The sequence below is a fragment of the Eptesicus fuscus genome, chromosome 18 (genome assembly GCF_027574615.1).
Source record: "Eptesicus fuscus isolate TK198812 chromosome 18, DD_ASM_mEF_20220401, whole genome shotgun sequence".
Lineage (NCBI taxonomy): Eukaryota > Metazoa > Chordata > Mammalia > Chiroptera > Vespertilionidae > Eptesicus > Eptesicus fuscus.
Genome location: NC_072490.1, coordinates 59,764,046 through 59,836,134, shown reverse-complemented (window position 1 = coordinate 59,836,134; position 72,089 = coordinate 59,764,046). Strand labels below are relative to the sequence as shown.

Genomic DNA, 72,089 nt, shown 5'->3' with positions numbered 1-72,089 from the left:
GATCCCGGTAGGCACCGTTCTCTGCTCACAGCACACAACCGGGAACGTGGGAGGCACTGAATCCGCTCTCAGCACCCTGCCAAGAGCTCGGTATGCACTGTGTTCTCCTCTCAGCAGCCTGTCGGGAGCCTGGGAGGCACTTACTCTTCTCTCAGAACCCATCGGGGAACCCGGGAGTCACTGTGCTGGGCTCTCAGCACCATGCTGGGAGCCCAGGAATCACTTGCTCAGCTCTCAGCACTCAAACGGTACCCCGCAAGTCACTGACTCTGGCCTCAGCACCCTTCCCAGAGCCCTGGAGGCTCCGTGCTCCGCTCTCAGCACCCTTCCCGGAGCACGGGAGGCACTGTACTTTGCTATCGGCACCCTGCCGGAAGCCCGCAATGCACTGACTCAGCTATCAGCACCATGCCAGGAGCTCGGGAGGTACTGTGCACTGTTCTCAGCACCTTACCGGGAGTCCAGGATGCAAGACTCTGCTCTCAGCACCCAACCAGGAGCCCAGGAGGCACTGTGCTCTCCTCAGAGCACCATGCCGGGAGGCCAGGAAGCACTTTGCTCTCCTCTCAGCACCTTACTGGGAGCGCAGGAGGCACTGACTCTGCTCTCAGCACTCTGCCAGGAGCCAGGGTAGCACCTGCTCTTTTCTCAGCACCCAAACGGAAGCCTGGGAGGCACTGACTCTGCACTCAGCACGCTGCTGGGAGCCCAGGAGGCACCGTGCTCTGCTCTCACCACCCAACAGAAAGCCCGGAGGGCACCGTGTTCTGCTCTCAGACCCAACCGGGAATCCGGGAGGCGTTGACTGCTCTCAGCACCCTGCCGGGAGCGCGGGAGGCAATGACTCTGAGCTTTGCACCCTGCCGGGAGCTCAGAAGGCATCACACTCTGCTCTCAGCACCCTACCGGGAGCCCGTGAGGCACTGACTCTGCTCTCAGCACTCAACAGGTTCACGGGAGGCACTGACTCTGCTCTCAGCACGCTGCCGGGAGCCCAGGATGTACCATGCTCTGCTCTCAGCATGCTGACAGGAACCTGGGATGCAATGTGCTCTGTTCTCAGCACCCTGCAGGGAGACCGGAAGGCACCGTGTTCTGCTCTCAGCACCCAAATGGGAGTACGGGAGTTATTGACTCTGCTTTCAGCACCTTGCTGGGAGCCCGAGGGGCACTTACTCTGCTCTCAGCACCATGCCAGGAGCCTGGATACACTCTGTTCTGCTCTCAGCACCCTGCCGGGAGCCTGGGATGTACTATGCTCTGCTTTCAGCACCCAACCTGGTAACCCAGAGGCACTGGGCTATGCTCTTAAGCAACCAACCGGGAGCCCGGGATGTATTGACTCTGCTCTCAGCACACTGCCTGGAGCACAGGAGGCACTCACTCTGCACTCAGCACCCTGCTGGGAGCCGGGAGACACCGTGTTCTGCTCTCAGCATGCTGCCGGGAGCCAGCACTGACTCTGCTCTAAGCACCCAACCGGGAGCCCGGGAGGTATTGTCTCTGCTCTCAGCACCCTGCCGGGAGCCTGAAGAGCACTGTGCTCTGCTCTCAGCACCCAAACAGAAGCCCAGGAGGCACTGACACTGCTCTCAGCACCTTCCTGGTAGACCAGGAGGCACTGTTCTCTGCTCTCAGCACCCTGCCGGAAACCCGGGAGGCACTGACTCTGCTCAGAGCACCCAACCAGGAGTCTGGGAGACACTGCTAGCCTGTCAGCACCATGCCGGGTGCCCAGGAGTGACAGTGCTCTGTTCTCAGCACACAAATGGGAGCCTGCGAGGCACTGACTGACCTCTCAGCACCAGGCTGGGAGGCTGGGAGGCACCGTGCTCTGCTCTCAGCACTCAACCAGGAGCCAGGAGGAACGGACTCTGTTCTCATCTTCCACCCGGGAGCCTGGGAGGCACTGACTCTGGTCTCAGTAACCTGCCAAGATCCCATGAGGCCCTCACTCTGATATCAGCACCCTGCCTAGAGCCCGGGAGGCACTGACTCTGCTCTCAGCACCCTGCCGAGATCCTGAGAGGCCCTCACTCTGCTCTCAGCACCCAACATGGATCCCGGGAGGCACCGTGCTCTGCTTTCAGGACACAACCGGGAGCCCGGGAGGCACTGAATCTGCTCTCAACTCCCTACAGGGAGCCCAGAAGTCACTGACTCTGCTCTCAGCACCCATCCAAGAGCGTGGGATGCACCGTGCTCTGCTCTCATCACACGGCCTGGAGTCCATGAGTCACTGACTCTGCTCTCAGTACCCTGCCAGGAGCCCAGGAAGCACTGACTCTGCTCTCAGCACCGTGCCATGAGCCTGGGAGGCACCATGCTCTTCTCTCAGCACCATGCCAGGAGCTAGGGAGGCACCGTGCTCTGATCGCAGCAACCTACAAGGAACCCGTGAGGCACTTACTATGCTCTCAGCTCCCTGATGGGAGCCCGGGAGACACCGTGCTCTTTTCTCAGCACCCTGCTGGAAGCCCGGAAGGCACTGACTGTGCTCTAACCACCCTTCTGGAAGGCAGAAGACACTGACTCAGCTCTCAGTACCCTGAAGGAAGACTGAAAGGCACTAAATCTGCTCTCACCACCCAACCGGGAGCATGGGCAGCACTGACTCTGCTCTCAGCCCCCTTCCGGGAGCCCGGGAGGCCCTTTGCTGCTTTCAACACCCAACCTGGAGCCTGGGAGGCACTGTGCTCTGCTCTCAGCACCCAACCGGAAGCCCAGGAGGCACTGACTCTGCCCTCAGCACCCTGCCGAGATCCCGACAGGCCCTCACTCTGCTATCAGCACCTTGCCTGGAGCCCGAAGATCACTGACTCTGCTCTCAGCACCCATCCAAGAGCGTGGGATGCACCATGCTCTGCTCTCATCACACGGCCTGGAGTCCGTGAGTCACTGACTCTGCTCTGAGCACCCTGTCGGGAGCCCAGGAAGCACTGACTCTGCTCTCAGCACCCTGCTGGAAACTCAGGAGTCAGTGACTCTGCTCTCAACACCCTTCTGATATCTCGGGAGGCATCGTGCTCTGCTCTCAGCACCCTACCAAGCACCGGTGAGGCACTGACTATGCTCGCAGCACCCTGACAGGAGCCCGGGAGACACCGTGCTCTGCTCTCAGCACCCTGCTGGGAGCACGGAAGGCACTGACCTAGCTCTCGGCACCCAATCAGGAGCCCGGGAGCTCTGACCCTGCTCTCAGCACCCTCCCGGGAGCCCGGGAGGCACTCATTCTGCTCTCAGCACTATGCCGGGAGCCCAGGAATCACTTGCTCTGCTCTCAGCACTCAAACGGTACCCTGCGAGGCACTTACTCAGCTCTCAGCACCATGCTGGGAGCCCAGTAGGCACGGACTCTGCTCTCAGCACCCTTCCAGGAGCTCAGGAGGCACCATGCTCTGCTCTCAGCACTCTTCTGAGAGTCCTTGTGGCACTAACTCTGCACTCAGCACCATCACGGGAGCCCGGGAGGGACCGAGCTCTGCTCTCAGCACCCGTATGGGAGCCCAGTTGGCATTGACTCTGCTTTCAGCACCCTACCAGGAGCACGGGAGTCACTGACTTTGCTCTCAGCACCTTGCCGAGAGCCTAGGAAGCAATTTGCTCTGTTCTCAGTACCCAACCAGGAGCCCGGGAGGTATTGACTCTGCTTTCAGCACCCTTTCCGGAGCCCGAGAGGCACTTACTCTGCTCTCAGCCAACTACCGGGATCCCAGGATGCACCGTGCTCTACTCCCAGCACACAACCGGTAGCCCGGGAGGCACTGAATCTGCTCTCAGCACCCTACCGAGAGCACAAAAGTCACTGACTCTGCTCTCAACAACCTGTCGAGAGCTCGGTATGCATTGTTTTCATCTCTCAGTAGCCTTCTGGGAGCCCGGGAGGCATTGACTCTTCTCTCAGCACCCAACGGGGAACCCGGGAGTCACTGTGCTGGGCTTTCAGCACCATGCCAGGAACCCAGGAATCACTTGCTCTGCTCTCAGTACTCAAACAGTACTCCGCGAGGCACTGACTCAGCTCTAAGCACCATGCTGGGAGTCAGGTAGGCACGGACTCTGCTCTCAGCACCCAATCAGGAATCCGGAAGTCACTGACTGTGCCCTCAGAACCCTTCCAGGAGCTCAGGAGGCACCATGCTCTGCTCTCAACACCCTTCTGAGAGCCCTTGTGGCACTAACTCTGCACTCAGCACCATCACGGGAGCCCGGTAAGGACCGAGCTCTGCTCTCAGCACCCATATGGGAGACCGGTTGGCATTGACTCTGCTTTCAGCACCCTACTGGGAGAATGGGAGGAGTCACTGACTTTGGTCTCAGCACCTTGCCAGGAGCCTAGGATTCAATGTGCTCTGTTCTCAGCACCCAACTGGGAGCCTGGGAGGTATTGACTCTGCTTTCAGTACCCTTTCTGGAGCCCGAGAGGCACTTACTCTGCTCTCAGCCAACTACCGGGATCCCGGGAGGCACCGTACTCTGCTCTCAGCACCCGTATGGGAGCCCGGTTGGCATTGACTCTGCTTTTAGCACCCTCCCAGGAGCATGGGAGGCACTCACTTTGTTCTCAGCATGTTACCAGGAACCTAGGATGCAATGTACTCTGTTCTCAGCACCAAACCGGGGGCCCAGGAGGCAATGACTCTGTCTCAGCACCCTTCCCGGAGCCCAGGAGGCATTGTGCTTTGCTCTCGGCACTCTGCTGGGAGCCTGCAAGGCACTGACTCAGCTATCAGCACCATGCCGGGAACTCGGGAGGCACTGTGCACTGTTCTTAGCACCCTACCGGGAGTCCGGGAGGCAAGGCTCTGCTCTCAGCACCCAACCAGGAGCCTGGGAGGCACTGTGCTCTCCTCAGAGCAACATGCCGGGAGCCCGGGAAACACTTTGCTCTGCTCTCAGCACCTTACTGAGAGCAAAAGGAGGCACTGACTCTGCTCTCAGCACCGTGATCTGCTCTCAGCACCGAATCGGGTGCCCAGGAGGCACTGACTCTGCACTCAGCACGCTGCCGGGAGCCCGGGAGGCACCGTGCTCTGCTCTCAGAACCCAACAGGGAGCCCCGAGGGCACCGTGTTCTGCTCTCAGACCCAACAGGAGTCCGGGAGGTGTTGACTCTACTTTCAGCACCCTGCCGGGAGCGCGGGTGGCAATGACTCTGAGCTTTGCACCCTGCTGGGAGCTCAGAAGACATCGTGCTCTGCTCTCAGCACCCTACCGGGAGCCCGTGAGGCACTGACTCTGCTCTCAGCACCCAACTGGGAGCCCAGGAGGCACTGACTCTGCTCTCAGCACTCAACAGGTTCATGGGAGGCACTGACTCTGCTCTCAGCATGCTGACAGGAGCCTGGGATGCAATGTGTTCTGTTCTCAGCACCCTGCAGGGAGCCCAGAAGGCACCGTGTTCTGCTCTCAGCACCCAAACGGGAGTCCGGGAGGTGTTGACTCTGCTTTCAGCACCCTGCCGGGAGTGCGGGAGGCAATGACTCTGAGCTTTGCACCCAACCGGGAGCCCAGGAGGCACTGACTCTGCTCTCAGCACTCAACAGGTTCACGGAAGGCACTGGCTCTTCTGTCAGCACCCTGCCGGGGGTCCAGACAACACTGAATTTGCCCTCAGCAACCTGCAGAGAGCCCCGGAGGCTCTGCTCTCAGCACCTTTCTGGGAGCACAGGTGGCACTGACACTGCTCTCAGCACCCACTCGGTAGTCCGGAAGTCATGGACTCTGCTCTCAGCATCCTGCCAAGAGCTCTGGATGTACCATGCTGTGCCCTCAGCTCCCTGCAAAAAGCCCAGAAGTCACTGACTCTGCTCTCAGCACTCTGCCGAGAGCGTGGGATGCACCATGCTCTCCTCTCAGCACCCAACCGAGAGCCCAGGATGCACTGACTCTGCTCTCAGCACCCTGCCAGGAGACCGGGAGACCCTGACTCTACTCTAAGCACCCTGCCTGGAGCCCATGAGTCACTTACTCTGCTCTCAGCACCCTGCCGTGAGCCCCGGAGACAACGTACTCTGCTCTGGGCATGCTGCTCAGAGCCCCGAAGGCACTGACTCTTCTCTCAGCACCCTGCCGGGATTCCGGACGACACTGAATCTGCCCTCAGCACCCTGCTGAGAGCCCGGGAGACTCTGCTCTCAGCACCTTTCTGGGAGCCCAGGTGGCACTGACACTGCTCTCAGCACCCACCCGGGAGCCTGGAAGTCACGGACTCTGCTCTCAGCACTCTGCCGAGAGCGTGGGATGCACCATGCTCTGCTCTCAGAACTGGGAGCCAAGAATTCACTGTCTCTGCTCTCAGCACCTTGCCGGGAGCCCTGGAAGAATTGACTCTTCTCTGCACCCTGCCGGGAGAACTGGAGGCACCGTGCTCTACTCTCAGCACCCTGCCGAGAGCCCGAGACACACCGTGCTGTGCTCTCAGCACCCAACCGGGAGCCCAGGAGGCACTGACTCTGCTCTCAGCACGCTGCTGGGAGCCCGGGATGTACCGTGCTCTGCTCTCAGCATGCTGACAGGAGCCTGGGATGCAATGTGCTCTGTTCTCAGCACCCTGCAGGGAGCCTGGAAGGCACCGTATTCTGCTCTCAGCACCCAAACGGGAGGACGGGAGGTATTGACTCTGCTTTTAGCACCGTGCCGGGAGCCCGGGAGGCACCGTGCTCTGCTCTCAGTACCATGCCTGGAGCTCAGGAGGCACCGTGCTCTGATCTCAGCAACCTACCAGGAGCACGTGAGGCACTGTGCTCTGCTCTTAGCACCCTACTGAGTGCCCTGGAGGCACTGACTCTGCTCTCAGCACCCTGACGGGAGCCTGGGATGCAATGTGCTCTGTTCTCAGCACCCTGCCGGGAGCCCTGAAGGCACCGTGTTCTGCTCTCAGCACCCAACTGGGAGTCTGGAAGGTATTGACTGCTCTCAACACGTTGCCGGGAGCCCAAGAGGAACTCACTCTGCTCTCAGCACCCTGCTGGCTGTCCGCAAGGTACTGACTCTGCACTCAACTCCCAACCAGTCGCCCGGGAGGCACTGTGCTCTGCTCTCAGCATCCTGCCGGGGGCCCAAGAGGCTCTGACTCTGCTCTCAGCACCCTCCTGGGAGCCTGGGAGACACTCATTCTGCTCTCAGAACTCTTCCGGGAGTCCGGGAGACTCTGTTCTCTACTCTCAGCACACAACTTGGTGCTCAGGAGGCACTGAACCTGCTCTCAGCACCCTCCGAGAGCCTGGTAGGCACCATTCTCTGCTCTCAGCAACCAACCGGGAGCCCAGAAGTCACTGACTCTGCTCTCAGGCCCCTGCCAAGGCTCGGGATGCACTATGCTCTGCCCTAATCACCCTGCAGGATGCCCAGAAGTCACTGACTCTGCTCTCAGCATCCTGCCAAGAGCTTGGGATGCACCATGCTCTGCCTTCAGCACCCTGCTGGAAACCCAGGAGTCATTGACTCTGCTCTCAACACCCTGCCGGTAGTTCGGGAGGCACCATACTCTGCTCTCAGCACCCTACCATTAACCCGTGAGGCACCGACTCTGCTCTCAGCACCCTAACTGGAGCCTTGAAGACACCGTGCTCTGCTCTCAGCACTCTTCCAGGTGTCCGTGAGGCATTGACTCTGCTCTAAGCACCAAACCGGGAGCCCAGGAGGCACTCACTCTACTCTCAAAACCTTGCCGATAGCCCAGGAGACACTGAAACTGCTCTCAGCACCCAACCAGGAGCATGGGCGACACTGACTGCTCTCTCTAAGCACCCTGCCTGGAGCCCATGAGTCACTGACTCTGCTCTCAGCACCCTGCCGTGAGCCCCGGAGACAATGTACTCTACTCTGGGCATGCTGCTCGGAGCCCGGAAGGCACTGACTCTTCTCTCAGCACCCTGCCAAGAGCCCAGGAGGCTCTGCTCTCAGCACCTTTCCGGGAGCCCAGGTGGCACTGACACTGCTCTCAGCACCCACCCGGGAGCCTGGAAGTCACGGACTCTGCTCTCAGCATCCTGCCAAGAGCTCTGGTTGCACCATGCTGTGCACTCAGCTCCCTGCCAAAAGCCCGGAAGTCACTGACTCTGCTCTCAGCACCCTGCCGTGAGCCCTGGAGACAATGTACTCTACTCTGGGCATGCTGCTCGGAGCTCGGAAGGCACTGACTCTTCTCTCAGCACCCTGCCAAGAGCCCAGGAGGCTCTGCTCTCAGCACCTTTCCGGGAGCCCAGGTGGCACTGACACTGCTCTCAGCACCCACCTGGGAGCCTGGAAGTCACGGACTCTGCTCTCAGCATCCTGCCAAGAGCTCTGGTTGCACCATGCTGTGCACTCAGCTCCCTGCCAAAAGCCCGGAAGTCACTGACTCTGCTCTCAGCACTCTGCCGAGAGCGTGGGATGCACCATGCTCTGCTCTCAGCACCCAACCAGGAGCCCAGGATGCACTATCTCTGGCTTTCAGCCCCCTGCCAGGAGCCCTGGAAGCATTGACTCTGCTCTCAGCACCCTGCCGGAAGCCCAGAAGGCACTGACTCTGCTCTCACCACCATTCTGGGAGCCCTGGAGACTGACTCTGCTCTCAGGACCCTGCTGGGAGTCCTGGAGGCACCGTGCTCTACTCTCAGGACCCTGCTGGGAGCCCGAGACACACTGTGCTGTGCTCTCAGCACCCAACCGTGAGCCCGGGAGGCACTAAATCTGCTCTCAGCATCCAACCAGGAGCATGGGAGGCACTGACTCTGCTCTCATCACGCTGCCGGGAGCCAGCAAACAACAAGCTCTGCACCCAGGACCCTGCCGGGAGCCCAGGAGGCACTGACTCTGCTCTCAGCACCCTGCCAAGAGCTCTGGATGCATTATGCTATTCCCTCAGCTCCCTGCAGGGAGCCTGGAAGTCACTGACTCTGCTCTCAGCACCCTGCCGATATACCACGAGGCCCTCACGCTGCTATCAGCACCGTGCCTGGAGTACGGAAGGTACTGAGTCTGCTCTCAGCATCCTGCTAGGACCTTGGGAGGCACCATGCTCTGCTCTCAGCACCATGCCTGGAGCCCACGAGGCACTGACTCTACTCTTAGCACCAAACTGGTAGCCCAGGAGGCACCATGCTCTGCTCTCAGCACCCTGCCCGAAGCCCAGAAGTCACTGACTCTGCTCTCAGCACCCTGCCGAAAGCTCGGTTTGCACCGTGTTCTTCTCTCAGAGCCTGCCAGGAGCCTGGGAGGCACTGACTCTGCTCTCAGCACCCAACCAGGAATCCAGGAGACATGGTGCTGGGCTCTCAGCACCATGCCGGGAGCCCGGGAGTCACTGTGCTTTGCTCTCAGCAGCCAAATGGGAGCCTGAGAGGCACTGATTGAGCTCTCAGCACCAGGCTGAGAGCCCAGGAGGCACTGTGCTGTGCTCTCAGCACCCTAACAACAGCCTGGAAAGCACCGTGCTCTGCTCTCAGCACCCAACCAGGAGCCAGGAGGCACTGACTCTGCTCTCAGAACCCTGCCGATATACCATGAGGCCCTCACGCTGCTATCAGCACCGTGCCCGGAGTACAGAAGGTATTGACTCTGCTCTCAGCATCCTGCTAGGACCTTGGGAGGCACCATGCTCTGCTCTCAGCACCATGCCTGGAGCCCGCGAGGCACTGACTCTACTCTTAGCACCAAACTGGTAGCCCAGGAGGCACCATGCTCTGCTCTCAGCACCCTGCCGGAAACCCAGAAGTCACTGACTGCTCTCAGCACCCTGCCAAAAGCTCGGTTTGCACCGTGTTCTTCTCTCAGAGCCTGCCAGGAGCCCGGGAGGCAATGACTCTACTTTCAGCATCCAAACGGGAGCTGAAGTGGCATTGACTCTGCTTTCAGCACCCTACAGGGAGCATTGGAGGCACTGTCCTCTGCTCTCAGCACCAAACCTGGTGCCGTTGAGGCACGGACTCTGCTCTCAGTTCCTTGCTGGGAGCCTGGGAAGCAATGTGCTCTATTCTCAGCACCCAACCGGGTGCCTGGATATCACTGACTCTACTCTCAGTACCCTGCCGAGAGCTCTGGATGCACCGTGTTCTTCGATCAGCATCCTGCCGGAAGCCCAGGAGGCACTGACTCTGCTCTCAGCCCTGTACCAGGAGTCCAGGAGACTGTGCTGGGCTCTCAGCACAATGCCGGGAGACTGGGAGTAACTGTGCTCTGCTCTCAGCACCCAAACGGGAGCCCGCGAGGCACTGACTGAGCTCTCAGCACCAGACAGGGATCCCAGGAGGCACTGTGCTCTGCTATCAGAACCCAACCAGGACCTGGGTGGCACTGACTCTACTTTCAGCACCCTGCAGAAATCCCATGAGGCCCTCACTCTGCTATCAGCATCCTGCCCGGAGTCTGGAAGGCACTGACTCTGCTCTCAGCATCCTGCTGGGATCTTGGGAGGCACCATGGTCTGCTCTCAGCACCATGCCTGGAGCCCATGAGGCTCTGACTCTGCACTTAGCACCCAACTGGTAGCCAGGGAGGCACCGTGCTCTGCTCTCAGCTCCCTGCCGGGAGCCCGAAAGTCACTGATTCTACTCTCAGCACCCTGCCAAGAGCTCAGTTTGCCCCGTGTTCTTTTCTCAGAGATTGCCAGGAGCCCGGGAGGCACTGACTCTGCTCTCAGCAGCCAACCAGGAGCTCGGATGTCACTGACTCTACTCTCAGTACCCTGCCGAAAGCTTGGGATGCACCATGCTCTTCTCTCAGTACCCTGCCGGAAGCCCGGGAGGCACTGACTCTGCTCTCAGCACCAAACCAGGAGTCCTGGAGATACTGTGCTGGGCTCTCAGAACCATGCTGGGTGCCCGGAGGTCACAGTGCTATGCTCACAGGACCCAAATGGGAGCCCACGAGGCACTGACTGAGCTCTCAGCACCAAGCTTGGAGCCTGGGAGGTACTGTGCTCTGCTCTTAGCACCCTAACGGAAGCCCGGGAGGCACCACGCTCTACTCTCAGCACCCAACCAGGAGACTGGAAGCACTGACTCTGCCCTTAGCAACCTGCCAATATCCCATGAGGCCCTCACTCTGCTATCAGCACCGTGCCCAGAGTCCAGAAGGCACTGTCTCTGCTCTCAGCACCCTTCTGGGAGCTTGGGAGGCACCATACTCTGCTCTCAGTACCATGCCTGGAGCCCGCGAGGCACTGACTCTGCTCTTAACACCCAACCGGTAGCCCGGGAGGCACCGTGCTCTGCTCTCAGAATACAACCGCTAGCCTGGGAGGCACTAAATCTGCTCTCAACACCCAGCGGGAAACCCCGTAGTCACAGTGCTGGACTCTCAGCACCATGCGGGAACCCCGGAATCACTTGCTCTGCTCTCAGCACTCAAACGGTACCCCGCCAGGCACTGACTCAGCTTTCAGCACCATGGTGGGAGCCCGGGAGCCATGGACTCTGCTCTCAGCACCCACTCTGGAGCACGGAAGTCACTGACTCTACCCTCAGCACCCTTCCAGGAGCTCGGGAGGCACCGTGCTCTGCTCTCAGCACAAAACTGGGAGCTCAGGAGGTATTGACTCTGCTTTCAGCACCCTTTCCGGAGCCCTAGAGGCACTTACTGTGCTCTCAGCGAACTACCGGGAGCCCGGGAGGCACCATGCTCTGCTCTCAGCAAAAAACCCGGAGCATGGGAGACACTGAATTTGCTCGCAGCACACTACCAGGAGCCCAGAAGTTACTGACTCTGCTCTAAGCACCCTGCCGAGAGCTCAGTATGCACCGTGTTCTTCTCTCAGCAGCCTGCCAGAAGCCCGGGAGGCACTGACTCTGCTCTCAGCACCCAACGGGGAACCCGGGAGTCACTGTGCTGGGCTCTCAGCACCGTGCTGTGAGCCCAGGAATCACTTGCTCTGCTCTCAACACCCAAACGCTACCCAGCAAGGCACTGTCTGCTCTATCATGCTGCCCAGAGCCCGTGATTCACTGATTATGCTCTCAGCACCCTGCCAGGAGCCTAAGAGGCAGTGTGCTCTGCTTTCAGCACCCTTCCTGGAACCCAAGAGGCACTAACTTTGTTCTAAGAACCCTGCTGGAAGCTCGAAAGGCAACGTGTTCTGCTCTCAGCACACTACCGCGAGTCGTTGAGGCACTGACTCTGCTCTCAGCACCCTACCAAGAGCCCGGGAGGCACTGTGCTCTGCTCTCCGCACCCTAACGAAAGCCCGGGAGGCACCGTGCTTTGCTTTCAGCACAAAAACGGGAGCCCGAGTGGCATTGACTTGCTTTCAGCACCCTACCAGGAGCACAGGAGGCACTGTGCTCTACTCTCAGCACCCAACAGGGTGCCCGTGAGGCACTGAATCTGCTCTCAGCACCCTACCGGGAACCCAGAAGTCACTGACTCTGCTCTTGGCACCCGGACGAGAGTTCGGATGCACTGTGCTCTTCTCTCAGCAGCCTGCCAGAAGCCCGGGAGGCACTGACTCTGCTCTCAGCACCCAACTGAGAACCCGGGAGTCACTGTGCTGGGCTCTCAGCACTATGCTGTGAGCCCTGGAATCACTTGCTCTGCTCTCAACACGCAAACGCTACCCTGCAAGGCACTGACTCTGCTCTCATCATGCTGCCCAGAGCCCGTGATTCATTAATTGTGCTCTCAGCACCCTGCCGGGAGCCTAAGAGGCAACGTGCTCTGCTTTTAGCACCCTGCCTGGAACCCAAGAGGCACTTTCTCTGTTCTCAGCACCCTGCTGGAAGTTCGAGAGGCACCGTGCTTTGCTCTCAGCACAAAAACGGGAGCCCGAGTGGCATTGATTTGCTTTCAGCACCCTACCGGGAGCACGGGAGGCACTGTGCTCTACTCTCAGCACCCAAAGGGGAACCCAGGAGTCACTGTGCTGGGATCTCAGCAGCATGCAGGGAGCCCGGGAATCACTTGCTCTGCTCTCAGCACACAAAAGATACCCCGCAAGGCACTGACTCGGCTCTCATCACGCTGCCCAGAACTCGTGAGTCACTGACTCTGCTCTCAGCACCCTGCCGGGAGCTCAAGAGTAAACGTGTTCTTCTCTCATCACGATACTGGGAGCCGTTGAGGCGCTGTGCTCTGCTCTCAGCACCCTAACAAAAGGCCGGGAGGCACTGTGCTCTGCTCTCAGCACCCAACCGGGGGCCCGGGAGGCACTGAATCTTCTCTCAGCACCCAACCGGGGGCCCGGGAGGCACTGACTCTGCTCTGATCATGCTGCCCAGAGCCCAGGAGTCACTGACTCTGTTCTCAGCACCCTGCTGGGAGCCTAAGAGGCAATGTGCTCTGCTTTCAACACCCTGCCTGGAACAGGAGAGGCACTTACTCTATTCTCAGTAACCTGCCGGGAGCCCGAAAGGCAATGTGTTCTGCTCTCAGCATGCTACCGAGAGCCCGTGAGGTATTGACTCTGCTTTCAGCACCCTTTCCGGAGTTCGAGAGGTACTTACTGTGCTCTCAGCACCATGCCTGAAACCCGGGAGGCACTTACTCTGCTCTCAGCCCCATACCGGGTGCCCGGGAGGCACTATGCTCTGCTCTAAGCACACAACCGGGAGCCCGGGAGGTACTGAATTTCCTCGCAGCACCCTACCGGGAGTCCAGAAGTTACTGACTGCTCTCAGCATCCTGCCGAGAGCTTGGGATGCACCATGCTCTTCTCTAAGCACCCTGCCAGAAGCCCAGGAGGCACTGACTCTGCTCTCAGCACCCAACCAGGAGTCCGGAAGACACTGTGCAGGGCTCTCAGCACCATGCCGGGAACCCGGGAGTCACTCTGCTCTCAGCACCCAAATGGGAGCCTGCGAGGCACTTACTGAGCTCTCAGCACCCTAACAGAAGCCCGGGAGGCACCGTGCTCTGATATCAGCACCCAACCAGGAGCCGGGAGGCACTGACTCTGCTCTCAGCACCCTGCTGACATCCCATGAGGCCCTCACTCTGCTATCAGCACCCTGCCCGGAGTCCCGAAGGCACTGACTCTGCTCTCAGCATCCTGCTGGGAGCTTGGGAGGCACCATGCTCTGCTCTCAGCACCATGCCTTTATCTCACGAGGCACTGACTCTGCTCTTAGCACCCAACCTGTAGCCTGGGAAGCACCATGATCTGCTCTCAGCACCATGCTGGAAGCCCAGAAGTCACTGACTCTGCTCTCAGTACCCTGCCAAGATCCCGTGAGGCCCTCACTCTGCTATCAGCATCCTGCCCGGAGCCCAGGAGGTACTAACTCTGTTCTCAGCACCTTACTGGGAGCTTGAGAGGCAACATGCTCTGCTCTTAGCACCATGCCTGGAGCCCGAAAGTCACTGACTATGCCCTCAGCACCCTTCCAGAAGTTAGGGAGCCACCGTGCTCTGCTCTCAGCACCATGCCTGGAGCCCGGGAGGCACTGTGCTCTGCTCTCAGCACCCAAATGGGAGCCCACGAGGCACTAACTCAGCTCTCAGCAACCTAACGGAAGCCCAGGAGGCACCGAGCTCTGATATCAGCACCCAACCAGGAGCCTGGGAGGCACTGACTCTGCTCTCAGGACCCTGCTGGGAGCTTGAGAGGCACCATGCTCTGCTCTCAGCACCATGGCTGGGGCCCGGGAGGCACTGATTCTGCTTTCAGCCCCCTACCGGGAGCCTGGGAGGCACCGTGCTCTGCTCTCAGCAAACAACCGGGAGCCCGGGAGGCACTGAATATATTCTCAGCACCCTACTGGGAGCCTAGAAGTCACTGACTCTTCCTTCAGCACCCTGCTGAGAACTCAGTATGCACTGTGTTCTTCTCTCAACAGCCTGCGGGGAGCCTGGGAGGCACTGACTCTGCTCTCAGCACCCAACGGGGAACTCGGGAGTCACTGTACTGGGCTCTCAGCACCATGCTGGGAGCCTGGGAATCACTTGCTCTGATCTTAGCACCTAAACGGTACTCCACGAGGCACTGACTCAGCACTCAGCACCATGCTGGAAGCCTGGGAATCACTTGCTCTGATCTCAGCGCCTAAACGGTACTCCACGAGGCACTGACTCAGCACTCAGCACCATGTTGGGAGCCCAGGAGGCACAGACTCTTCTTTCAGCACCCACTCGGGAGCCAGGAAGTCACTGACTCTGCCCTCAGCACCCTGCCAGGGGCTCAGGAAGCACAATGCTCTGCTCTCAGAACCCTACCAAGAGCCCTTGAGGTACTAATTCTGCTCTCAGCACCATCACGGGATCCTGGGAGGCACTGTGCTCTGCTCTCAGCACCCAAACGGGAGCCCTGGTGGCATTGATTCTGCTCTCAGCACCCAACCGTGAGCCCAGGAGGCACTGTACTCTGCTCTCAGCACCTTAATGGAAGCCCGGGTTGCACCATGCTCCACTCTCAGCACACAAACTGGAGCCTGACTGGCATTGACTCTGCTCTCAGCCAACTACCGGGAGCCTGGGAGGCACTGTGCTCTACTCTCAGCACCCAACCGGGTGCCCGGGAGGCACTGACTCTGCTCTCAGCACCTTGCCGGGAGACTGGGAAACAATGGGCTCTGTTCTCAGCACCCAACCAGGAGCCCGGGAGGCACTGAATCTGCTCTCAGCACCCTACAGGGAGCCCGGAAGTCACTGACTCTGCTCTCGGCAACCTGCCGAGAGCTCGGAATGCACCGTGTTCTTCTCTCAGCAGCCTGCTGGGAGCCTGGGAGACACTGATTCTGCTCTCAGCACCCAAAGGGAAACCCGGGAAGCACTGACTGTGCTCTCAGCACTCATCCAGGAGTCCGGGAGACACAGACTGAGCTCTCAGCACCAGGCTGGGATATCGGGAGGCACTGTGCTCTGCTCTCAGCACCATGCCTGGAGCCCACAAGTCACTGACTCTGCTCTCAGCACCCAACCGGGAGCCCGGATGTCACTGACTCTACTCTCAGTACACTGCCGAGAGCTCGGGATGCACCATGCTCTTCTCTCAGAACCCTGCCGGGAGCCCGGAAGTCACTGATTCTGCTCTCAGTAAGCTACCGAGAGCTCAATATGCACTGTGTTCTTCTCTCAGAGCCTGCCTGGAGCCCAGGCGGCACTGACTCTGCTCTCAGCACCCACCGGGTAACCCAGGAGTCACTGTGCTGGGCTCTCAGCACCATGCCGGGAGCCCGGGAGTCACTGTGTTCTGCTCCCAGCACCCAAACGGGAGCCCGCGAGGCACTGACTGAGCTCTCAACATGAGGCTGGGAGCCAGGGAGTCACCATGCTCTACTCTCAGCACCCAACCCGGAGCCAGAATTCACTGACTCTGCTCTCAGCTCCTTACCGGGAGCCTGGGAGGCACTGTGCTCTGATCTCAGCACCATGCCTGGAGACCGTAAGTCACTGACTCTTCTCTGAGCACCCAACTGGGAGCCTGGATGTCACTGACTTTCCTCTCAGTACCATGCCGAGAGCTTGGGATGCTCCGTGCTCTTCTCTCAGCACCCTGCCAGTAGCCCGGGAGGCACTGACTCTGCTCTCAGCACCCAAAGGTGAACCTGGGAGGCACTGACTGTGCTCTCAGCACTCAACCAGGAGTCCGGGAGACACAGACTGAGCACCAGGCTGGGATCTCAGGAGGCACTGTGCTCTGCTCTCAGCACCCTAACTGGATTATGAGAGGCACCGTGCTCTGCTCTCAGCACACAACCAGGAGCCAGAAGGCACTGACTCTGCTCTCAGTACCCTGCCGAGAGCTCTGGATGCAATGTAGTCTTCTCTCAGCACCCTGCCGGAAGCCGAGAAGGCACTGTGCTCTGCTCTCAGCACCCTCCTGGTAGACCGGGAGGCACTGACTGCTCTCAGCACCCTGCTGGGAGCCTAAGAGGCAATGTGCTCTGCGTTCAGCACCCTGCCTGGAACCTGAGAGGCACTTACTCTGCTCTCAGCACCCTGCCGGGAGCTCGAGAGGCACTTACTCTGCTCTCAGCACCCTGCCGGGAGCTCGAGAAGCACCGTGTTCTGCACTCAGCACGCTACCGGGAGCCGTTGAGGCAATGACTCTGCTCTCAGCACCCTGCCTGGAACCCGGGAGGCACTGACTCTGCACTGAGCACCCTGCTGGGGAGGCACCATGCTCTGCTCTCAGCACCCTGCCGAGACCTCGGTATGCACCGTGTTCTTCTCTAAGCAGCCTGCTGGGAGCCCGGGAGGAACAGACTCTGCTCTCAGCACCCAATAGGGAACCCGGGAGTCACTGTGCTGGGCTCTCAGCACCATGCCGGGAGCCCGGAAATCACTTGCTCTGCTCTCAACACCCAAACGGTACCCCACGAGGTACTGACTCAGCTCTCAGCAACATGCTGGGAACCTGGGAGGCACGGACTCTGCTCTCAGCACCCACTTGTGAGCCCGGAAGTCACTGATTCTGCCCTCAGCACCCTTCCGGGAGCTTGGGAGGCACCATGCTCTGCTCTTAGCACCCTACTGAGAGCCCTTGAGGCGCTGACTCTGCTCTCAGCACCATCACGGGCCCCGGGAAGCACTGTGCTCTGCTCTCAGCACCCAAATGGGAGACCGGGTAGCATTGACTCTGCTTTCAGCACCCTACCGGGAGCACAGGAGGCACTGTGCTCTGCTCTCAGCACTCAACCGGGTGCCCGGGAAGCACTTACTCTGCTCTCAGCACCTTGCCGGGAGCCTGGAATGCAATGTGCTCTGTTCTCAGCACCCAACTGGGAGCCCAGGAGGTATTGACTCTTCTTTTAGCACCCTTTCCAGAGCCCGAGAGGCACTTACTCTGCTCTCAGCATGCTGCCAGGAGCCCGGGAATCACTGACTCTGCTCTCAACACCCTGCCTGGAGCCTGGGAAACACTGACTCTGCTCTCAGCCCCCTGCTGGGAGCCCTGGAGGCACTGTGCTGTGCTCTGAGCACTCAACCTGGTGCCTGGGAGACACTGTGCTCTGCTCTCATGACCTTGCCAGGAGCCTGGGAGACAATGTGCTCAGCTCTCAGCACCCTGCCTGGAGCCCGGGAGGCACTGACTCTGCTCTCAGCACCCAACCGGTAGCCCAGGAGGCACTGACACTTCTCTCAGTACCCTGCCAGAAGCGCGGAAGTCACTGACTCTGCACTCAGTACCGTGCCAAGAGCTCGGCATGCACCATGCTCTGCCATCACCACCCTGCTGGAAGCCCGGGAGGTACTGACTCTGCTCTCAGCACCGTGCTGGGAGCCCGAGAGGCACCGTGCTCTGCATCAGCATGCTGCCATGAGCCCAGGAAGTACTGACTCTGCTCTCAGCACCCTACCAAGAGCCTGGGAGGCACTGACTCTCCTCTGAGGAACCTGCAGGGAGCCCAAGAGGCACTGTGCTCTGCTTTCAGCACCGATACTGGTGTCCGGGAGGCACCATGCTCTGCTCTCAGCACACTACCAGGAGCCGTTGAGGCACTGCCTCTGCTCTCAGCACCCAACCAGGAGTCCTGGAGAAAATGTGCTGGGGTCTCAGCACCATGCCGGAAGGCCGGGAGTCACTGACTCTGCTCTCAGCACCCACCCGGGAGCCCGGGAGGCACTGACTCTGCTCTCAGCACCCACCCGGGAGCCCGGGAGGCACTGACTCTGCTCTCAGCACCCTGCTGGGAGCTTGGTAGGCACCATGCTCTACTCTCAGCACCATGCCTGGAGCCTGCGAGGCACTGACTCTGCTCTCAGTACCCATCCGGGAGCCCAGGAGGCACCGTGCTCTGCTCTCAGCACCCTGCCGGGAGCCTAACAGACACATTGCTCTGCTCTTAGCACCCTACCAGGAAACTGTGAGGCACTGACTCTACTCTCCATACCCTGCTGGGAGCCCGGGAGACAACGTGCTCTGCTCTCAGCACCCTGCCGGGAGCTTGGTAGGTATTGACTCCTCTCTCAGCACCCAACCGGGAGCACAGGAGGTACTGACTCTGCTTTCAGCACCCTGCCGGAAGTCCGGCAGGCACCTTGCTCTGGTCTGAGCACCCTGCCCGAAGAATGAGAGGCAATGACTCTGCTCTCAGCACCCTGCCGGAAGCCTGGAGGCCTCGTGCTCTGCTCTCAGCATGCTGCCGGGAACCCGGGAAGCACTGACTCTTCTCTCAGCACCCTGCTGGGAGCCCGGGAGACACCGTGCTCTGTTCTCAGCACCCTGCCAGAATCCCGGAAGGCACCGTGTTCTACTCTCTGCACCCAATTGGGAGCCCAGAAGGTATTGAATGTGCTCTCAGCACCCTGCCGGGAGCCGGAGAGGCACTGACACTGCTCTCAGCACCTTCCCGGGAACCCGGGAGGCACTGTGCTCAGCTCTCAGCACCCAAAAGGGAGCCCGGGAGGCACTGAATTTGCTCTCTGGACCCTGCCGAGAGCTTAGCAGACACAGTGCTCTGCTCTCAGCACCCTGCAGGAATCCTGGGAGGCACCCTGCTCTGCTCTCAGCATGCTGCCCAGAGCCCAGGAAGCACTTGCTCTGCTCCCAGCACCATACCAGTAGCCTGCGAGGCACTGACTCTGCTCTGAGCACCATGCCGGGAGGCCGGGAGTCACTGACTCTGCTCTCAGCACCATGCCGGGAGGCCGGGAGGCACTGACTCTGCTCTCAGCATCCATCCGGGAGCCGGGAGGCACCATTCTCTGCTCTCAGCACCCTGCTGGGAGCCTAGCAGACACATTGCTCTGCTCTTAGCACCCTACGGGGAAACCATGAGACACTGACTCTACTCTCCATACCCTGCTGAGATCCCGGGAGACAACATGCTCTGCTCTCAGCACCCTGCCAGGAGCTCAGGAGGCACTGTGCTCTGCTCTCAGCACCCAACCGGGAGCACGCGAGGCACCGACTCTGCTTTCAGCACCCTGCCGGAAGTCCGACAGGCACCTTGCTCTGCTCTGAGCACCCTGCCTGAAGCATGAGAGGCAATGACTCTGCTCTTAGCACCCTGCCGGAAGCCTGGAGGCCTCGTGCTCTGCTCTCAGCATGCTGCCGGGAACCCGGGATGCACTGACTCTGCTCTCAGCACCCTGCTGGGAGCTTGGTAGGCACCATGCTATGCTCTCAGCACCATGCCTGGAGCCTGCGAGGCACTGACTCTGCTCTCAGCACCATGCCGGGAGGCCGAGAGGCACTGAATCTGTTCTCAGCACCCTGTTGTGAGCTCAAGAGGCACATTGCTCTGCTCTCAGCACCCTGCAGGGATCCTGGGAGGCACCCTGCTCTGCTCTCAGCACGCTGCCTGGAGCCCAGGAAGCACTTGCTCTGCTCTCAGCACCCTACCAGTAGCCTGCGAGGCACTGACTCTGCTCTCAGCACCCTCCCGGGAGCCCGGGAAGCTCCATGCTCTGCTCTCAGTACCCTGCCGGGAGTCCAGGAGGCACTGAATCTGCTCTCAGCACACTGCCAGGAGCCCGGGAGGCACCATGCTCTGCTCTCAGTACCCTCGTAGGAGTCTGGGAGGCACTGTCTCTGCTCTCAGCACACTGCTGGGAGCCCGGGAGGCACCATGCTCTGCTCTCAGCACCCTACCAGTAGCCTGCGTGGCATTGACTCTGCTCTTAGCACCCTGCCGGGAGCCCAGGAAGCTCCATGCTCTGCTCTCAGTACCCTGCCGGGAGTCCGGGAGGCACTGAATCTGCTCTCAGCACAGTGCCGGTAGCCCGGGAGGCATCATGCTCTGCTCTCAGCACCCTACCAGGAACCCGTGGGACACTGACTCTGCTCTCAGCACCCTACTAGGAGTCCAGGAGACTCCGTGTTCTGCTCTCAGCACACTGACGGGAGCCCGGAAAGCACTGACTCTACTCTCTGCACCCTGCCAGGAGCCAGGGAGGCACTGACTCTGCTCTCAGCACCTTGCCGGGAGCCCGGGAGGCACTGTGCTCTGCTCTCAGCACACTGCCAGGAGCTTGGGAGGCACTGTGCTCTGCTCTCAGCACCCAACCAGAAGCCCAGGAGGTATTGACTCTGCTCTCAGCACCCTGCCGGGAGCGAGGGATGCACTGACACTGCTCTCAGCACCTTCCCGGGAGCCCGGGAGGCACTGGGCTCTGCTCTCAGCACCCAACCAGGAGCACGGGAGGCACTGACTCTGCTCTCAGCACCCTGCTGGGAGCCTAGCAGACACAGTGCTCTGCTCTCAGCACCCTGCCTGGAGCCAAGGAGGCATGGAATCTGCTCTCAGCACCCTGTCAGGATCATGGGAGGCACCATGCTCTGCTCTCAGTATGCTGCCCAGAGCCCGGGAAGCACTGGCTCTGCTCTCAGCACCATACCAGTAGCCTGCGAGGCACTGACTCAGCTCTCAGCACCCGGTGCCCGGGAAGCACTCACTCTGCTCTCAGCACTCTGCTAGGAGCCCGGGAGACACTGTGCTCTTCTCTCAGCTCCCAACAGGGTGCCCGGGAAGCACTGACTATTCTCTCAGCACCCTGCCAGGAGCCTGGGATGCAATGTGCTCTGTTCTCAGCACCCTGTCGGGAGCCCAGAAGACACCGTGTTCTGCTCTCAGCACCCAACCGGGAGCCCGGGAGGTATTTACTCTGCTTTCACCACCCTGCCGGGAGCCTGGGAGGCACTTACTCTCTCTCTCAGAACCATGCTGGAACCTCCGGAGACACGGTACTCTGCTCTCAGCACTCTGCCAGGAGCCCGGGAGGCATTGAATCTGCTCTCAGCACCCAACCGGGAGCCCATGAGGCACTGACACTGCTTTCAGCACCTTTCCTGTACACCGGGAGTCACAGACTCTGCTCTCACCACCCTGCCGGGAGGCACTGTACTCTACTCTCAGCACCCAACTGGAATCTGGGGAAGCACCGTGCTCTGCTCTCAGCACACTGCTGGGAGCCCAGGAGGCTCTGACTCTGCTCTCAGCACCCTCCCAGGAGCCATGAATGCACTGACTATGCTCTTAGCACTCTGCCGAGAGCTCGGGATGCACCATGCTCTGCCCTCAGCACCCAACCGGGTGCCTGGGAAGCACTGACATGGCTGTCAGCACTCTGCCAGGCGGCACTTTGCTCTGCTCTCTGCACCCAACCAGGTGCCCAGGAGGCTGAATCTGCACTCAGCACCCTGCCAAAAGCCTGGGAAGCACCGTGTTCTGCTCTCAGCATGCTGAGAGCCCGGGAAGCACTGACTCTGCTCTCAGCACCCTTCCATGAGCCTGGGAGGCACTGACACTGCTCTCAGCACCCTACCGGGAGCCCGGGAGACACCGTGCTCTGCTATCAGCACCATGACGGGAGCCCAGGAAACACTTACTCTGCTCACTACACACTCCCGGGAGCCCGGGAGGCACTGTGCTCTGCTCTCAGCACCCAACTGGGTGCTCTGCTCCCAGCACGCTGCTCTCAGCTCAGGAGGCACTGTGCACTGCTCTCAGCCCCCAACCGGAGGCTTTCGGCCTGGTGCCTGAGCAGACATCCAGCTCCCCGCGATCAATGGCAGGGGGTCCACTGCTGCACCAGGCCTAAGCAACCCCCAGCTCTCGGCGATCGATTGCTGTAGGTCTGCTCTGGCACCAGGGCAAAAGCCTCCAGTCTGGGGCCGGAGCAGACACCCAGCTCCTTGCAATCAATCGCAGGGTATCCCTAGTGCACCAGTCCGAAAACCGCTGGCGAAGGCTTTTAGCCTGGTACCAAGTGGACACCCAGCCTCCTGTGATCCATCGCAGTGGATCCACTTCTGCACTAGGCCTAAGCAACCCCCAGCTCTCTGCTATCAATTGCAGGGAGTTTGCTCCGGCACCAGGCCGAAAGCCTCCACCGGAAGCTTTTGGCCTGGTACCAAGTGGACACCCAGCTCCCTGGGATCAATCGCAGGGGGTCCGCTCCTGCACCAGGCCTAAGCAAACCCCAGTTCTCTGCGATTGATTGGAAGTCAAGAGGCCATCTTTTTTCCTTTTTAAAATAGCAAAGAAACAAAAGAAGATTGGCTGACTGTTGAGTGGGCCCCACATTAGAGTGCATAGCTCATCAGGATCAAGACTGGCACCTGAGAGCAGTTAACTTCCTAAGAGCATTCATTGGGCATTATGTCATCTGCACATAATGGAAAGTATTTCAAAATACTTTATGCTCAAAATATATAGTATCCATTCCTTGTCCTTGAGGACCCAAGTATCTATACTAATAAAAGCCTAGGTGACCCTCATGCGAGACGTCGCTACAAGATGGCTGCCACAAGATGGCCACCACAAGATGGCCACATGCACAGAGGAGGCGGGGCCCGGCAGCCACTTCGTGCAGTGAGGCCTGAGGGTCCCAGCATTTCCTCCGCCTCATGCTGAGGAGGCATACCCCAGCGGAGAAGGCAGGGGAGGGCAGATGGGGGCGATCAGGACAGCAGGGGAACAATTAGGCATCAATCAGGCCTGCAGGGGAGTGGTTAGAGGATGATCAGTCTGGCAGGCTAAAGTGGTTAGGGTCAATCAGGCAGGCAGGCAGGCAAGTGGTTAGGTGCCAGCAGTCCTGGATTGTGAGAGGGATGTCCAACTGCCAGTGTAGGCCCAATCCCGCACATCCCCCAAGGGGTCCCAGATTGGAGAGAATGCACCCTCCCAACCCCCATGTACGAATTTCATGGACTGGGCCACTAGTAAATCTAAAATGATAATGGGCTTCTTCAGTCTGAAGGTAGGACTTCTTTTCAGTAGAGTGTCTCCAATGTTTCATAAAAATAAATAAAAGCAGCAGCTAACGTCTTTTCAGCTCTTAACCTCAGCATTTCATTGCTTCTTCCTCCCATCTCATTTCCTCTAAGTCCTCTTGCATACCTGGTCTTAAACTCTGCTTCTTCCTTCTGCTGTTCTTTTCAACTACTCTCCATGTAACATAAGGCATAATCACTTTCATCTTTGTATTTTTTCAGACATAGCCAAAGAATGTACTTAGATATTTCTTTCTGAGATTTTTTATCTCCTTCATCTTTGATAAAATCTTCCATTTTGGAGTCATAGTTCTCATTTTCCTCCTCTTCATATTCTCACTGTCTTTTGTAACCACCAGGGAAGGGAAACCTTTGAGGACATTGGACAGATCTGTAGCCAGCTAAGGAAGGCTTCATTCCATTCATCTGTCCATTGGTGGGCCGGGTAATGATATTCTTAGAAGATATATTTCTGAGGTAAAAGTGCATTTGGGCTTGTGGGGGGAATCTAAGCTATTAACTATTTGCCCAGGTCCCAAGCTGCTCACTGGTCTTCCAGGGCCTGAACTGCTGACAGTCTGTCCAGCTGAAACTGAGCCACTTACTGATCGCCCAGAGCCACTTACTGACTGCTTGGTGGGCACTGAACCACTCATTGGCCGTCGGTTATGTGGATTGTGCACAGAACTGACCACTGACTTTCCAGAACCACCTGAGCCTCTGATGGGTCATCCAGAGCCACCTGTACTGCTTAATGTCCTTCCAGGAAGATTTAATTCACTGGCTGGCCTCTTGGTCCCACTGATTGATCAATCACTCAGGTCCTGAGCTGGAGCTGCCATTCTAGCACCTGAACATGGAGCCAGAACTAACCACAGGCCGAACACTCCCTGAAATGGGCTGTCCAGGAGCTGGGCTGGAGCTGCTGCCTGATGCCTGACACCTGAACTCTTATTTGGGGAGACCACAGGTCCAGGTCTGGAATGGCTAGGATGGGGAGGAAATTTTTGGCTTTGTGCTCAGTAACAGATTTCTGAGTCCCTTTAGCAGAAGTCTTTGGAACACTTGGTGAAAAGGTGTTCAAGTGGGTCTTTCCAGCCCCATTGTAAACAGGCCTGTCATGGTCCTTCTGAAGTGAGGCTTGGGAGCAGTTGCTAGATCCTACTTTGGTCCTCTCTCCTGGCATAAATTTGGATGAAAACAAAACTAAATGTTTCTTATTAGCTGTGCTGGGTCTGGATTTCTTCTCAGCACGAAGAAGAGGAATACCTTTGGGAGAAGGATGCTTGTCCCTGAAAACTCTGCTAGATTTTGTGCCCATACTTTCTGTATGAGAGGGCACCATTTTGGTCAGAGGTAGATTTTGGTCAGAGGTAGTCCTGCATCTGCCTCAGGCTTATTTTTCATATGTCTTCATTCAAGAAGTTTTCACTCCCTAAGTTCTTGTGCAATCATAGGCCACTTTTCTGTTTGTTTGTTTTTTTCACTACTTTGATTTTCACTGGTTCATACTGTTGGAAGATACCCATTGTCTTCCCTATCAGAAAAGTGTAAACAAGGAACACGGAAGGCTTGTGAACCTTGAGCTCTGGCAAGGGCCAAAGCTATGCACCTATTGTTTAGTCGACACAATGGTGGTTCAAGCAATTTCCTGATCAAATAGTCTCAAAGTAAATCTTTACTACTATTTACTGACCTTTATGATAGTCTGTCTGTAACCAGAATTGCCTGCCTGACTAAGGACAATATGTGTATCTAAACTTGAATAAAAGTCTGGCAGGGCCTGGGCACCAATGAAGTCCTTGCCCTTGTGTTGGACTCTCCACCTGGCCCCCCATTATTTCCAAATTATTATTTCTTCTCTTGTCTCATTATTTGCCCACAGCCCTTCTCCAGATCCCAAACCCTGAACCACACGGGATGTGGACTCTCACATTGGGCGCCTGGAATAATGGATGTGTGGAGAAGAAGATTTGCCTAGAGCAGAAAAACGAAGTTTCACCAGCAAGGTGGGGGGAAATAATTCATTGGATAGGTGGAGAAATTTGCCACATGCAAAGCCCATGTCCAGCTGCAGAAGTCACGATCTGTAAGTAGGGTGGGAATGTCTTTTTTTTAGGCAGGCAAATGGGGCAAAACTCATCAAAAGGGGAGAAGCTTTATTGTAGACTTGGTTTGCATGCTTAAGTATAAAGGAATTAAAGTGTCAGAAGGTATTCTCTTACAGTTTTTGCATGTTATTATAGAATATAATCCCTGGTTTCCTTAGGAAGGTACATTAAATGTTGAATGTTGGGAAAGAGTTTAGTCAGAACTTGGAAAAATCTCAGCAGCAGGGGAATAATTTGCCTCCAAATTGTTTCTCCTTGTGGAACATGGTATTGCATTTGCTAAAGCCTTTTAAAGAAACAAAAGAGGATAAACCTCCTCCCCTTGCACCCTCAGCTCCTAAAGAGGAGCAAAAAGAAAAATTGGAGGGATGGCCTTCATGGCCCCCTCCACCTCCATGTCCTAATCCTGAAACATTTAATTCACCATTAATAGAATTACCTATGCAAAGAGGTATCTGAGAAGGATTAAAGGATATGATGGTGGAGGATCAACTTGCTTTTCCTATTATACAAGTAGCTGACCCACAGCTCCCGAATCATATAATAAGACAGCATGAAAATTTTGACTTTAAAATGATAAAGGCCTTGTGTGAAAGTGTAGTCCAGAATGGTCCTACAGTTCCTTTTACCGGAGAATTTATGACTAATATTTCTGAAGCATTCTTAGCTCCTTATGATTGGTATTCTCTGGCTCGAGCAACTCTGGATGGAGGAGATTATTTACTATGAAAGGGAGAATTTTTGGAGAAATGTCAGGAGCAAGCCCATGCAAACTGCGGGCTGAATGCCCAAATAACCTATGAAATGCTGGCAGGACTGGGACAATATAATGACATGCAAAATCACACTGACTGATGTGATTCAGAGAAGCTCCCAGTGCTAATGGGCCTCGCTCAGGCGGCCTTCACACTTCAGAGGCAGTGACTACTGCTCCTGCCTTCACCCAAAAGCAAGCTCGCTACACCCTGCCCCATAGCAGAGCATGCCTAGGCAGTGAGTGGGAAGCCTTCCACCTGCTTCGGAGAAGGGGGGGAAGTAAAGAATGGGGGGAGAGGAAAGAATGTGGAGCATCCGCAATGAAGAGGTGCTTGAGAAAGAGGCTGGGAAGCCTGACTGGAAGGTTTGTTCTGTTTGCTGGGCCACTGCCCCTTAGGAAGCGCAAAGAGCATGGCTCTGAGGGCTTCCTGTGTGCTGAGTCAAGTTCCACAGCCAACTGGAATTGGTCTCAGTTTCCTGGTTTGTAAAATGGATGAAGCATGTCCCAGTGCCTTCACTGAGCTTTGAAGGCTAATTGAGATACTATATAAAGAAAATGAGGGAAGAAGTGAGAAAGAAAAGGAAGGACAAAAAACACAAAAGAAAGACTGAAAGGAACCTGTAAACCCATTGTCACTTAAATAGGGAATATAGTCAGTAGTGTTGTAATGATGGTATGATGCCAGGTGGGTACTAGAAATATCGGGGAACACTTTGTAAAGTATATGATTGTCTAACCACTATTCTGTAACTAATATAAAACCTGAAACCAATACAAAATAATGTTAAATGTAAAGAAATGAAAATTGGAGTGAAATTTTTATAAATTTCAAAGTTTAAATAAAAGCTGTAAAGGAAGGAAGGGGAGAATAAAAAGTGTTTTTCATTTTGCCACTTCATTAAAAAGACAGTTGTCTTTATATGGTGCTTTTATACTTTTCTAAGTCATTATCTCATTTTAATTTCCGGGCAACTTAAAGACAAGGTAAGTATTCCCTCCACTATTCAAAGAAAGGAAATCTTGGTGTCTGGTCCTAATGATTCAATCGTCAAGCCCTTATTGTAAAGCAGGGTTAGTAAAATTTTCTGTGCAGGGTCATATCTATACTAATAAAAGCCTTGGGGGTGATCAGGCCAGCAGGGGAGGGTATTTGGGGGCAATCAGGCCCACAGAGGAGCAGTTAGGGGGCAATCAGGCCAGCAAGGAAGCAGTTAGGGGGCAATCAGGCAGGTAGGTGAGCGGTTAGGAGCCAGCAGTCCCGGATTGTGAGAGGGATGTCCTGTGGAATCGGGCCTAATCCTGCAGTTGGACATCCCCCGAGGGGTCCCATATTAGAGAGGGTGCAAGCTGGGCTGAGGGACACCCTCCCCAGTGCACGAATTTTGTGCACCAGGCCTCTAGTATCTATATATATAAAAAGCCAGTGACTGGAATGCCATAATGTCCAGAACAACTGGTTGATGCCCACTGCAGCCAGTGAACCAGCCCAATTGGGGGGGCGGGGCCTGTGGCCAACCTTCTGGGCCCCGCCCACTGGCCGGCCCCACCCCTGATTGGCTTCTCCCACCCTGATTGAGGGCAGGGCGGCTGGCCAACACCCCCTCAGCCCTACCCCCTGACCAGCCCTGTCCCTGATCAGACTGCCCCACCCAAATTGGTCTGCAGCCCCTCCCCCTGACTGGCCCCACCCCTGATCAACCCGCACCTCAATAGGGGTCGGGGCCGGCTGGACAACCTCCTGCAGCCTTTTCCCCTGGCCTGCCCCACTCCCGATGGGACCTCACCACCCCGATTGGCCTGCAGTGCCTCCCCCTGGCCGGCCCTGTCCCTGATCACCCCCCCTACACTAATAGGGGGTGGGCCAGCCTGCCAACCTCCTGCAACCCGTCTCCCCAGCTGGCCCCACCCCCGATGGCCCCACCACCCTGATCAGCCCTTGGCCCCTGCCCCCATTCAGCTCCACCCCTGATCAGCCCCCACACTTTGATCAGGGGCAGGACTGGCAGCCAACCACCCATGGACCCTCCCCTAGGCTGCTGGCCCCCAATTGGCCCCCCACCCCATTTGGGGGTGGGGTCAGCCAGCCCACCACCCACAGCCCCTCCCCACAGCTGGCCTCATCCCCTGATCAGCCCCCACCACCCCGATCAGCCCATGGCCCCTCCCCTCAGTCAGCTCTGCTCCTGATCAGCCCTCCCATACCAATCAGGGGTGGGGATGGCTAACCAACCACCCACGACCCCTACCCCAGGCTGCTGACCCCCAGTAAGCCCCCCACCCCAATCGGGGACAGGGCTCACCAGCCAATCGTTCTTGGCCCCTACCCCCAGCTGGCCCGGACCTGATTGGGCCCTGATTGGGGCAGCCTGGCTGGTCAATCTCCTGCCATCTTTTCCTCCTAACAGGCCTGGCCACGATCCACCCTGATTAGGGCTGGGCTGGCCGGACTCCACCCATGCACAAATTCGTGCACTGGGCCTCTAGTTATATAAATAACTTCAGGACAAAGAATTGCTCAGATACTACTTCTACCTTTTATTCAGCAAGGCAAAGCTATAAATAGGAAAAGAGGAACACAAGGACTTGGAAGCTCAGATACCTATTGGATACATGAAATTAGCAAAACCCATCCTATGATTAATTTAAGAATAGAGGGGGGGGGACAGTTTAAAGGTTTAGTAGACACTGGAGCGGATGTCAGCATTATCAGCAATTCTGGCCTCCAAGTTGGTCCATGGTAGAAGCTATAAGCTCTATCAAGGGGGTCGGAGTTCCTGATAATACACAATGCAGTGCTGCAGTGTTAAGGTGGCAAGATGAAGAAGGACGGACAAGATGGTTTCAGCCTTACATAGTCTCTGGGATTGCAGTCAACTTATGGGGCTGGGATGTTTTAGAAGGTTTACAAGCTTGTATTATTACTGGCAAAGGACAGCTGGGATATCAGACTGGACAAAGGTTAGGAAAAAATAATCAGGGAATTAAAGAGCCCATTCAAGCCAAAGGAAACCCAGGAAGATGAGGATTAGAATATCAACCTTTTGAGGAGTGGTCACTGCTCTATCTCCTCACCCTCATGCAGATCCTATATATGGGTGGATCAGTGGCCATTAACCAAGGAGAAATTAGATCATATTCATGAATTAATACAGGAACAAATAGAGGCTAGCCACATAGAGCCTTCCAATAGTCCTTGAAATACACCTATATTTACTACACCTAAGAAGGCAGCAGGAAAATGGCAATTGTTACATGATCTTAGAGTCGTTAACACTACTATGCATACCATGGAAGCTTTACAGCCTGGACTCCCAGCGCCTTTGCAAATCACTCTAGATTGGTCTCTTATAGTAGTAGATCTTAAGGATTGTTTCTTCCCTTGGCACCTCAAGATAAACAGAGATTTGTATTTTACGTGCCAGCTATTAATAATATAGAACCCATGAAAATATATCAATGGAAAGTTTTTCCTCAAGGAATGGCCAATGGCCTCACCTAGTGTCAAAAATATGTAGCTCAAGCTGTTCAGCCTTTAAGGGACAAATATTCCCGATGTTACATTATTCATTACATGGATGACTTGCTCTTAGCAAGTCCATGGGAAGAGCAGACTTTGGCAATGGAAAAATTACTCCAGAAAAGGTACAGAAAGAAACAACTTTCAAATATCTGGGAACCATAATTGAAAACCAATGTATTGGGCCTCAAAAGACGGAAATATGAAAAGATTGCCTTAAAACTTTAAATGACTTTCAAAAATTATTAGGGGACATTAACTGGTTAAGACCTTATCTGAAAATTTCTACAGGAGAAATGACAAATTTATTTAATTTACTTAGGGGTGACTCTAATCTTTTCTCATCCCGAACATTAACAGACGAAGCTAGTAAAGAGTTGCTAAGAATTGAGCAGGCAATCTCCTCAACCCAAGTAGCACGAGTACAGCCTGAATAACCTTTATTGGGACAGATTAACCCCACTGTAAATAGTCCAACTGGTCATCTTCCAAAAAACTCTCCTGTTATTATTGAATGGGTCCACCTAGGGACATCAATCCTCTAAAACTGCAGTTACATATATAGAACTTATGGCTCAGTTGATATCTCAACTTAGAAAGCTCTGCAGGCAGCTTAGAGGAGAAGAACCCCAATGCATTTACCTTCCCCTCACTGGGAAGCAATTAGAAATGTTATTTCAGCCCTGACCAGTTTGGCTCACTGGATAGAGCATCGGCCTTCGGGCTAAAGGGTCCCAGGTTCGATTCCAATCAAGGGCATATACCTTGGTTGTGGGCATATTCCAAGTGGGGGGGTTTGCAGGAGGCAGCTGATCGATGTTTCTAACTCTCTATCCCTCTCCTTTCCTCTCTGTAAAAAAATCAATAAAATATATATATTTTTAAAAAGAAATATTGCCGAAACCGGTTTGGCTCTGTGGATAGAGCATCGGTCTGTGGACTGAAAGGTCCCAGGTTCAATTCCGGTCAAGGGCATGTACATTGGTTTTGGGCACATCCCCAGTAGGGGGCGTGCAGGAGGCAGCTGGTCGATGTTTCTCTCTCATCCATGTTTCTAGCTTTTTATCCTTCCCCTTCCTCTCTGTAAAAAATCAATAAAATATATTTTTTTAAAAATAAAAAGAAATATTATTTCAGGGAAGATGGCAGCTGGCAGGACGGAGTGGAGAGAGAGGAAGTGAGTGAGTGAGAGTATAAAAGGAGAGTGTGTGGTTGTGCGTGGGGTGTGTGAGAGTGAGTGAGGGAAAGTTAAATCTCACAGGAGCAGCAGGGGCTGGCAGAAAGCCTCTCCTTGACAAAGAGACTACCACCGCTACAGGCACTCCCAGGACAGCGGGACCCTACCACAGAGGGAGCCCACGCCATCTTGAGCTGAGACGGCCTTAGGTAGAAACTCATCAATACCACCAACAAGACAGGCCTTGGAACTGCCCCGTGACCCAGCACCCACTCCAACCAATAACCTGCTACCCCAGCTGCAGACTCGCGGAACCTGGGACCTCCACCTCCAAAGACACAGCTTTCCGCAGCTGTAAGTGCAACTCCCCCTCCCCAACAGCAGAACCCCTGGTTCCCGCCCCTGCGCACAAGAACACGCACTCGTGTGGTCTCATCCCCAGGTTACTTCACTCCAGGTTTGCATCTGAGGGTGAGATTCTGTGCAGACGGGGGCCGGCGGCCCCGCAGTGGAAATTCCTTCTTCCTTCTTCCTGGAGGGTTGCCCACATTAACCCCAGCTGCGCGCACACTTGCGTGTTCTCAGCCCCAGGTCACTTTGCTCAGGGTTTGCAACCAAGGGTGTGATTCTGCGCAGACGGAGGCGCGCGGCCCCGCAGTGGAAATTCTGAATTCCCTCTTCCTGGAGGGTTGCCCACATTAACCCCAGCTACTCAACCGAAGTGCCAGGACCCCTTGGAGTGCATCAGAGATCTGCGACCAGAGAGAGCGCCTCCACAGATACTAACACACTGAACCCAACCAACCACAGGGCGCTAGTGGGAGCCACCACGAGCTCTCCTTGGGTGTGATCTTGAACAAGCAGGGGGCACATGCCCCTCCAGCAGTAGAAGCTTTGAACTCACTTACCGTGGATACCGGCCCATAGGCACCCCAATTACCCGGCTACACTGCCAGGGCCCTTCAGAGCCCTTCAGTGTACCTCACTGGCAAAAGTACCGAGGGTGCTCCTGTAAAACACTGCTGGGAGTAAGAACCTATCCACCACAGGTGCAACAGAAAAAGCTGGGCCTGTTCACCCCACGACTGCAGATCTCAGGGCACCACAGCAACGCCTTTCAAAGACCAGATCCCCTGAGCCCAAAACCCCAACAGAAGGTACCTGGGGGCCAATGTGAGTCCCTGCTGGGCAGGTGTGATTACAATTAAGGGTGCAAGACAGCAAAAATGGAGACACTCCCACCCACAGCTGCTGACATCTAGACGCCGCAGTTGTGCCTCTCAAGCTCGCAGGCCTACATCAAGAGAACCCAAATAGCTCGAGTAGGAGCTACACTAGATTAACAAACCCAGGAAAACTGACATTAATCCAGTAGCACCATCCCCAAAAGAACCTGGGCAGCAAAGCAACTGGATCTACAATTAAAACATTACAGGAAAACATGGGGAGACAAAAAGGAAATCCCCAAAGGAAAGAAAAAGAAGAATCACCAGAAAGGGAGTTAAATGAACTTGAGGCTAGCAACCTAACAGAGAAAGAATTCAGAGTATTCATTACAAGGATGTTTAAGTGGATGGATGACAAATACACACAACTCAATGAGAACTATAAGGAGCTGAATGAGAATGTCACCAACATGAAAAGAAACCAAGAGGAGATGAAGAATGACATAGCTGCAATAAAGAACACAATGGAAGGCCAAAAGAGTAGAGTAGAAGAGGCTGAGGACCGCATCAGCGAATTAGAAGACCAGGTAGGAAAAAACACACAAACTCAGCAGCAATTGGAAAGAAGACTTAAAAAGCAAAAGGAGAGCCTAAGGGAGCTTTGGGAAAACACAAAACGCAACAACATTCGAATAATAGGGATAAAAGAAGGAGAGGAAGAGAAACAAGGAATAGAAAACCTGTTTCAAGAAATAATGACAGAAAACTTTCCTGATATTGTCAAGAAAAAAACTATCCAAGTGCAAGAAGTACACAGAGTCCCCAACAAATTTAACCCCAAAAGACCGACACCAAGACACATCATAATTAAATTGACGAACACAAACGACAAAGCAAGAATCTTAAAGGCTGCAAGAGAGAGACAGAAAGTAACATATAAGGGATCTCCTATTAGACTATCAACTGATTTCTCAACAGAAACACACCAGGCCAGAAGGGAATGGAATGAAATATACAAAGTGATGCAAAACAAGGGACTGAATCCAAGAATACTATACCCAGCAAGGCTATCATTCAAAATTGAAGGTGGAATCAGAAGCTTCACAGATAAAAAAGGGCTAAGAGAGTTCATCACTACCAAGCCAGCAATGCAAGAAATGCTAAAGGGACTGCTGTAAAAAGAAGAAAGAGAAAGGCAAGAAGAAAAACAAACACTAACAAAAAATATGACAACAAACAGGTACCTATCAATAATAACATTAAACGTAAATGGATTAAATGCACCAATCAAAAGACATAGGGTAGCTGAATGGATAAGAAAACATGACCCATATATTTGCTGTCTACAAGAGACCCACCTTAGAGCAAAGGATTCACACAGACTGAGAGTGAAGGGATGGAAAAACATTTTTCAGGCAAATGGAAATGAGAAAAAAGCTGGGGTTGCGATACTTATATCAGATAAAATAGACCTCAAAGTAAAGGCCATAATAAGAGATAAGGAAGGCCACTACACAATACTAAAGGGAGCAATTCAACAAGAAGATATAACTCTGGTAAACAATGCAGGAGCACCCAATGCAGGAGTGCCCAAATACATAAAAAACCTCCTGGAAGATATCAAGGGAGAGATCGACAACAATACAATCATAGTAGGGGACTTTATTACACCACTGGATAAATCCTCTAGACAAAAAATCAGCAAAGAAACAGCAATTCTAAATGACTCACTAGATCAGATGGACCTAATTGACATCTTCAGAGCATTTCACCCCAAAGCCACAGAATATATGTTCTTCTCAAGTGCACATGGGACATTCTCAAAAATAGACCACATTTTGGATAACAAGCAAAGTCTCCCTAAATTCAAAAAGATTGAAATCATATCAAGCATTTTCTCAGACCACAATGGCATAATATTAGAAATAAACAACAATAAAAACACTCCAAAAAATTCAAACACTTGGAAACTGAATAGCATGCTACTAAACAATGATTGGGTTATCAATGAGATCAAAGAAGAAATTAAAAACATCCTGGAGACTAATGACAATAAAAACACAACATTGCAAATCCTATGAGACACAATGAAAGCAGTCCTAAGAGGGAAGTGTATAGCTTTAGAGGCCTACCTTAAAAAACAAAGAAAAAATGGTAATAGATGATCTAACTCAACAACTCAAAGAATTAGAAAGGGAGCAACAAGAAAATCCCACAGTGAGCAGAAGAAAGGAAATAATAAAGATCAGAGCAGAAATGAATGACATAGACCAAAAAAACAATACACAAGATCAACAAAACCAAGAGCTGGTTCTTTGAAAGGATAAACAAGATTGAAGAACCTCTAGCCAGGATCACCAAGAAGCAAAGAGAGAGGACCCAAATAAACAAAATCAGAAATGAAAGAGGTGAAATAACAACAGACCCCACAGAAATACAAAGGATTGTCAAAAAATACTATGAACAACTCTATTCCAACAAACTAGACATCCTGGAGGAAATGGACACATTCCTAGAAAAACACAATCTTCCAAAACTTACTCAGGAAGAGAATAAAAATCTCAATCGGCTGATAACTATGGAAGAAATTGAAGCAGTCATCTGCTTCCAGCAAACAAAAGCCCGGGGCCAGATGGCTTCACAGGGGAGTTCTACAAAACATTCAAGAAAGAACTAAAACCTATCCTCCTCAGACTATTCCAAAAAATTCAAGAAGAAGGAACACTTCCAAGCTCCTTCTATGAAGCCAGCATCACCCTAATATCAAAACCAGATAAAGACAACACAATGAAAGAGAATTACAGGCCAATATCCCTCATGAACATTGATGCCAAAATCCTCAACAAAATTCTAGCAAATCGAATCCAGCAGTACATCAGAAAGATCATACACCACGACCAAGTAGGATTTATCCCTGGGATGCAAGGATGGTACAATATCCACAAATCAATAAACGTGATACATCACGTAAACAAATTAAGAGATAAAAACCATATAGTCATATCAATTGATGCAGAAAAACCATTTGACAAAATCCAACACCCTTTCTTGATATAAACTCTCAGCAAGCTGGGAATAGAAGGCTCATACCTCAACATAATAAAAGCCATATGTGACAAACCCACAGCAAACATCATACTCAATGGGCAAAAACTAAAACCATTTCCCCTAAGAACAGGAACAAGACAGGGATGCCCACTCTCACCACTCCTGTTCAACATAGTGTTGGAAATAATAGCCATTGCAATCAGACAAGAAGAAGAAATAAAAGGCATCCAAATGGGAAAAGAAGAAGTAAAACTGTCCTTATTTGCAGATGACATGATACTGTACATAGAATACCCTAAAGACTCCATCAAAAAATTATTAGACTTAATAAATGAATTCGGCAATGTAGCAGGATACAAAATAAATGCTAAGAAATCTATGGCATTTCTATAATAATGAACTTACAGAAAGAGAGACTAAAAAAGCAATCCCATTTACCATCACGCAAAAAAAAAAAAAATTAAGATACCTAGGAATAAACTTAACTAAGGAGGTAAAAGACCTATACGCGGAAAACTATACAACACTGAAAAAAGAGATATAGGAAGACATAAACAAATGAAAGAACATACCATGTTCATGGATTGGTAGAATCAACATCATCAAAATGTCCATACTACCCAAAGCAATCTATAATTTCAATGCACTTCCCATTAAAATACCAATGGCATACTTCACAGACCTAGAACGAACTTTCCAAAATTTCATCTGGAATAAAAAAAGACCCCGAATAACTACAGCAATCCTGAGAAAGAAGAACAAAGTAGGAGGGATCTCAATACCAGATTTCAAGCTATATTACAAAGCCACTGTTCTCAAAACTGCCTGGTATTGGCACAAGAACAGACATATAGATCAATGGAATAGAATAGAGAACCCAGAAATCGATCCAAATCACTATACTCAATTAATATTTGACAAAGGAGATATCAACAAATTAATCATCCTATCCCTGCCCCATTGAGAAGTAACTTAAAAAAAAAGATGGCGACCAGCAGGAAGGTAGGGAGAGAGAGAGTGTGAGTGAGGAACCCACAGAGGAGAGTGTAGACGTGTGTGGTGTGTGTGTGTATGAGCTAGGGTCAGTTAGATTCTGCACGTCATCCAAGGGGCTGCCTAACCGGGCATCCTAGACTGCGGAGCCCCGCGCACAAAGCGGACACATCTCCGCGGCTGGTGCAGATGCGGAGACCACGCCATCTTGAGAAACGGAGCTGCCTGAGACTCGGATCCTGGCTTCTGACACAAACCAGGACCCTGCAGCCACTGGGGACAGAGAACTGCTATCACAGCTTCAAACCAACAAACAACAAGAATCCAGACTTCCCAGCAGAATTCCGTGAGTCAAAGAGCCTATCCCCCTTCCCGTAGGCGCGCAGACAGCGCCATAGTAACTGATAGACTCGCCCCTCGCCCAAGCTGCAGAGCGCCCTCAGCCTCGGGATAGCACCAAAGTAACTGATAGACCCGCCCCTCACCCAAGCCGCAGAGTTTTGCGCAGGGACTCACTCCCCCTTTGGGAATTTGGGACAGAAGCAGCTCCCTGTTGGGGAAAACTGTCAGTGCGCACAGAGGGCTCCCCTTCGCAGAATTGGGGGAATTTGGCTTGCGAATCACAGCTCCCCCTTCGGGTAATCTTAGTGCTGGCACAGAGGGGCTTCCCCTTTGGGGAATTTGGCGCGCAGGATGGACTCTGCCCCCCTTCTGGGACTCCGGTAGAGTGTACGGAGCCAGCTCACCTTCAGGAAATTAAGACTGTGTGCCCTAGCCGGTTTGGCTCAGTAGAGAGAGCACACACAGGACTCAGCTCCACTTCAGGGAATTTGCATGCCGGACACAGCTGCCTGGGATACCGGACTCACAGCGCATTCACACTAAGACCCAGCGACCCCAGTTGTTGGTGCATGCACACACAGGGACCCTGATTCTCAACGAGAAACCGCACAAGGCAACACAGACTCTGACACTCGAGTCTTGGTGCAGACACAGGGAAACTCTAAATCCTGGCACATGCTAAGGATCTCATTTTCGGCGCATACCAATAGTGTGGTGCAGACAGGGCCCCTAATTCTAAGTGTGCACACGAGACCACACGGAACACTGGGGACACTGACCCTGGGCAAGTCTGGTTCCCACCAACCAAAGGCAGCCACACGTCCTACTGTCAGAGCACTTCAGTGAAACTCGGGTGGAGCGAAGTCCCCACAGCACACGGCCCAGTTCCACGCAAACAGAAGCTTGAGCTTTCTGGTGATAGCCACAATGGGGAAATGAAATAACTCACAGAGGAAAGAAAATGTGGAGTCGCCAAGAAAGGAAATCAGGGAAACTGAAGCTTGCAAGATGACCGAAAAGGAGTTCAGAGTAATGGTCATGGAATTTATACATCGGATGGATGAGAAAATCAACAACTTATGCAAGAATCAGGAAGAAATGAAAAGTGATATAGCTACAATCAAAAACACCATGGAAAGTTTCAACAGTAGACTACAAGAAGCAGAGGACCGAATTAGTGAGTTAGAAGATCAAGTACAGAAACAAGCTCAATCTGAACAGCAATTGGAGAAAAACATTAAAAAGCAGGAGGAAAGCCTAAGGGAGCTTTGGGACAACATGAAATGAAGTAACATGCGTATAATAGGGCTGCCAGAAGGACAAGAAGAGCAGCAGGGATTAGAAAATCTATTTGAAGAAATAATGACAGAAAACTTCCTGGATATGGGAAAGATAAAAGTTACGCAAGTACAGAGAGTCCCAAGCAGGATCAACCCCAAAAGACCCACACCAAGACATGTCATAATTTCAATGGCAAATATAAATGATAAAGAGAGAACCTTAAAGGCAGCAAGAGAGAGACAGAGAGTTACCTACAAAGGAACACCCATCAGATTGTCAAATGATTACTCAACAGAAACACAACAAGCTAGAAGTGAATGGAAGGAGGTATACAAAGTGTTGCAAAGCAAAGGACTGAATCCAAGAATACTATACCCAGCAAGACTATCAATCAAAATTGAAGGGGAAATCAGGAGCTTCACAGACAAAAAAAGGCTCAAGGAGTTTATCACCACCAAACCAGCAATGCAAGAATTGCTAAAGGGAATACTGTAAAAAGAAGAAATAAACAGGTAAGAAGGAATACAGACACAAAAATAGATATGACTACAAACAAATACCTTTCAATAATAACTTTAAATGTAAACGGACTAAATGCTCCAATCAAAAGATATCAAGTAGCTGAATGGATAAAAAAACATGACCCATATATATGCTGTCTACAAGAGACCCACCTCAGAACAAGAGACTCACACAGATTGAAAGTGAAGGGATGGAAAAATATCTTTCAGGCAAATGGAAATGAAAATAAAAGCTGGGGTAGCAATACTTATATCTGACAAAATAGACCTCAAAATAAATGCCATAACAAGAGATAAAGAAGGCCACTTCATAATACTAAAGGGAGAAATCCAACAAGAAGAAATAATTCTGGTAAACATATACGCTCCCAATATAGGAGCACCCAAATATATAAAAAAAACTGGAGGATTTCAAGGGATAGAATAATAGCAATACAATCACAGTAGAAGACTTTAATACCCCACTATCACCACTAGACAAATCCTCTAAACAAAAAATCAGCAAGGAAACAGCAATCCTAAATGAATCACTAGACCAGATGGAATTAATTGACATCTTCAGAACATTTCACCCCAAAGCCAAAGAATATACATTATTCTCAAGTGCACATGGGTCATTTTCAAAGATAGACCATATGCTGGGTCACAGGCAAAGTCTCTTCAAATTCAAGAAGACAGAAATTATATCAAGCATCTTCTCAGATCACAGTGGCATAAAACTGGAAATCAACTACAATAAATACAATCCAAAGAAATCAAACACATGGAGACTAAACAGCATACTATTAAACAAGGACTGGGTCCCCAGAGAGATCAAGGAAGAAATAAAAAACATCATGGCAACAAATGACAATGAAAACACAACAATCCAAAATCTATGGGACACAGCGAAAGCAGTCTTGAGAGGGAAGTTCATAGCTCTACAAGCCTATGGCAAAAAACAAGAAACAATGGTAATAAATTACCTAACCCTACAACTCAAAGAGCTAGAAAAAGAGCAGCAAGAAAAGCCCAGTGAAACCAGAAGGAAGGAAATAACAAAGATCAGAGCAGAGATAAATGACATAGAGACCAAAGAAACAATACAAAAGATCAACAAAACCAAGAGCTGGTTCTTTGAAAGGATAAACAAGATTGACGGATCTGTAGCCAGGCTCACCAAGAAGCAAAGAGAGAGGACCCAAATAAACAAAATCAGAAATGAAAGAGGTGAAATAACAACAGACCCCGCTGAGATACAAAGGATTGTTACAAAATACTACCAACAACTCTATTCCAACAAACTGGACAACCTGGAGGAAATGGACATATTCCTAGAAAAATATAACATTCCAAAAATCAATCAAGAAGAATCTAAACAGCTCAATAGGCCAATAACTATGGACGAAATTGAAGCACTCATCAAAAAGCTTCCGGCAAACAAAAGCCCGGGGCCTGATGGCTTCACAGGAGAGTTTTACCAAACATTCAAGGAAGAACTAAAACCTATCCTCCTCAGACTATTCCAAAAAATTCAAGAAGAAGGAACACTTCCAAGCTCCTTCCATGAAGCCAGCATCACCCTAATATCAAAACCAGATAAAGACAAAACAATGAAAGAGAATTACAGGCCAATATCCCTCATGAACATAGATGCCAAAATCCTCAACAAAATTCTAGCAAATCGGCTCCAGCAGTACATCAGAAAGATCATACACCACGACCAAGTAGGATTTATCCCAAAAATGCAAGGATGGTACAATATCCGCAAATCAATAAACGTGATACATCACATAAACAAATTGAGAGATAAAAATCACATAGTCATATCAATTGATGCAGAAAAAGCATTTGACAAAATCCAACACCCTTTCTTGATAAAAACTCTCATCAAGGTGCGAATAGAAGGCTCATACCTCAACATAATAAAAGCTATATATGATAAACCCACAGCAAACATCATATTCAATGGACAAAAACTAAAAACATTTCCCCTAAGAACAGGAACAAGACAGGGATGCCCACTCTCACCACTCCTGTTTGACATAGTACAGGAAGTATTAGCCATCGCTACAGGCAAGAAGAAGAAATAAAAGTCATCCAAATTGGAAAAGAACAAGAAAAGCTGTCTTTATTTGCAGACGACATGATATTGTACATAAAAAACCCTAAAGACTCCATCAAAAAATTATTAGACTTAATAAATGAATTCGGCAATGTAGCAGGATACAAAATTAACACCAAGAAATCTATGGCCTTTCTATACACCAATAGTGAACTTACAGACAGAGAGACAAAAAAGGCAATCCCATTTACCATCGCACCAAAAAAATTAAGATACCTAGGAATAAACTTAACTAAGGAGGTAAAAGACCTATACACGGAAAACTATAGGACACTGAAAAAAGAGATAGAGGAAGACGTAAACAGATGGAAGATGTTTAATACCATGTTCATATATTGGTAGAATCAACATCATTAAAATGTCCATACTACCCAAAGCAATCTATAGATTCAATGCACTCCCCATTAAAATACCAATGGCATATTTCATAGACCTTGAAAGATATCTCCAAAAATTCATCTGGAATAAAAAAAGACCCCGAATAGCCACAGCAATCCTGAGAAAGAAGAATAAAGTAGGAGGGATCTCAATACCAGATTTCAAGCTGTATTACAAAGCCACTATTCTCAAAACAGCCTGGTACTGGCACAAGAACAGACATATAGATCAATGGAACAGAATAGAGAATCCAGATATTGACCCAAACCACTATGCTCAATTAATATTTGACAAAGGAGGCATGAACATACAATGGAATAAAGACAGTCTCTTTAACAAATGGTGTTGGGAAAATTGGACAGATACATGCAAAAAAATGAAGCTAGATCACCAACTTACGCCATACACAAAAATAAACTCAAAATGGATACAGGACTTAAACATAAGATGGGAAACCATAAAAATGCTAGAGCAATCCACAGGCAGCAAAATCTCAGACATATGCCAAAAGAAATTCTTCACTGACACTGCCCCTAGGGCAATGGAAGCTAAAGAGAAAATTAACAAATGGGACTACATCAAAATAAAAAGCTTTTTCACAGCAAAAGAAACCATCAACAAAACAACAAGAAGGCCTACTGCATGGGAGAACATATTTGCAAATGGCATCACTGATAAAGGTTTAATCTCCAACATCTACAGGCAGCTTATACAACTTAATAAAAGGAAGATAAATGATCCAATAAAAAAATGGGCAACAGACCTAAATAGAATCTTTTCAAAAGAAGACAGAAGGAAGGCCAAGAGACCCATGAAAACATGCTCAACATCACTAATTATCCGAGAGATGCAAATCAAAACAACAATGCGGTACCATCTCACACCTGTCAGAATGGCTATCATCAACAAATCAACAAATGACAAGTGTTGGCCAGGATGCGGAGAAAAAGGAACCCTCGTGCACTGCTGGTGAGAATGCAGACTGGTATAGCCACTGTGGAGAACAGTATGGAGTTTCCTCAAAAAACTGAAAATGGAACTCCCATTTGACCCAGTAATCCCAGTCCTGGGAATATATCCGAAGAAACTAGAAACACCAATCAGAAAGGATATATGCACCCCTATGTTCATAGCAGCACAATTCGCCATAGCTAAGATTTGGAAACAGCCTAGGTGCCCGTCAGCAGATGACTGGATCAGAAAACTGGTACAAGTCAACTCTGGGGGGTGAGGGCATATATGGGAGTGGGGTGGGGGTGGCAATGGTAAGATAGGTACACATATAATACCTTAATAAAAAAAATTGAAAAAAAAATTTGACAAAGGAGGCATGAACATACAATGGAGTCAAGACAGTCTCTTCAATAAATGGTGTTGGGAAAATTGGACAGATGCATGCAAAAAACTGAAACTAGACCACCAACTTACACCTTACACAAAAATAAACTCAAAATGGATAAAGGACTTAAACATAAGACAGGAAACCATAAAAATACTAGAGGAATCTACAGGCAGAAGAATCTCTGACATATGCCAAAAGAACTTCTTCGCTGATACTGCTCCTAGGGCAATGGAAGCTAAAGAGAAAATGAACAAGTGGGACTACATCAAAATAAAAAGCTTTTGCACAGCAACGGAAACCATCAATAAAACAACAAGAAAGCCCAGTTCATGGGAGAACATATTTGCCAATGATGTCAACGATAAGGGTTTAATCTCCAACATTTACAGGGAACTCATGCAGCTTAACAAAAAGAAGATAAACAACCCAATCAAAAAATGGGCAACTGATCTAAATAGACACTTTTCGAAAGAAGACAGAAGGAAGGCCAAGAAACATATGAAAACCTGCTCTAAATCACTAATCATTAGAGAGATGCAAATCAAAACAACAATGCGGTACCATCTCACACCTGTCAGAATGGCCATTATCAACAAGTCAACAAATGACAAGTGCTGGCGAGGATGTGGAGAAAAAGGAACCCTCATGCACTGCTGGTGGGAATGCAGACTGGTGCAGCCACTGTGGAGAACAGTATGGAGTTTCCTTAAAAAACTAAAAATAGAACTCCCATTTGACCCAGTGATCCCACTTCTAGGAATATATCCCAAGAAACTGGAAACATCAATCAGAAAGGATATATGCACCCGTATGTTCATAGCAGCACAATTTACCATAGCTAAGATTTGGAAACAGCCTAAGTGCCCATCAGCAGATGAGTGGATTAAAAAACTGTGGTACAATGGTATACTATGCTGCGGTAAAAAAAAAAAAAGGAGCTCTTACCATTTGCAACAATATGGATGGAGATGGAGAACATTATGCTTAGTGAAATAAGCCAGGCAGAGAAAGATAAATATCACATGATCTCACTCATTTGTGGAATATAATGAACAACATAAACTGATGGGGAAAAAATAGACCCAGAAACAGAGAAACATCAATCAGAACGTCAAACCTCAGGGAAGAAATTGTGAGGTAACCAGAAACACAAGAATGCCTGAGAATGCCTTTCTAGCCACGCTAGCAATCATCAGATGTACGGTAATTTTACCTGGGACAAGAGGGTAAGTATTCTGGTCTTATGCTACTGACCCTTCATGGGTAAGACCCCTTACAGGGGCTGATCCCCTGACTAATGTAGTTACCAATAATACCAAACACCTTGGTCATCCAGGAGGCCCATGGGTGGGGCAAGAAAGTATAAATACACAGGGGTCTCCACCCAGCTTCCCTTTTGTATGACACAAAATCAAAATAATGCCCCTTTGTGTGTACAATTAAAGAGAGGTTTCTGGCTTGTGTGGACACCAAAGAAAAGGTGTCACTACTATCACTACTTGCCCCCAGTAGAGGTGCAGAAAATGTAACTAAGACCTTGTCTATATAAAAAGAAATGAACAGCCAGTTTGAAAGGGAATTGCCATGGACTAAAACAAAGAATATCCTTACATGATATTATTCTACACTGTCAGTAAAATTTTTCCCAGATTTGGATCACCCTCAGTACTTATAATAGTTCCTCGCACCCTTGAGGATAACAAAAAACAAAAACAAAAATCATCTGTTTGGTGCTTGGAGACAAACTTAACACATCTCTTGATACTTTAGAATTACAACAGCATAATATACAATTATCCCAAGCAAACTTATTCTTTGAATGTCTGGCAGCAAGTTAAAAAGGATATGTAAGGATTTAATCCTTTTCATTGTGTAGAGGGCCTCCTGGGAAGGCACCTGAGCATTCTATATTGGTCCCTCTTACCCTTTAGGCCAAGAGAGACCATCTTCTCACAATTCAATTGCTCACAGCTGTTGCATGAGTTCTCTGTTCATGTCGAGGTTGAAGTCTCGTGATGACTGGTGCCATGGATCTGTCTCTCACCCAGTGGGGCGAACTGAGCCCTCCCTGGAGAAGAAACCCTGGTTCCACAAGATATGTGATCAGTGCTGGGGCCCCGCCAGCAGGCGAGGGGATCCCAAGACAAGTGCTGGGCATGGAGGCCATGGGGGCATAGGCTACCAAGGAGACAAAACTGAACCTCACGTCACCCTGCTTGGCCCCGGAGGATGGCCGGTTATCCAGAGACGGGTAAGATTCTTCAAGGAAGGAACAACCTAAGACAGGCACAGTTGCAGAGGGGCCATCAGGAGAGAATTTGGGGATCAACAGAGGTGGGGCACAGACCCTCACCCGCCCTCCGCAACATTGCAGGAGCCTGAACCCTATCCCCTTCTGAGGGAGGTCTCCTGCCCCATGGCTGCTTCGTGCTTCCCATGCCCAGCTCAGATCAGGACCCAGGTGACCGACAGAGACTTGGCCGACAACAGCTGCCCTCTTACTCCAACAAGAATTGTTTGAGTTGTCTTATACCCATGTGTGAGGAAGTGGGTTTACAATATCTAAATCCAGCCTACCACCAGGAATGCTCAGGACATACTCAAGAAGGCAAATAATCCCTTCAACTAATATTTACAGGGTAAAATAAGATTGTTTTTAGAGTAACAAATATGACAGTAAAATAGTAGTCAAGTTTTCAGGCAAATTTAAATTGGCCAGTTGAAACAAGCGAATATTCTAGAAAAATTACTTGTACTGGACAAAAAGGTGTTCCTAAAGTGTTAAGTAAAATTTTTATTGGTACTTCATCTCATGACAAAATTGTGCACCATGTAATGAACCTAAAACAGTAATACTATAGAGCAAAAAATTAAAATGTAAAAGCCATCAAGACTACATTATAAAATTTTCAAAAGCCTCCTAACATTAAAATCAAAAAAGGAGGGTATAGTAGAAGGATATCATGTAAGGGAAAAAAAACCTGTAAGTAAATTACATCTGGAAAATTAATACTTTAGAAAATTAATTGTAAGGCTAAAAGCAAGACACCCATGAAAAACACACAAGGTGTCAAAACAAGCCAGAGGAAAATCATTTGGGCAAAAAATGAAATAGGATCCCAGGTCAAATTTATAGAAAATATTCCTTTATTAACTTTTGGTCGAGAATATGTTTGTATATTTTCAGAAAACAACTCCGAGACCATGTGGATTCCAGCAACAGAGAGGAATCAACAGGACTACTCCAGCCATGAAGACAGAAGAGAAGCAGTCCAGAGATGGAAGACGCTGACTTGGTCTTCCCATACTAGCAGTTAGCAGCTGTGCATCACTGCAGGTTGCCCAGGACCAAACCAGAGAGAGTCGGACCTGCATTACCACCATTTCTCCACCATCCAGAACTGTAATGTCAGTGCTGACATGTACACATAAGGAACTGTTGGACATTGTAATTGGGTCTCAAAAGAACTGTTGGCCCAGAAAGAAACTCACTACAGACTGATTCATTTCCTGTCACCATAATCATTATTGCTTGCCTCATTTTCGGTTCTTATAAGTGTATTTCTAATAGCACATGATCTCACTCATCTAGTGGAAATAATGAACAACATAGACTGATGAACAAGAACAGACCCAGAAACAAGGAGGCACGGATCAGACTGTTGGGCCTCAGAGGGAGGGTAGAGGAGGATGGGGGGTAAAGGGGAGAGATCAACCAAAGGACTTGTGTGTAAGCAGATGCACCTAACCAGCGGTTGGGGACAAAAGGGGGTGGGGGCATGTGTGGGGAGGGGTGTGGGATGGGAATGGGGGCATGAGGACAAATATGTGATACCTTAATCAATAAAGAAATTAAAAAATAAATAAATAAATAAAAATAAAAACATTTCCTTGTTTAAAAAAAAAAGAAATATTATTTCAAACTGATTTGAATTGGCAAAGTGGACTAAGTGGATATTAGGGGAACTTAGTTGTCACTTATTAAGAGACAAATTACTACAATTTTTATATTATATCCCCATTATAATACCAAAAAAATACTAGGCAGGAACATATTCCTGGAGCATTAACTATTTTTACTGATGGATCATCGAATGGTAAAGCTGCCTATCACACAATGAATTCAGACCGAGTCATACTGACCAGTCATATTTGTACAAAGAATTGAATTAGAGGCTATTAAGGATGCATTGCAGGATTTTCAAGAGCCTCTTAATATATCTCTGACTCTTCTTATGCTGTGGGCCTAGTGAATAGAATTGAAACATCTCATTTAAAATGGCTCAGTGACCAAAGTTTATTTTTACCATTTAAACAAGTTCAGTAGATTGTACAACAGAGACAATATCTTTTTTATATCACTCACATCAGGGCTCACAGTGGCAATCTAACAAAAGGAAATGCACATGCTGATCAATTGGTTGCTTTATTAAAAGAGGCCTCAGAATCTCATCAGCTTTTACATCAGCCTGCCAAAATGTTGTCCAAACAATTCTCAATCACTCGACAGCAGGCAAAACAGATTATCAGAAAATGTCCCACTTGCATGTTACATCTCTCTCAAGGGCCTAATACAGGAATTAACCCTTGAGGATTGATAATGAATGTAACACATTATACTGTCAAATGGATGTAACACATTATACTCCTTTTGGATGGCTTGGGGCATTGCATGTCCCTGTAGATACCTTTTCAAAGAGCCTATGGACTACTGCATCTACAGGGGAAATGGCAAAACAGGTTATTAATCATTGCCTAGCTGATTTTGCCATCATGGGAATTCCAAAAATTATTAAAACTGACAATGGACCTGCTTACACAAGCTGTCATTTCCAGCAATTTTGTAAAAAGTGGAAAATTCAGCATAATGCAGGAATGCCATATAATTTGCAAGGACAGGCAATTATAGAACACCAACATCAAAGGCTAAAATCCCAACTTGAAAAACAGAAAAGGGGGAATATGAAGAAATTGTCTGTAGGTAGATTACACCAAGCCTTAATTACTTTAAATTTTTTCACTTGTGATGCCGATGGCAAGACACCATGGAAATAAACTGGTGTCAGAATAAGCCAAAGGAAATGGTCTGGTTAAATGGAAAGATCCTGAGTCTGGTTTATGGAAGGGCCCTGACCCACTGTTAACATTTAGTCAAGGGTACGCTTGCATATTTCCAGAAAATTTCTCAAAACCCATGTGGATTCCCACAAGAAATATTAAACTTCAACATGGATCCGAGGGAGGAACTGGCCAGGTTAATGAGGACCTTGCACCTGGAGCCACACCTTACAGCTGCAGACAATCAACTACCCCAGCCTCAGATAACAGCAGCCCCAAGCAACCCACTGAAGATAAGGAGTGGGAGGAGGACGAGACAAATAGCTCAGAGGTCACCTGGGGGATGGTGAAGAAGACAGTCCAGAAAGCTGAGAAAATTTGTAAGGAGACCAGAACCCCAAGAACACCTGAGAGCATCTTTCTTTCCTGTTAGCGGTCATCAGCTGTGCGGTAATGCTACCAGGGCAAATGGGGACGTATTTTGGACTATGTTCCTGACCCTCCATGGGTAAGACCCCTTACCTGGGCTGATCCTCCACCTAATGTAGTCACCAATAATACCAAATACCTTGGTCACTCAGGAGGACCCTGGGTGGGGCAAGGAAGTATATGGGAAAAGTATAATTACATGGGTGTCGACACCCAGCTTCCCTTTTGTAAGACACAGAACCAAACCACTCTCCTTTGTGTGTAAAATTAAAAAGAGGTTTCTGGCTAACATGGACACCAAAGGAGGGGGAAGCAAAAGCCCAAATACATCTACTATCACTACTTGCTCTGGGGAGAGGTGCAGAAAATGTAACTTTACTAAGACACCCACCATTAAGCCATTATGTAAAAAGTCTTATGAATAGCACCCCACCCGAGGAAGAAATTAATTGGCAAGACTGTTATAGTCATGCCCCAGGTGATCTCTGGGCTGTTTTTGGTCTGCTTCATTCTCCTCCCACTCCTTATCTTCAGTGGGTTGCTTGGGGCTGCTGCTATCTGCGGCTGGGGTAGTCAATTGTCTGCAGCTGCAAGCTGCGACTCCAGGTGCAATGAACCTAAAATGTAATTTGCCAACTTAGTAACAGTTTTTCCTTTGTGGATTGGAGCCCTTACTGGTCTACGCACAGTAACAATTGCACCCTAAAATGGAAGGGGACTGCATCCTGTCATTATGTTGAAGCTAATCACTCCATCTCATGGCATGGAGGAGGATTTGTTGGATCTCAATTACATGACAATTGTCCCCTACAAAATACGCAATGGATATTAGCTGCTGCACTTGCACCTATTAAATGGTATAGTGTTAACTACAGCTCAGATTCTTTCATTCGTACCTTATGGGGAACTCCCAATAAGACAGTATTTGACACCGCCTGTATATTTGATCTGTTTGTACTCCTCTCAGGCCCCATCCAGATGCACCTTAATAGTACATCTGTATGAGGTGTCTTGCACAGGCTGAACACTATCCCACTCTATCAATTTTACAGTCCAAAAGGATTCCCTCATGATTTTAAAACAATTGACTTTCACTTGGGTTCCTACTAACTTAACCAAGCCTTGGGAATCTCATCAAATCTACTAACTGTTACATAATCTGGTAAAAATCTTAAAACGACAAAAAAGATTTCTTGGAATGTTAATTGCAGGACTTTTTGCCCTCATGATGTTACTTACTTCTGTGGGCATTGCTGCTTCATCCATGGTACAAACTGTTCAAACTTCTCAGTTTCTACAACCAGTTAAGGAAAATGTAACTAAGACCTGCCTATACAAAAAAGAATTGACAGCCAGTTTGAGATAAAATTATCAGCACTAAAGTCTACAGTCTTGTAGATGGGTGATAAAATCCACATCTTAAAGCAAAGAATATCCTTGCAGTGTCATTATAATTTTTCCCAGATTTGTATTACCCCCATTCCCTTATGCCCTTGGGAATCAATAAAAACATCACCTTCTTGGTGCTTGGGGTAAAGGTAACACAACCCTTGATATTTTAGAATTATAACAGCATATTGTACAATTATCCCAGGCAAACTTACAAACTAATTCTTTAGATGTCTGGCAACAATTTTAAAAAGACATGAAAGAATTTAATATTTTCCACTGGATCGATCTCCTTACATTTGCCTCTTAGCATAACCACTATTGCCTTTCTCATTCTTGTTCTTATATGTTTATTTCTAATCCTCAGATGCAGAATGAAGAGTCTTGAAAGAACTCGAACCTTTCAGGCAGCATTCACTTTTCAAGACTTATTATGGAAACCAAAAGGGGGATATGCTTGAAGCTAACTATTGTCTACAATATCAGGAAAGTGCAAACAAGGACCCCAGAAGACTGATGGACCTTGAGTTTTGGCAAGGGATAAAGCTATGCACCCATTGTTCTGTTGAGACAATGGTGGCTCAAGCAATTTCCTGACCAAATAGTCTCAAAATCTTTACTAATATTTACTGACTTTTAAGATAGACTGTCTCCTACTGGAATTGCCTGCCTGACTAAGGGCAAGATGTTTATGTAAAATTGAATAAAAAGCTAGCAGGGCTTGGGCATCAGTGAATCCTTTCCTCTTGAGAAAGACTCTCTGCCAAGCCTCCTGTAATTTCCAAATTCATATTTCTTGTCTAGTCTGTTCATTTGTGTGTGGTCCTTCTCCAGTTCCTGAACCCAAGCCACCCAGGTCATGGCTTTCACAATGGTTCACATTTCACAGCTCTTTAATCATGAATTCTCTATCCCTACAGATTTCTAAGCTCTGTAAAAGTGAATTCTAAGTATTTAAAACACATTCATAAATATTTCCCAGCTCATTCAATGATAATTCTAAGTGTTTCAACCACTCACCTATACATTCCAATATCTTGAAACGTGAAATCTAAGGATTTCAACCATTTTCCTACATATAGCCAAACTCCTTCAACATGAATTATAACTGTTTTTTTTAAAATATATATTTTCTTGATTTTTTACAGAGAGGGAGAGGGATAGAGAGTTAGAAACATCGATGAGAGAGAAACATGGATCAGCTGCCTCTTGCACACCCCCTACTGGGGATGTGCCCACAACCAAGGTACATGCCCTTGACCGGAATCGAACCTGGGACCCTTGAGTCCGCAGGCCGACGCTCTATCCACTGAGCCAAACCGGTTTCGGCTATAACTGTTTTTAAAGACTTTCCTACATATATCCCAGTGTTTTCAATGTGAATTCTGTTTTCACATTTCCAGCTCTTAAACATGAATTCTCAGTAAACATTTCCCAGCATTTTAAAGATATTTTAAGTGTTTCAAACAGTATCCTAACTTTCCCATCTCTTTCAATGTGAATTTTAAGTCTTTCAAACACAATTCTACAAATTTCCCTACAACAAATACTAAAGGATACACCTAAAAGTAAGCTTTAACCCTAACCCTAACTACTAACTCTAACCCTAAACCTAACCCTAATCCTAACCTTAACTCTAACCCTAACTCTTAACCATAACCTGAACACTATCTTACACATTGTGAAGCTCTATCAATGTGAATTCTAAGTGTTTTAAACACTCTTCTACACATTTCCAAGCTTTAAATGAGAATTCTAAGGGTTTTGACAATGTTCCTACACATTTCACAGCTCTATAAACAGATTGAATTGTGTTTCAAACACTTTCCTATACATGTCCCATTATATCAACATGAATTCTAAGTGTTTTAAACACTTTCCCACACACTTCACAGCTCTTTCAACATGTACTTTCAGTGTTTCAACACTTTCCTACACTTTTCACATTTCTTTAAATATGAATTCTGTTTTTAACCACTTCCCTACATATTTTATGTTGCTTTCAACGTGAATTCTAAGAGTTTTAAGCACTATTCTACACATTTCCCAGCTCTATAAACGTGAATTCTCAGCATTTCAAACACTTCCATAAACATTTACCAAACTTTTCAAAGATAATTTTAAGTGTTTCAAACAATATCCTAACCATTTTCAGTGCTTTCAAGTGAATTCTAAGTCTTTCAAACACAATCCTATACATTTCCCTAATCCAAACACTAAATGCTAACCCTAACGTAATCCCTAATGGTAGCCCAAACCCTACTCCCTAACCCCAACTCCTAACTCTAACCCTAACCTTATACCTAACCGTAAACCTGATTCTAATCCTAACCCAAACCCTAACTCTTACTCTAACTGTAAACCTAAAATTAACTGTAATGCTAACCCTAACTCCTAACCATAATTCTAACCCTAACACTCTCCTACACATTTCCTAGGTCTCTGAACATGAATTCTAAGTGTCTTAAACACTTTTCTAGCCATTTTCAAGCTCTTTAAACATGAATTCTAAGTGTTTCAATCACTTTCCTACACATTTTACAGCTCTTTAAACGAGAATTCTGTGTTTCAACACTTTCCGAAACAATTCACACCTCTTTAAATGTGAATTCTGAGTTGTTCAACCACTTTCCTTCATATATCCCAGTTCTTTCATCATGAATTGTCTTTTCACTTTCCTACATTTTTCTCTTAGCTTTCAACGTGAATTTAAGTGTTTTAAACACTATCCTACAGATTTTCCAGCTCTATCAATGTGAATTCAAAGTGTTTCAATCACTTGCCTAAAGATTTCCATGATCTTTGAACCTGAAATCTAAGTATTTCAACCACTTTCCTACATACTGTATATCCAAGATCCTTCAACATGAATTATAAGGGTATTCAAAAAATTCCTACACATATCCCAGCAATTTCAACGTGAATTTTAAGTTTTAAGCACTATTCTACACAATTCACAGCTTTTTAAACATGAATTCTCACTGTTTCAACACTTCCTTACACATACCACAACTCTATAAATGTGAATTTTAAATGTTCAAACACTTCTGTAAACATTTTCTCACCCAATCAAAGATAATTAAAGAGAAAAAAAAGAAAGAAAGAAGCTCTTTTCTGGCTGATTTATCTTCCGAGGCTGTCTATACTTAGCTATGTGAATACTTAGTATTTAAACCATTGGAAAGAGGTCTTTTTTTTAATTTTTATTGATTTCAGAGATGAAGGGATAAGGATAGAGAGAGACAGAAACATTAATGATGTGGATCATTGATTGGCTGCCTCCTGCACGCCGCCATCCCATAGGGATTGACCCCACAATCCAGGCATGTGCCCTTGACTTGAATCGAACTCAGGACCCTTCAGTCCACAGATTGATGCTCTTTCTACTGAGCCAAAGCAGCTAGGGCTCTAGCCCAAACCCTAGTCCCTAACACTAACCCCAACTCCTAACCCTAACCTTAACCCTAACCCTAACTACTAATCCCAACCCTAAACCTATCCCTAACCCTAACCCTAACTCCTAATCCCAACCCTAAACCTAATGCTAATCCTATCCCTAACCTTAACCCTAACCCTAACACTATCCCTAAATCTAACCCTAACCAGTTCACTGTCCTACACATTTCAAGTCTCTTTAAACGTGTATTTCCCTAAACATTACCCAGATCTATCAATGTGAATTCCAAGTGTTTTAAACACATTTCCAAAGAATTTAAATGTGAATTCTAAGTATTCCTACCACTTTCCTACATAACCCAGCTCTTTCAGCATGAATTATAAGTGTTTTCAAACACTTTCCTACGTATTTCCCAGCATTTTCAACGTGAATTCTCCATGTTTAAACACTATCTTACACATTTCATAGGCCTGTAATTTTGAATTCTCAGTGTTTTATATTTTCCCGCTTTATAAAAGTAAATTCTTAAGTATTTCAAACACTTTCCTGAACATTTCCCAGTTATACCAAAGTGAATTGTGTTTCAATCACTTCTCTGAATATTTCCCAGCTCTACCAATGTGCATTCTAAGTGTTTAAAACACATTTCCATGCTCCTTTTTACATAGTGGTAGCTTTAGAATGTCCTTGGATGTTAGGTTGGACAATTGTTTTGGTAAACAATTGGTGGCAATTTTGATAATTGCCAATTGTTTTGGTTGCTATATGGCATCTAAGAATTCCACAACCAGTTTTCCATTTTTTATGCACTGCCCTGAGGAAGTTAATAAGCCTCACTGCTTCCATAACATTCCACAGTCACGAGCTACACCAAATGCATAGTGACTATCAGTTAAATACTAGCTACTGGATCTTTGGCCAATTGACAAGCCCAAATTAGACCAATTAGTTCAGCTTGCTGGGTGGATCTTATTTCAGGTAGATAAGAACTTTCAGTTATGTCCACCATGGAAGTTCCTGCATGTCCAGCTCAATGATTTCCTTGTTCATCTTTGAGATAAGATCTATTTGTAAAACAAATTAAGTCAGCATTTTCAATAAAAGATTGATATAAATCATTCCTAGGAACAAGAGGATGCTCAGTAAGCACAACACAATTGTGATTACTGTATTTTCTGGCGTATAAGATAACTTTGTAACCCAGGAAAATCTTCTCAAAAGTCGGGGGTCTTATATGCCAGAAAATACGGTATTTTTATCCTGTAAAGAGGGTAACAAAGTTCAGGATTAACATGATTACACCAAGTTAAGTAATATTAGGTGCAGAGAAGCCAATCAACTGACAGAGAAGTGTTGAGTATGAGGGTTCAGTAAAGATTAAACAGAATAATGCCTGGCTAGCATAGCTCAGTGGTTGAGCGTCAACCTATGAACCAGGAGGTCACAGTTCAATTCCTGGTGAGGGCATCTACCAGGGTTGTGAGCTCGATACTGGTGTGGGGAGTGCAGGAGGCAGTGCACACAGCCCACAAAGGGTTGCACCAAGTGTGTCCAGCTCAGGTGACTGGTGAGGCTGAGCCACTGGGCCCTATAGGACACCTAGCACACAAAGCCATTCTATCAACTCAGGGAAACAGCCAAAATGTGAAGACAAAGAAACATGTCACAAATTAAAGAAACGGAGGAAAGCAAACTACTGGATATAGAGTTCAAAACCAGTTATAATGTTTTTCAAGAATTTTCTATAAAAAGCTGATAAATTTAGTGAGACCCTCCAGGATATGAAAAAGGACACAGCAACTGGAAAAGCAAAAAGAAAAAAGAATAAAAAAATATGAAGATAGTGTAAGAAGCCTGTGGGACAACTTCAAGCGTACCAACATCAGAATTATGGGGGTGCCAGAAGAAGAGAGAGAGCAAGATACTGAAAACCTATTTGAAGAAATAATGACAGAAAACTTCCTCCACCTGGTGAAAGGAATAGACTTACAAGTCCAGGAAGCACACAGAACCCCAAGCAAAAGGAATCCAAAGAGGAACACACCAAAACACATCATAATTAAAATGCCAAGAGCAAAAGACAAAGAGAGAATATTAAAAGCAGCAAGAGAAAAAGTTAGTTACCTATAAGGGAGCACCCATACAATTGTCAGCTGATTTCTCAACAGAAACTATGCAGGCCAGATAGAAGGGGCAAGAAATATGAAAAGTGATGAATAGAAAGAACCTACAACCAAGATTACTCTACCCAGCAAAGCTATCATTCAGAATTGAAGGTCAGATAAAGAGCTTCACAGATAAGAAAAAGCTAAAGGAGTTCATCACTGCCAAACCAGTATTATATGAAATGCTGAAAGGTATTCTTTAAGAAGAGGAAGAAGAAAAAGGTAAAGATAAAAATTATGAACAACAAATATGTATCTATCAACAAGTGAATCTAAAAATCAAGTGAATAGAAAATCTGATGCACAGAATAATCTGGTGAATATAAGAGAATCAGGAGCATAGAAAGGGAGTGGACTGACAATCCTCGGGCAGGAAAGGGGTGTGGGGGGTTCGAGAAGAGACTGGACAAAAAATCATACACCTATGGATGAGGACAGTGGGGGGGGAGGGGAAGGGGTTGGATGGGAACCGGGTGGAGGGAAGCTATGGGGAGGGGGGAGAAGAGAGGAACAACTGTAATATTCAGAACAATAAAGATTTAATATTAAAAAAATAAGTCCCCTTTTTAAGTAATCTTGTATAATAGGGTTAATTCCAGCTAGTGTATCAGGTCTAAAAGATATTGGTGAATATTAGGTAAAGGCAGAGTGAAATATGGTAGCAACTATACTTAGGTAAAAACTGCTGTTTAAATTTTAACCCTGCTATTCTGGCTTCTACACTCACTTACTTGCTTAAACAATAGGGTAGTTATCTCAGCTCCAGATTGAGACCTGAAAACTCACAAAGGTCATTTTCCTGTGCCTGTGGACCAGAACCACAGGAGATTGATTCCTACTGACTCAGTGGCTCCAGGAGCTGACTACCTTTAGAGATTATTAACCCTGCTCAGTTCTGGTTTTATCGCAAGATAGATCCACATTCCAATGTATTTAGAATTAAGAACAAAGGGAAAGTCTTGTGGTTTAGACCTTTAAAAGGACTGCCTACACCTAGCATAGCACAGTCATGAGGGTGGCCATCTGCGTGTGGTGCCCTCGCTGCCGTCCTGGCCAGTTCAATAAATCCTTGCCTGCTTTTTTTAATCAATTAGCGGCCTCCGGTGGTCTTTTGACTCCAGGTTTCGACCCCACAACATTTGGAGGCCCCAGCGAGATACCCGAGAGGGAGGTGAGAGGGACTCCCCAGAAGGGGCTGGAGGCTCTCCTTCCCGAGAGAGGAGAGAGGGACCCCCCAGTAGGGGCCGGAGGCTCTCCCTCCTGCGAGAGGAGAGAGGGACCCCCCAGTAGGGGCTGGAGGCTCTCCCTCCTTTCGGGGACCTTAGCCAGAGACAGGAGCCGCAAGGATTTATTGAAAAATGGGAAGACTGGTCTCACAGGAGGTAAGGCGCCTAGGTTGAGATCTCAAGGGTGAGTCTGTCAGAGGGCTGGACACAGCATAACCTCCAGGCTCTGGCTGAAGGACACGACGGTGTCCTCGGCCCAAGGTGAGAGGAGAGAGGAACCCCCCAGAAGGGGCTGGAGGCTCTCCCTCTCAACAGGTGTTTGTTTTGTGTTTTGTCGTGTTGGTGTCAGGACTGTTTGTTTTATCTTTTTGTCTTGTGTCTGTCATATTTGGGCCCTATGTGTGTATTATTTGTTGAGTTTTGATTTGTCAAGGTTTTGTCAGTTTGTTGTCAGTTTGTTGAAATCCTCTTGGAAGACATTGAGTGGTTCTTCCCTTCTGTTAACCTTTGACTGTGTGAATAGATTACTGAGGTTTTTATCAAGGTTCCTTACAAGGTTTTGCCTCTCCTAGAATAATGCTCTATATGTAACCTGTCCCTCCCCGACTAAGCACTCTTTTTCCCAGGTCAATGCCAGACTGCAGGATGACTTTTCCCTCACAGTCTCAGACTCCAGAAATGGTTTTAACTTTTTTTTTTCCTTCAACATACTGGTCCCGCCCACTAGCCTGCGGCGGGGGTGGCAGCAGAGCCAGAAAAAGCAGAGGCTGCGGTGGGGCGGCGGAGTTTGCAAGTCTTGTTTCCTTTGTCCAACATGAGTGCCATTTCTGTTTTGCTAAAACGTGGGTCAAAAATCCTGTCCTGGGATGTGGGAAAAGGAGGCCCCTACGTCTGTTCCTGTTATCTGCTCAGATCCCAAGACTGTAAGAGTACTTGTATACTGAAAGGGTGTAAGTACAGATGTTTGTTTGATATTTTGTTTGTCTGCCTGAGTATAATTATTTGTTCATGTCAGTGTGGAAGTCTGTGAGAAGAAAAAAGAAACATTTAATTTATTTAAGGCTGAGTGCTATGACAGATAGCAACCCCCCTGAGTGGCCACTGGGATTTCTTTTTCCCAGGAGTGCTTGCTCTCTGTCAGAGGAGGAATCGGCCCGCCTAACAAAATTTCTGAATATGTTTATTAATTTGAAGGTATGAAGTTGTAACAATTGTGGTCCAAAGAGGTTAAAAGCAGGGACCAAATTTTAAAGTTAACTATTTACAAGAAGGAAGCCAGAGCTGGCAAAGTCACCAAGTCTGCCCAGCAAGCTCAAAAACTAAATGAATCTTATTTCTGACACCTGCTGCCACCCAGTCTTAATCAGTGGTGGAGAAACGGTCTCAGAAGTGTTTCAATTGGCCATTTAAGTTTGATGTGATTCATGATTACAGTACATTGCAAAGTCTTTAGAAGGAAAGGAAAATATTTTGTGGGCCACTTGGTCCTTGTGTGTGTGTATCAACTCTTAAGTTATAGTTTTAAAATCAGTAATTTTAATGGAAACACACTCAAGCAGAGGTGCTTTTCAGAAAGGTCAGGAAGTCTGATTGCAGTGTAAGGGTCACCGGTTCCCCCCACACCACCTTTGCTGGCAGGAGGCAAGCGCTTTTCCCAGTGGGAACAGAGATTGGACTGCCAGATGAAAACGCTTTAGTGGGAGCCCTCCTTGGCCACCTGGGACCCACGCCGCGCTCCCTGCCTCCAGGAGTTGTTTTGAGTAGCTAGAGAAGCGGCTAAGAGGGAAATTCCCTTATGACCCCCTGCGCCCCAATGAGACGCAAGAACCCCTGGCGACTCCTTGGACACTTTTCACTGTGTTCTGTTAGGGGGCTTAAAGGTGTGTTCTGTTGGGGGGCAACTAGAAATTCCCCCATTATCTCTTAGGAAAAATATAGCAGTTTGAATTTCAAGCAGCTGGAGGTCTGGGAAACAGGGTGCTAGGCCTGCTCCCTCCTCCCTCTGCCTTTTCTAAATGTTTTAAAATAGCATACAATACTAGAATATTGATTGTTAGCAGAGAAAGGGTTAAAAGAAAGGCCAGCAACAGATAAGAAGGAATTAGTATGCCTATTATAGGAAGCAGGGGCACTGGAGGAGAGAATGACCTGGCAGGTTAGCTAGAGAAGCAAAAGGGGAGACTCGGACTCCAAGGGTCTTTAACTTAGAGGAAGAGGACTGACAGGACTGGGGCTCCTTTCCATTAAGCCCCCAGGGTAACCTTACAAGTGGGGGGCAAACCAGTTAGTTTCTTGGTGGACACTGGGCAGCCTATTCAGTCCTGACAGAGCCGATGGTACCTGTAACCTCTATGAAGACATCAGTCCAGGGAGCTACCAGACTAACTGCCTATTTTCCTTGGACATCAAAGAGGACTGTGGACCTCAGAAGGAACTCGGCCACTGAACTGGACCAAAGTAGAACAACGGGCCTTTGAGGAGCTAAAGAAGGCTCTCATCTCAACACCTGCCCTAGTCTTGCCAGACATCATGAAGCCCTTCCACCTCTACGTGAATGAGGTAAGGGGCATTGCCAAAGGGGTTCTCACTCAGACTCTAGGTCCCTGGAAGAGACCTGTAGCCTATCTGTCTAAGAGACTAGACCCCATGGCAACAGGGTGGCCAGTGTGCCTCAGGGAAGTAGCCACCCCAGCATTGCTGGTGAAGGAGGCAGATAAGCAGACTCTGGGCCAGGAAGTAGCCCTGACAACACCCCATGGTGTGGAGGCCCTCCTTCAAGGTGCTCCAGAGAGATGGATGTCAAACACCAGGATCACCCAGTGCCAAGCTTTTCTCCTGGACCAGCCCTGTAACCGGTTCCATAAGACACTGGCCATCAACCCTGCCAGCCTGCTCCCAGGTGATAATCCAGAGGAACCCATTCATAACTACATAGAGGTAGCAGACGCAGTACAAACAGCTTGCTCAGACCTGACAGATGTCCTGCTATCATCACCAGACGAGGTACTGTTCACTGATGGGAGAAGTTATGTTCAGGATAGCATCTGATATGCAGGGGCAGAGGTAGTCACCCTGGATCGCACCATTTTGGCGCAGTCCCTGAATAGGGGAACCATGGCACAAAAAGCTGACAGTGCCATCCCCCAGGAAAGAGGGTTACCAACTTCAGCCGGAAAGGACATTAAGAGATTTTAGCCTCATCAGAGGTCATCTGGCTCCCAAGGGCAGCTGCAATAGTGCACTGCAAAGGACATCAGAAAGGAGAGACAATTGAAGCCAGAGGAAATAGAGCTGCAGACCAAACTGCCAAGGAAGCTGCCCTAAAACCAGTGGGGCCTTTACAAGTCTTAGTAACCCTACCGGATCCGGACCTGCCACAGACCCCCTCCTACACCAAACAAGAGGAGAAATTGGCAGAACAGAAGCAAGCCATCAAAAGACCAGATGGTTGGTGGACCCTACCAGATGACAGATTGTTGGTCCCAGAGGCTCTAGGTCGGACATTAGTTGCCCAGTTACACCAGGCTACCCACCTAGGCATCACCTCTGAACCTCTGCGAGACAGGTACTACCAAGCTTAGATAAGGTAATTTAAAGCATAGTCACAAGAAGTAGTCTGTGCACAGGTAAATGCTAAGTAAGGTAAGAGGGTCCCTCTGGGAATTCGGGCCCCAGGGAAATTCCCCAGGAGAGCATTGGGGGGTGGATTTCACAGAGATTAAGCCACCAGCGTCAGGGTACAAATACCTGCTAGTTCTCAGAGATACCTTCTTGGGTTGGGTTGAAGCATACCCCACTAGGACACAAACTGCCTCTATAGTTGTCAAGAAATTACTCCAGGAGATTATACCTAAATTCAGGCTGCCAGTAGTCATAGGATCAGATAATAGCCCGCCTTTGTAGCCAAGGTATCTCAAAGTATAGCTCAAGCCTTAGGACAGGCATGAGCAGGACTCTAAAAAGGAGTTTAACTAAATTTGTCCTAGAAACCGGTGAAAACTGGACCAACCTCATGCCCTTCGCCCTCTTTTGGGCCAGGTGTACCCCCTACCAGGAGGGGTTCCCCCTTTTTTTGAGGTCATGTATAGTAGACCTCCCCCCATCCTTCCCAGGGTCAAGTAGAAACTGAAAGCTGGAATTCATAACCATTCCCTTACTCAAGTCCTTACAGGCTCTGCAGTATACCCAGAGAGCCACCCATAAGCTTGCTCGAGATGCACTGCCAGTGCCCACCGCAGACCCTGTACATCCCTTCCAGCCCGGGGACTCGGTGTGTAAAGAAGTTCACTGCCCAAGGACTCACCCCAATCTGAAAGGGACACTACACTGTTATCCTGAGCACGCCCACAGCTGTTGAAGTAGATAGCATCCAGACCTGGCTACACCACTCCCAGCTCCTGCACCAGGAAACGGCCTGGATCCTAGCAATTAGCGGCCTCACCCATGAGATCCCTAGCCTGGGCTCCACGCAGGCCAAGAGGAGATTCGACATCTGCAGGAGGGGAACTGGACTTCAGTGTGGACAGTACTGATGGGGACTGTGGTACTAGGGGCCTTGGTAACTGTAAGAACATTTTTGCTAGCCAGTGAGAAAGTCCAGGGCTAAGTAAGGCTAGATGTGCTAGGGGACGAGAGAGCAGAAACAGGACAGAGAATGCCCTTAAAAGAAGTAAGATGAGTCCATGATTTGACTCATGCATATAAAACCAGTGGGGAATGAAATATGGTAGCAACTATACTTAGGTAAAAACTGCTGTTTAAATTTTAACCCTGCTATTCTGGCTTCTGCACTCACTTACTTGCTTAAACAATAGGGTAGTTACCTCAGCTCCAGATTGAGACCTGGAAACTCACATTAATCCATCCCACCTCACAAAGGTCATTTTCCTGTGCCTGTGGACCAGAACCACAGGAGATTGATTCCCACTGACTCAGTGGCTCCAGGAGTTGACTACCTTTAGAGATTATTAACCCTGCTCAGTTTTGGTTTTGTCGCAAGATAGATCCACATTCCAATGTATTTAGAATTTAGAACAAAGGGAAATTCTTGTGGTTTGGACCTTTAAAAGGACTGCCTACACCATGAGGGTGGCCACCTGTGTGTGGTGCCCTCACGGCCGTCCTGGCCAGTTCAATAAATCCTTGCCTGCTTTTCTTAATCAATTAGTAGCCTCCGGTGGTCTTATTTTTGACTCCAGGTTTCGACCCCACAACACAGAGTATTACCAAAGTTAGTTACTCTAATAGGAGTGGCTGATTTGACCTTGTCAATGTCTGTGCTGGAAAGGGCCGAAAGTTGTGGTGAAACATCCTACAACAAATGTTCAGTTTCAGAATTATGTTCCTCTTATGGAAACTCCTTTAAAATCATTACTTTCCCAATTGGTTCAACTGTTGCAGAAGACCGAAGAAATACCAAACATGTTTCCTAGAGAAAGGGAGGGGTCTTTGTCTTGCAGATATGGTTCTGCCCCCTTTTGTGGGCTTACAGGAAGGCCCCCAAGTGTTGGGGATCCCCAGGCCATATCCGATGATCTGTCCTGGGGCCAGTGATAACCCTCCCCCCCGCCCTCAGGTCAGTGCATTGTTCACAGTTTTTATGGCCTGACATGCCTTGCAAGACCAATTTCTTCCTCATTCCCCACCCCGTCTTGTCCCACAAGCTTCTTTTAGCCTTATAGAACAACAACCATGGGATGTTATGGTGAACAGGGGTGACAACCACTCTTAGCTACTTCCTACTGGAAAGAGACAATGTCCAAAGGGTTAGCATCCTGCTTCTTACTCTCAGAGGGGTTGTAGGGAGTTCTTCTGGTGTGTAGGACCATCTGAAGTTTAAAGGCATTCCCATCCAGTTTCCAGGCAAGCAGAGGTAAGCAGTGGTCCCACAGGCATAGAATGTTACTGCAGGGGGCCCCAGGGGTAGGTGGTGTTTTCAGCCTTGGGGGTAGAGTTGCATAGTTCATCTGGGAGGTGACCTGTTGGATGTTGGCCCTGCGTACTGCTGAAACAAATAGGAGCAACATTAGTTAGCTGCACATTGGCCATGACAGGTCCTATTATTATTTATTTCCATCCAATACAATCCCCCTACACACACACACACACACACACACACACACACACACACGTGCATTTGATAGTAGAGTCGTAACATGCCACAGGCTGATAAGTATAGCTAACAAAAATCTGGCTTGATTGGGTTTTCTCGCAGACTACCCAGTCTAGCATATTTGGGTAGCGAGTTTCTAAGCAAGGAGCAAAGGATGGCATGACAAGGTGTAATCCAACAATTTATGATAAGGCCTTTGTTTCCTTGCTATGTGGGGAGAAGTAATTTTATTGTGCTTCTGTAGCCCAGCAAGAGCAGATGGGTTCTACTCCTAGTACTAGTCTCAGATTCCACTGGCACTCATAAAAAAACAAAATAAGAATTATTAGATAAAACCAGTGATTATCCAGAAATACTAGAGCCTGTTACATTAGGAGGAGATAAGAAAGAAAGATTAGTGTTAGGGAGAATTCAGCAGGGTGTTATCTGAATTCCTTGGAGCAGGTTGCTCAGTCCGGTCTGCTGTCTTCTTGCAGGTGATCCGCACGGGGTGTTTCTAATCAGAGGTCACCTTCCACTCAGACAGGATGTCACTCGGCTGGTGGGCTGCCTTCACCCAGGAGTGGTGGATCCAGGTGTTTAATCCTGCAACCTTAAGAGCTGTGGGGGTGGTTAATATGACTGGATAGGGTCCCTTCCAGTCATATTAGATCTAGGCTTGAGGGGCTCCTTTTTCCAATCCTTTACCCAAACCTGGTCTCCAGGTTTGTAAGAATGTGCAGCTGTTCCTAGAGAGAATAACCCATCTGTGGACCTCAAAGACAGTTTTTCCAAGTCCTTGTAGTTGTTTCTGGATTTCTAAGTTCCCTATGTTAGAAATAAGGCGAGCCCCCCAAGTCAGGGGTTCTGGTAGAATACAAAACATTCAGGAGCCAGGCAGCAAGGTGTTATGCCCAGATTTCGTGATCCCCAAAGACCACCAGGGAGCCGAGTCCAATGCAAAAGCAAAGAGCCTTTATTCGAGCTAGCTCGAGCTCAGTCCCACACACACACACACACACACACCGGCACAGCGGCGAGGTGGGGAGAGAGCGAGCTTCAACAAGACAAAGGTCTTATAGGGGTCTGGGGCAGGGGAAGAGGTGGGCTCCTGAGTTGGCTGACCTCGATTGGTCAGCTCCAGGTCAGGGTTTTATTTCAGGGTTTTTCAGCAGGGACTTACAGCAGGTCCTTATGGTGCACACGCAAGGACAGGGAATGATTAACCCATTCCCGGGTCTGAGCTATGCCTTGCTACTTCCTGATGGGGAAAGCAGCATGCTACAGTATAGCCTAATTTGGGCCCAACTGCTTTCCCACGGCCTTCCGGAAGGGAGGTTGTTTTGGGGACAGGATGAAAGGCCTTGCACAAAAATGGAGTCTCTGCCCTTTCAAAGGCAAACATATTTACTTCTACGTAGAAGGGTGCACACACATGGTCTGGAAGAGCGTGCACACCGAGCAGACTGTCTGCTTGGCTTTATAATCTCTGACGCGTGTGACCTGTCCCTTGCTCTTGATTGGAGCTCAGGCACACAGTCTTTCGCGATTGGCTAATTCAAAGGGCAGCCCCCAGGGGAGCTGCAAGCCATGCAGCCAACATGGTGGCTGCCAAGTCACGCGGTCCAAAATGGCGGCTGTCTAAACTGTTCTTTGACAGAAAAGATGACTTGTTTATTCTCACAATTCCCCCCTTTTCTTTATTTAAACTCTTTTCTTCAAACTCTGCTGACATCCATTGACTTTCTTGTTCTGCAGTGTCTAGGACAGTGATGAGCAACCTTTTGAGCTTGGTGTGTCAAACTTCGCCAAAAAACTGAGCATAACTCGGGTAGTGTGTCACTTTGAGGAAAAAACATTATTTTGCAAATGTTTCATCCTCAGGAGCAGCAAATGTTTCATCCTCGGCATGCGGCCGCCTCAGCGGCCACGTGTCATCAGAAATGGCTACGCGTGTCAGTGCTGACACGCGTGTCATAGGTTCGCCATCACTGGTCTAGGAGGAGACTAATTTGCTGTTTGGTCAATGCTGTTTCAATTAATCCTTGGATAAGACATGGGATGATGTGACATCCCAACGCTGTAGCTCCTAAACAAAGGGGTGAAGTGGACACCATTGTTCTAGTGCATCAGAGAAAGGACCTCGATCCTAGGCTCCAGCTCACTCGTCACTAAAACTGCCAGTGCCTTAGGCTCAGTGATAGTCCGTCTGCTGTGTTGTCAGGGATGAATGCACAGCACTGGCCCCAACATTACATCCTGTTCTCCCGGGGCACCCTGCTGCTGGCATCTAGCTGTTCACTATCCCTTTAGCTGCATCTCAAGCCTAGTTAACAAGTCTTGGCTGGTTCTAGAAAATATAACTAATCCACCACATTCTTGTTCACAGTGGGCCACCAATACAGTACTCAAACCCTACAGTAATCTGATTTCTAGCCTTAAACTCCTTGGCACTCCTCCTAGAACCCAATGTGTGTATATGGGGATCAAAGAAACCGGTTTGGCTCAGTGAATAGAGCGTCGGCCTGGGGACTGAAGGGTCCCAGGTTCGATTCCGGTCAAAGGCATGTACCTTGGTTGTGGGCACATCCCCAGCGGGGGGTGTGCAGGAGGCAGCTGGTCCATGTTTCTCTCTCATCGATGTTTCTAGCTCTCTGTCCCTCTCCCTTCCTCTCTGTGAAAACATCAATAAAATATATTTTAAAAAAAGAAGAAGAAAAGGTTTATGATATGCCAACATGAAAGGGATAGCCAATTGTATCAGAGCACAAGATCTACTCCATTTGCTGGGCAAGGCCACAAGTCAGGGTCCCCCATGACACCTCCAGACATCAGCACGGGGTACCGACAGTGCAGCATGATGGGCTTCTGAGAATACTCGGCCATTTACGCATCTGGATGCATTCTTCATAAACTCTGAGCACTGTTCCCCCCTTGAGAGGCAGGAGGTATAGTTTATGTCGGAGGATGGGCTGGATTGTTGTCCTAGCTCTTTACCTCTGTTGAATGGGAACAACAGGGTGAGAGTCTTCCAGGAAGCGTTTCCCCAGTGGTTTCCTCCTGGTACAAGGCAAGCACACATTCCATCCCATTACTGTCTGAGGTCCATCCGAATGGGAACGGGACCCCTTGGGCCTCTAGCCTTCCTGCCACGCAAGCGCAACAGTCGCTTTTATTCAGGGAGTGTACAGAATATCTAATCCATTCCACCCAGGCATTCATTTCCTTATGTCCTACTTCTCTTTGCATGGTGGTGGCAGTGGCCTAGGGGATCTTATCCTGTGACCTCTACTCCTAAATCTAGTCCTAGCCAATCTTTTGACCTAAAAGCTGAAATATCCAAGTCATTCAAGTTATCCATAACTGATAACTTAACTGGGTAAGCATGATCCAGATTGTACACATATCTCCAGCCCACATTGTAAACCCCTGCAATTTGCCAGATTCCTTAAGCAAATAGAGCCCAGTACATGATGCTTATTAAGACAGCTCACAGTTTTTAGCATCACTTTCAAGGGGATATGTCCTGGTATGGTGGCTCAAGTTGAGATGTGTCCACCCTTAACCCATGTGTAATGGGTCCAACCTCGCTCTGCAGTCCAAACAGCAGTCTCTGTGGTAAGCAAGATAGGTAGGGTTGCCGAAACCGGTTTGGCTCAATGGATAGAGCGTCGGTCTGCGGACTGAAAGGTCCCAGGTTCGATTCCGGTCAAGGGCATGTACATTGGCTGCGGGCACATCCCTGGTAGGGGGTGTGCAGGAGGCAGCTGGTCGATGATTCTCTCTCATCGATGTTTCTAGCTCTCTATCCCTCTCCCTTCCTCTCTGTAAAAAATCAATAAAATATATATTAAAAAAGATAGGTAGGGTCCTTCCCAGGAGGGTTCCAACTTGCTTCCCTTCCAAATCTTGATTAGAACAAACGTAGTCTTCCAGTCAATGATGATAAACCGGCAACTCAAGAGGGCCTTGGGTCAGGCCTTCTAACCTGAGAGAGATTAAAGTAGAAGAGATACCTGCCGAAACCGGTTTGGCTCAGTGGATAGAGCGTCGGTCTGCGGACTGGAAGGTCCCAGGTTTGATTCCGGTCAAGGGCATGTACATTGGTTGCGGGCACATCTCCTGGTGGGGGATGTGCAGGAGGCAGCTGGTCGATGTCTCTCTCTCATCGATGTTTCTGGCTCTCTATCCCTCTCCCTTCCTCTCTGTGAAAAATCAATAAAATATATTTTTTTAAATATATTAAAAAATAAATAAATAAATAAAATAGAAGAGATACCCAGTACATAGTTCTTAAGAAATTGGTCTCTAGTTTCCATTGTAGGAAGATCTTGAGGGTCTATTGGAATCACCTACAACCAACTAACTCTAGGTAAAAAAAACTTTTCTTAAAATTCAAACCCTAGGAAGATTGTCAAACTTGATTTTACCAAAAGATTATAGTATTAAAAGTATATTAGACAGGAACATAGGCCAGCAAACTTCAGTTCCTATGATTAAAAGATGATCTTTTTATTAAATACCTGATAAATATAACATAATTATTTTACTAGAAAAGAACTAACCAAAATAAGGCTTATTTTCTAACTTCATTTGTCCTTGGGTGTGGACAACAAATGACACTAATTGGATTTCTCCCATTAGTCTTCCTAAGTACTTTGGCATAAGCTATTTACCCTCTGTTTAGGGAGGAAAAATGCAAATCATTGACTCTTAAGTGTCGTTGGTTTAAGGAAGACAGTTTCCTATGTGGTTGCAAACTGCTGTTTTAATATTTCAGTTTCCCTGCTCTGTCCTGGCTTACTGGCCTATATCATTTAATCAATTTCCTTTTAACATTTCATTTTTATAAACTTCTTATAATTTCCACAGACATTCTTACAACTTTCAAAAACATTTTTACAACTTCCAGAAATAACCACCTTTAGAAACCATCTTCTTTTTCCTTCAAAATGCATAACCATGTCTCAATCCTTCCATTAAGCATCTCCATTCTGGTATTCTTTCTTTCCTTCACACCATCAGCAATTTGTACAGACCTCTTTTTTTTTTAATGTATTAGAATTCTTCATTCTTAGAAACATTAATTTTTTCAATAATTTCCAAAAAGTAAACATCCAGCATTTCTTAGATTAACATTTATCAACACACTTTTTCTAATTATTCTAAAAGAATAATAATTATTCTAAAAGAAAATGACAGAATTATTTTTCTCAAAAATGAATTTCTATACTTTATGCATTTTTACAACCATATAATTTCTCCCAACTTAATTTGAACTTTTAACTCTTAGAAGCCTCAAATTTTAGGTGGCAAGTTAAATACTTAGCATTTCTCAGGTTAGTAATACATTTATATTTTAAGGATATATCTCAAATAAAATACAAGACATATTTAGTTAATAGATTCATACCTATCCTCTAGATTTTTCATATGAGGCAAACATTAATATTTCATTTTAAAATACCTAGATATTTAATAAATTTTATTATTTAATTCAGCAAACTACAAAGTTTTAAGTTACCAAAGACTTTGGAAAATTATGTATAAACTGCTACCTTCTTCCTTAGAAATACATCACCTAAGGTTAGTGCTGCCCCTTCTGTTTCTGGCCCTCCAGGCCAGCCCTTCCTAGGTCACTTTCTTGAGAGGTCAGGCCAACTATTGGTGACAAATCCTATCTAATAATAGAGTAATATGCAAATAAACATCACTCCGATACGCCCACGATTGGGCAGCGGGAGGCAGGGGGCCGGGACTTGGGGTGGCCTCTCAATGGCCAGATCCATCGCCGCTGAGGGGAGACCCCTCAGTGTTCGCAGGTCCGAGTGGTGGCGGTGGATGGGGACGGGTCCGGGCGCCACCGCCACCCCCCCCAGAGAGACCCCGCCACCACCACTACCGCCTCTGGAGAGACCCCGCCCCCACGGCCGCCGCGGCACCAGGACCCACCTCCATCAGCGTTCAAGGGGCAGGATGGGGGCGGCAGTGCCTAGACCCGCCTCCATGCACCTGCACTGGGGGAGGGCCTGGTCAGCAGCCGCCGAGGCTGCTTCAAGGGCCAAAGAGGGAGGCAGGGCCAGACCCCAGCAGCCGCAGCTGCTGTGGGGCCCGGGGAGCCAGGCAGGGCTGGACAGGCAACCTCAGGGTGGGCCTGGGGGTGGGTCCAGCGGTGCAGCTTGACAGCAGACAGCAGGGCCTGCTTGGTGGTAGCTGCCGGTGACCCACTACAGGCAAGTGGGCTTGCAGGCAGCACCCAGCAGGGCCTGCTTGGCTGTTGCCGCGGCAACCCAGGAGCAGACAAGCGCAGCTGCAGGCAGCACCCAGCAGGGCTTGCTTGCCCATCGCTATGGTGTGGAGCAGGCAAGCCCCACAGAGAGCAGAGAACCACAGGGAGTGGGCCTAAGCCGTCAGCAGGACATGCCCTGAGGGCTCTCGGATTGGAGAGGGTGCAGGTAAGGCTGAGGTACCCCCGTGCATGAATTTCGTGCACCGGGCCTCTAGTGTAATTTATAATATTTCTTGGCCCAACAGGTCCTCAGGATCTGGCCCAGAGTACTTCCTCATTTGATCTTTTAGTCTTGGTAAATTCGGGAGACCCTTCTTTGCCTTGTTGAATATTAAAGGCTTTACTTAGGTTCTGAGACTGGCAATTGCTTTCTTAATTCCTTTAATGATTAGCTCCCTAAGGTCTCACATGTGCCCTCTATGGTCCATGTTGTTATGGTCCCACTGAGGCTCCTGGTTTGTAATTCTTACCTCTGCTGGAAGTGCCCAGGGCCAGTCGGGTGCTCTTGTTCCCAGACAGCCATGGCGGACGTCCAGGTCACTCCCCCTCTTAGTCTGCTAGTCAGCAGAGCCACGAGGCTCCTCCAGCAGCATTTTTAACTCTTTTTTTTTTTTAACTGCTCCAACTCCTTTCACAGCCTAGAAAAGGTTTCCGGTGGTGCAGTGACCTCGTGGCAGTTGGAGCCTTATCCACAGAGCTCTCCTCCCGAGGGGGAGGCTGGGATTGTAAATTGCCATCTTGGCTCTCCCTCAGATCTTCCCTGGTTGCATAGGGAGGGGGAAGGCAGGACAAGGGTCTCATTCCTGTCTGCCCTTGTTCTCCTTTAGATTTTTACTGAAAAGCTTTATATCTTAACAACTTAGAGATTTTTTTTAAGCCAATTATTATCTAACTGGGAGTCCTATGCCTCCAGGATCATCCTTTGCGGACCATCCCCATTCAAGAACCGCCCTTTCTCTAGCTGCTGTGCCCCAGGGCAGCCTTAGTTCCCTCCGCTGGCCTGGGTGGGCTTGTGATGTCACAAACAGGCACCAGCCACCCGCTTCTCGTCCCGGTCCGTTCTGGCCCTGTTCCATTTCGGTCCCATCCTGGTTAATACCAGCGCTGACAACTGGATATTTAATGAACATGATGCTGGGCAGGGTTTTGCGAATTTCTCCGCCCTTCCCAGTTCGGCAAGCACCCAAGTACCGCCTTCCATTCTGCCTCTTGGAAACCTCCGGCTTTTTTCTTTCCCCTCCCACTTCGCCTCAGGTGGGGAAGATAATGGTTTGTTAACCACACGCAGTTATCTTCCTTTGTTTTATTTTTTCATTTTTTAATAATAAGTCTTTATTGTTCAGATTATTACAGGTGTTCCTCTTCCCACCCCCCCATAGCTCCCCTCCACCTGATTCCCCACCCCACACCACCCCATACCCTTACCCGCCGCCACTGTCCTCATCCATAGGTGTAAGATTTTTGTCCAGTCTCTTCCTGCACCCCTCAGGCCCCCTTCCCCCTGAGAATTGTCCGTCCCCTCCCTTTCTATGTCCCTGATTCTATTATATTCACCAGTTCATTCTGTTCTTCAGATTTTTTACTCACTTAGTTTTTAGATTCACTTGTTGGTAGGTATGTATTTGATGTCTTTTTGTTGTTCATAATTTTTACCTTTACCTTTTTTTTTCTTCTTCCTCTTCTTAAAGAATACCCTTCAGCATTTCATGTAATCCTGGTTTGGTGGTGATGAACTCCTTTAGCTTTTTCTTATATGTGAAGCTCTTTATCTGCCCTTCAATTCTAAATGATAGCTTTGCTGGGTAATCTTGGTTGTAGGTTCTTGCTGTTCATCACTTTGAATATTTCTTGCCATTCCCGTCTGGCCTGCGTAGTTTCTTTTTTCTTTTTTTTTAATTAAGGTATTATATGTGTACATATCTTACCATTGCTCACCCCCCACCCCACTCCCATATATGCCCTCACCCCCCAGATTTTGCGTCCATTGGTTATATTTATATGCATGCATACAAGTCCTTTGGTTGATCTCTTACCTTCCCCACCTCTCCCTAACCTTCCTGCTGTAATTTGACAGACTGTTTGATGCTTTACTGCCTCTGTATCTATCCTTTTGTTCAAGTTTATAATGTTCTTTATTATCCATAAATGAGTGAGATCATGTAGTATTTTTCTTTCATTGACAGGCTTATTTCACTCAGCATAATGTTCTCCAATTCCATCCAGGTTGCTGCAAATGGTAAGAATTCCTTCTTTTTTATGGCAGCATAATATTCCATTAGGTAGATGTACCATAGTTTTATTATCCAGTCATCTGCTGATGGGCACCTAGGCTGTTTCCAGATCTTAGCTATGGAGAATTGTGCTGCTATGAACATAGGGGTGCATATATCCTTTTTGATTGGTGTTCCCAGTTTCTTAGGATATATTCCTGGGAGTGGGATTACTGGGTCAAATGGAAGTTCCATTGTTAGTTTTTTGAGGAAACTCCATACTGTTCTCCACAGTGGCTGCACCAGTCTGCATTCCCACCAGCAGTGCACGAGGATTCCTTTTTCTCCGCATCATCGCCAACACTTGTCCTTTGTTGATTTGTTGATGATAGCCATTCTAACAGGTGTGAGATGGTACCGCATTGTTGTTTTGATTTGCATCTCTCGGATAATTAGTTACTTTCAGCATGTTTTCATGTGTCTCTTGGCCTTCCTTCTGTCTTCTTTGGAAAAGATTCTATTTAGGTCCATTGCCCAATTTTTTTATTGGATCATTTATCTTCCTTTTATTAAGTTGTATAAGCTGTCTGTAGATGTTGGAGATTAAACCTTTATCAGTGATACCATTTGCAAATATGTTCTCCCATGCAGTGGGATTTCTTGTTGTTTAGTTGATGGTTTTCTTGCTGTGAAAAAGCTTTTTATTTTGATGTAGTCCCATTTGTTTATTTTCTCTTTAGCTTCCATTGCCCTAGGGGCAGTATCGGTGAAGAAGTTCTTTTGGCATATGTCTAAGATTTTGCTGCCTATAGATTCCTCTAGTATTTTTATGGTTTCCCATCTTATGTTTAAGTCCTGTATCCATTTTGAGTTTATTTTTGTGTATGGCGTAAGTTGGTGATCTAGCTTCATTTTTTTGCATGTATCTGTCCAATTTTCCCAACACCATTTATTGAAGAGACTGTCTTGACTCCATTGTATGTTCATGCCTCCTTTGTCAAATATTAATTGAGCATAGTGGTTTGGGTCGATATCTGGATTCTCTATTCTATTCCATTGGTCTATAGGTCTGTTCTTGTGCCAGTACCAGGCTGTTTTGAGAACAGTGGCTTTGTAATACAGCTTGAAATCTGGTATTGAGATCCCACCTACTTTGTTTGTCTTTCTCAGGATTGCTGCAGCTATTTGGGGTCTTTTTTTATTCCAGATGAATTTTTGGAGAGTTCGTTCTAGGTCTGTGAAATATGCCGTTGGTATTTTAATGGGGAGTGCATTGAATCTGTAGATTGCTTTGGGTAGTATGGACATTTCAATGATGTTGATTCTACCAATCCATGAACATGGTATGTTCTTCCATCTGTTTATGTCTTCCTCTATCTCTTTTTTCAGTGTCCTGTAGTTTTCCACGTATAGGTCTTTTACCTCCTTAGTTAAGTTTATTCCTAGGTATCTTAATTTTTTGGTGTGATGGTAAATGGGATTGCCTTTTTAGTCTCTCTGTCTGTAAGTTCACTATTGGTGTA

At 48.6% G+C, this 72,089-nt stretch overlaps 1 pseudogene; it reads right to left on the bottom strand.

Moving 5' to 3' along the window:
- Positions 1–23,646: 23,646 nt before the first annotated feature.
- Positions 23,647–64,953, bottom strand: LOC103297458 (protein SPT2 homolog; annotated as a pseudogene).
- Positions 64,954–72,089: the final 7,136 nt, after the last annotated feature.